Source organism: Eutrigla gurnardus, assembly GCF_963514095.1.
Source record: "Eutrigla gurnardus genome assembly, chromosome: 20".
Taxonomy (NCBI): domain Eukaryota; kingdom Metazoa; phylum Chordata; class Actinopteri; order Perciformes; family Triglidae; genus Eutrigla; species Eutrigla gurnardus.
The window spans coordinates 9067430-9122456 of NC_139931.1; the positions used below are offsets into that span (position 1 = coordinate 9067430).

The following is a 55027-nucleotide window of genomic DNA, read 5'->3' on the forward strand; positions in this document are numbered from 1 at the left end:
AGTTTCATTTACACTGAAAGGAGTCAGGTCTTATTGAGAAATATTTATGCCCTGGAGGACCTGAACACTTCTTTTAGCTAAGCTAAAGGTTTTTCTGGTTAAGCATTTTAAAAATAACCAATTTTGTTGTGATTTAATTGCACTTAATGGATAAAACAGATGCCAAATCAACTACATAAAGACAACAATTTGTAAAAAGTCTGGAACCACCTGGTGTAATAAGCAATGTATGCAAACTTAACACTTGGGACTGTGACCCATGAGAGACATAATGCATGTTTGTTCCTTAATCCTGTCTCACAGCCAACCTCTGGTCTGAAATGTGCATTCTCTCTACTGGCCATTAGGGGGCAACTCCTCTGGTTGCAAAAAGAAGTCTGATTGAATGGAAGTTTATGAGAAAATGACCCTACTTCTCACAAACTCACTCTGATATATTTCTCTGGCTGATAGTAAAACTGTGTCTGATGGAGGGAAGGAATACAGTCATATTGTCATGTTTTTCTTCATGGCAATCTGCAAAGCAGAGGAACTTATGTACAAATAAATCATTTACAAATCGAACTGGTGCTTTTGGCAGAGTAGACATTTTTACTGTCTTGCCAATGTTTTCACTTAATTTAATCAGTACTGGCAGTGGCTGGGGTACAAAAGGCAGGATATGTCCCTTTGATGGGTAGATCACTGTGTTCTAACGGCAAGGCTCAGTGCCATTAACAGCAGGAGAAATGTCTCTTTTGGAGGATTTTGTTGTCTACATTTTCTCTAATCCCACCACTTCTCTGGGAGTTGTTGCTCTCCTGCTCGTCATCTATCTAGTTTCTAGTAGTTTCACCTCTCAGGGATTTGGAAAAGAGTCCGAAGCCTCTTCCCCTGCTGGGCAACTTGCTGCAGCTGGATCTCAAGAGACTTCACAAATCCCTCTTTGAGCTGAGTTAAACACTCTTCTACCAAAGCAAATGCATTTTGAAACAGGTGTCACAATTTATTTGAGATGAGGTGAAAAGACGTATACTCAATTCATATCAATATTTCAATATCATACGTTCTTTGGTTATTTTGTTTAAAAAACACAATTTCAAAAACAGGAAATTAAAAAAACAATCAAATGGGCCTCTTTTGTTTTTCTGGTTTACAACTGGTTTACAACTGGTTTACAACAAAACGGAAAGACAGTTTTGTTTTCTTGTTTACAGATGTTGTACGGAATATACAGTGAATGTCAGAATCTGCGACTGGAAATGCAGACTTGCGTTAGGCGGAAGCAGAACATGTAGCGGTTATGGCCGCACTTGAACCTCATGTTGACTTTATTCATGAAATTTTTGAGAGTGGGAAAAACACTTCAACAACTACCGGCCGATCTCCAACCTTCTGTTCCGCAGTAAGATCCTGGAAAAAGCAGTTGCCATCCGACTCCATCACCAAATGTCCAACCATGAGCTCTATGAACCCCTTCAATCTGGATTCAGAGCACACCACAGCACCGAGACCGCCCTCATCAAAATCACAAATGATCTTCTTCTGATCACTGCTGACTCCGGGCACACCAGTGAAATAATTCTGCTTGACCTCTCTGCAGTCTTTGACACTATCTCCCATCCCATCCTCCTCAACCGCCTATCTCACCACCTACATCACCGGATCAGCTTTCTCCTGGATCCAGTCATACCTCTCTAACAGAAAACAGTGCATCACACTCTGCAACTCCCACTCCCCCCAAGCCCCTGTCAACAAGGCGTGCCTCAAGGCTCTGTGCTTGGACCCCTCCTCTTTATCATCTACATGCTCCCTCTTGGTCAGATCACCCATCAACATGGTCTCAAATTCCACTCATACACCGATGACACACAGCTCCACATCAGCACCAAACCATCCACTCAGCCCCCCCCCCCCATCTCCCTGGTCTACTGCCTGCATAAAATCTAAGGATGTCAACAAACATACTCAAGCTCAACAGCAATAAAACAGAGGTCATGGATGCGGCCTCCAAGGCACTACTTTGGGAGGTTGGAGATCTCCTCCTAAATATAGACGGGTACTCCATCTGCCCATCCTCCGAAGTCCGCAACCTTTGCGTCATCCTGGACTCCAACCTTTCCTTCCAGTCCCACATCCGCCTTCTTTCACCTCAGAAATATCTCCAGTGTCTAACTGTGGCAGAAACCCTCATTCATGCCTTCGTCACCTCCCGTCTGGATTACTGCCATGGAGTCCTTTCTGGAGTACACACCAAAACCCTGGACAGGCTACAATATGTACAGAACTCTGCCGCCAGGGTTCTCACCCACACCAAGCCCTGGCAAAACATCATCCCAACCCTCATCCACCTCTACTGGCTTCCAATTAACTTCTGTATAAAGTACAAAATCCTCCTTCTCACCTAAGAATCCCTCCATTCCATCGCCCCTCAATACCTCTCTGACCTCCTTGTTCTGTACTCCCCGTCTTGCAAACCTCTGGTCCTCAGAGACTGGCCTGCTCTCCATCTCCCACACCAGACTCTTTACCTTCGGAGACAGAGCGTTCAGCACCACGGCCCCCACTCTCTGGAACGCTCTCCCCACAGTCATTCGAAACGCCTCAGCCTAAGACAATTTTTAAAAAATCATCGAACATCGTAAGAGAATTGTTTTTGTTTTGAAATAACCCATGAACGAACGATACACAGATTCAACACCACCTCTGAATCTATTTTTTTGTTCAAAGCTCTCAGAGAAACATGGGTCTGTGTTTACGGTGTACTTTGGAACCAGTAAAGTGGTGGTCCTCGCTGGTTACAAGACAGTCAAAGAAGCTCTGGTCAGCAACGCAGAAGAATTTGGAGACAGAAGCATCACTCCTATTTTTCAGGATTTAAGTCAAGGCCACGGTTTGTTTACTTTTCAATACAATATCCAAAATATCCAAATAATATCAATGAGAAGTCAATAGTAAAGCCACAAAAAAACATTTTATGTACTACATTAAATTTTTACTTTGTTTTATGTAGGCGATTCACTGACTAGAATTATATATAATAATCTATACATGATACATATTACATTTAACCTGCATGTTGTGTTTAATAGGAATTATATTTGCAAATGGAGAATCATGGAAAGAGATGAGACGTTTTGCACTCACCACCCTCAGAGACTTTGGAATGGGCAAACGAGTCACTGAGGAAAAAATCTTGGAGGAATGTCAACATTTGGTCCAAATGATTAAAAAGCATGAAGGTATGGAGATAAATACATGACAAGTTGTAATGATATACGAAAATAGCAGATGACGTCAAAGTGGTGTTATCGTAATGCTGAGTGACATTTCCTACAGAGTTTCTTACTTTTTCCATATCAGGACACATCTAAGTGCATTATTGTTCTGAGGAAATTATAAGTTGTGTTCAAATCCTCACTTTGTCTTAATAATATAATTTTTGTCACATTTACAGGGAAACCATTTGACACAACACACCCGCTGAGTTATGCAGCATCCAACATCATCTCCTCGATTGTGTATGGCAGCAGGTTTGAATACAATGACCCCCGATTCAAAAACACGGTGAAAAGAGCGCACGACAACATGCATATTGTCGGCTCTGCACCAATCCAGGTGAGTTTCATATTTGCCTTTTAAATTACTCTGGTGAGCAAGCAAGCAATGTTTACTGACAAATGCATGATTTAGGACCAAATTGAAACAGCCCCATTTCTTCTGGTCTAATCTTTCTCCTCTCCTGTTCTCTTCAGTCAGCTATTCTCCTTCCCTTCTTCTTATTAATGAATTAATTTGATTCACCAGCATCTTTTATTTCTTTATAATACTATTTTTCTTTAATATTTTTTATTATTACATATGATATATTACTATACTGTATTGCTATCTTCTCCTCTCCCCTACTCTCCAGTCATCTCTTCTCCTTTTCTTTGTTTTCCTCTCCTTTCAACGTACTCTAACATAACTACTTACAGTCTAGTTTTACACATTTGCAATATATTTGGGATTAGGACAGTGTTTGACATTTGATCGTACCGATCCACAATAGTCCTGCAAAACAGCTTCTGCTGGGATACAGAAGCAGCCTAACCTACTCAGTAGAACTCATAGTAATAATTATGGTCATTTGTTACGTTACATAATGAGACACACAGAACAAATCTCACTATTTAATGAAGACTTTTATTATTCCATGAAATCTTCTTTGGTTGTTGATTGTCTTCACTAACCTTTGTTGATTTCACTGTTGCATCACAGCTTTACAACATATTTCCCAGGCTGTTCAGTTGGATAAAAAACAGGCAGTTGTTCTTAAAAAATGTTGAGGATGCTGTCAGTGATGTCAAAGAATTAATCAAAGACCTAAAAGAGACGCTGAACACTCACATCTACAGGGGATTTGTGGACTGTTTTCTGATTCGGAAGCAGAAAGAAGATGTAAGACCAAACACGTTTACATCTTTAATAAACAAAAAAAAAAACACAGTCTAATTTATGCTGATGTGAGAATGTTCTTTCTCTCAGCAGTCTTCTGTTATGGACAATCACTACCATGAGAAAAACTTGATATTTACAGTGGCCAACCTGTTTGCAGCTGGGACTGACACCACAGCGACTACACTGACATGGGGTTTACTGTTTATGGCTAAATATCCACATGTACAAGGTAAAGAGAGAGATTCTTTGGCAGCTTCACAGAGGCCTAGTCTTGTTTAAATGAATGCAGCAAAGAATACTTATTTGTTAAACCCAGACCAGGTCCAGGAGGAGCTCAGCAGGGTGGTAGGAAGCCGTCAGGTCAGAGTCGAGGACAGGAAGAACCTGCCGTACACTGATGCTGTCATCCATGAGACACAGAGACTGGCCAACATTGCCCCCATGGCCATTCCTCACAAAACCAGCCGAGACGTCACCTTCCAGGGCTACTTCATCAAAGAGGCTAGTTGCTCACATCTGTTATTTATTGTTGGAAATGTTCATCTACTTCTGAAAAGGTGAAAATGTACTTTTATTTTTGCCTACAGGGGACGACTGTGTTTCCTCTAATTACTTCTGTCCTGCACGATGAGAGTGAATGGGAGACCCCACACTGTTTCAACCCTTCCCACTTCCTGGATAAGGAGGGTAAATTCATCAGGAGAGACGCCTTCATGCCCTTTTCTGCAGGTACAACACGTCATCAGGATTTTGTATTTTAAGGATTGCAGAGACATTTTACACAGCGTGGTCCATCTCTTTGCATCTCTTGGTTTTGCAGGTCGCAGGGCGTGTCTGGGAGAAAGTCTGGCTAAGATGGAGCTCTTCCTCTTCCTAACCTCCCTCCTCCAGCGCTTTCGTTTCACTCCTCCACCTGGAGTCACAGAGGAGGAACTGGACCTGACACCAGTTGTGGGCTTCACCCTCAACCCGCCACCTCATGAGCTTTGTGCCGTCAGGCGCCAATGAGGAAGAGAGCTGGAGCATGGCATTAGAGAGGGGTAACATGCTGTGCAGCCAGCAGATGTTCCGTCTTGAAAAATAGCATCATATCTAAAATAGAAAGATGAATATCATACACAGGTGGACACGGTGACTAGCCTTACATTTTTCTCTCTTTAGTTTAAACACTTTGCATCACTTTTTCCATGCATATGGACTTCACTAGAGTGAGACAACTACATACTTTTGTATTCCTGATTATCGTCAATGGTTAATTATTTTCACAAATGGATTTACTCAGTTTTGAAGATTGTAATTTGTCTTTTTTTTTGTATTGCAGAAAATGGCAAATATCACATAATATATGATCCTACTATAGCTCAATACCACATGTACATCTAAAATGACAATAAATTACATTCATATCATTTTTTCATTTTGGTCTTTTTCCCCCCCTTCTAGAGAAATACTTAATAGTTATACGTTACACATTATTTTCTTCAATGTCTTCTGATGAGAAAAAGGAGATTGAGAGTATGTAATAAAGGGGACAATATATATATGTTCTAAATAAGATTTAGTTCACTCTCAACCCTGATGCTTCTTATGACAACCCAGTATTTTGCACATTGATCCTTTGGAAAGGCTGCAGTTTAATACCAACAGTCTTTGTTTTTCTCAGGTTGGTGATCAATCATTGCAGCCCAGTTAATTTTGTCAAGAAGTAAAGTTCTTTGAGCAAAAACTTGATGCTAGACATTAGATAAGATGTTGGGTACGATACAGTAGAATAGAAATGGAGACAAACAGCTTTAGAAGAGCCTACGTAGGCCTACTGGCGTGTATACATATATAGCCTATGTGTTAACTTCCTCTGAATTCAAAGTGCTGCTTCACGTCCCGCCATCATGTTCCTGTATTATTTTTGATGTAAAGTAAAACTATTATTGCACTGAACTCAACGGAACCCAGTGAGTTTCATTAACACTGAAAGGAGTCAGGTCTTATTGAGAAATATTTATGCCCTGGAGGACCTGAGAACTTTTTTTCAACTCCTCTGGTTGCAAAAAGAAGTCTAATTGAATGGAAGTTTTCATGAGAAAATGACCCTACTTCTCACAAACTCACTTTGATATATTTCTCTGGCTGACAGTAAAACTGTGTCTGATGGAGGGAAGGAATACAGTCATATTGTCATGTTTGTCTTCATGGCAATCTGCAAAGCAGAGGAACTTATGTACAAATAAATCATTTACCAATCGAACTGATACTTTTGGCAGAGCGGACATTTTTACTGTCTTGCCAATGTTTTCACTTAATTTAACCAGTACTGGCTGAGGCAGGATATGTCCCTTTGATGGGTAGGTAGATGATTACTCCTCCTAAATCTCAGCTACAAAGGTGTTCCAGTGGATGTGCATTTGAGTGTGTTCTAACTGCAAGGCTCAGTGAGTGGAGTGCCATTAACAGCAGGAGAAATGTCTCTTTTGGAGGATTTTGTTATCTACCTTTTCTCTAATCCTACCACTTCTCTGGGAGTTGTTGCTCTCCTGCTCGTCGTCTATCTAGTTTCTAGTAGTTTCACCTCTCAGGGATTTGGAAAGGAGCCTCCGGGGCCGAAGCCTCTTCCCCTGCTGGGTAATCTGTTGCAGCTGGATCTCAAGGGACTCCACAAATCCCTCTTTGAGGTGAGTTAAACACTCTTCTACCAAAGCAAATGCATTAGGAAACAGGTGTCACAATTTATTTGAGATGAGGTGAAAAGACGTATACTCAATTCATATCAATATTTCAATATCATTCGTTCTTTGGTTATTTTGTTTAAAAAACATAATTTAAAAAACAGGAAATTAGAAAAACAATCAAATGGGCCTCTTTGTTTCATGGTCTACAACCTTTTACAAGAAAGCGGAAAGACCGTTTTGTTTTGCTGTTTACGTGATGTTGTACAGAACATACAGTGAATGTCATAATCCGTGACTGGAAATGCAGCCACCACCTGCATCACCGGCTCAGCTTTCTCCTGGATCCAGTCATACCTCTCTAACAGAAAACAGTGTGTCACACTCTGCAACTCCCACTCCCCCCAAGCCCCTGTCAACCAAGGCGTGCCTCAAGGCTCTGTGTTTGGACCCCTCCTCTTTATCATCTACATGCTCCCTATTGGTCAGATCACCCACTACCATGGTCTCAAATTCCACACATACACCGACGACACACAGCTCCACATCAGCAACAAACCATCCACTCAGCCCCCCCATCTCCCTGGTCTACTGCCTGCATAACATCTAAGGATGTCAACAAACATACTCAAGCTCAACAGCAATAAAACAGAGCTCATGGATGCGGCCTCCAAGGCACTACTTTGAGAGGTTGGAGATCTCCTCCTAAATATAGAGGGGTACTCCATCTGCCCATCCTCCGAAGTCCGCAACCTTTGCGTCATCCTGGACTCCAACCTTTCCTTCCAGTCCCACATCCGCCTTCTTTCACCTCAGAAATATCTCCAGACTCTGTGGCAGAAACCCTCATTCATGCCTTCGTCACCTCCCATCTGGATTACTGCCATAGAGTCCTTTCTGGAGTACACACCAAAACACAGGACAGGCTACAATATAAACTCCGCTGCCAGGGTTCTCACTAGAGATTCACCGATCCGATACCTGGATCGGATATCGGCTCCGATATTGACTAATTAGCTGGATCAGATATCGGATGAATGAGGCCGATTCAGCATTCCAATCCAGTCATTTCATTTTTATTAATATCATACACAGCAATACAGTTACAGCGATCTAGTCACTTCAATTCTATGTTTGCAACGCTGGTTACGTCATCACGCAGAGCAGCTAGTGATGAGCAAACACAGAGCAACATGGAGCAAGCGCCGATTAATTAAGTTTGTTGGGTTTCAGGCAGCTGCTATGTTTTTATATTACATTTTAAAATATCTGTTTGCAGTGCACTTTACATGGTTACAAGTGTTATTTATTTCTATTTGCTGCCAATGTACACTTTGTTATTTGTTAATAAATAATATTGAGTACATTTATATCTGTGGCAATGTCACATGGCAAGGTATACGGTTCATTCATTCAACAGTAGTATCGGATCGGTATCGGTTCAGCACCACGGCCCCCACTCTCTGGAACGCTCTCCCCACAGTCATTCTAAACGCATCCTTAGACAAATTTAAAAAAATCAACGAACACCGTAAGAGAATTGTTTTTGTTTTGAAATAACCCATGAACGAACGATACACAGATTCAACACCATCTCTGAATCTATTTTTTTGTTCAAAGCTCTCAGAGAAACATGGGTCTGTGTTTACGGTGTACTTTGGAACCAGTAAAGTTGTGGTCCTCGCTGGTTACAAGACAGTCAAAGAAGCTCTGGTCAGCTACGCAGATGAATTTGGAGACTGAAGTATCACTCCTATTTTTCAGGATTTAAATCAAGGCAACGGTGTGTTTACTTTTCAATACAATATCCAATAATATCAATGAGAAGTCATAGCAATAGTAAAGCCACAAAAAACGTTTTATGTACTACATTCAATTTCTACTTTGTTTTATGTAGGCAATTCACTGACTAGAATTATATCTAAAAATCTATACATGATAGTTCATATTACATTTAACCTGCATGTCGTGTTTAATAGGAATTATATTCGCAAATGGAGAATCATGGAAAGAGATGAGACGTTTTGCACTCACCACCCTCAGAGACTTTGGAATGGGCAAACGAGTCGCTGAGGAAAAAATATTGGAGGAATGTCAACATTTGGTCCAAATGATTGAAAAGCATGAAGGTATGGAGATAAATACATGACAAGGTGTTCTGATATACAAAAATAGCAGATGATGTCAAAGTTGTGTTATCGTATTTCCTCCAAATAGTTTATTTTTCATATCAGGATACATCTTATTGTGTGTAAATGATAAGCTCTGCCCTCATCCAAATGTATTGTATAGACTTATTGTAAGTCGCTTTGGACAAAGCGTCTGCTAAATGCCCTAAATGTAAATGTAAATGTATATTTTAATGTTTTAAGTTGCCACTGTAAGTCACGGTGAGGTTTGCTTTAATAGTGCAAGGCTGCACTTTTCATTTGCTCTTAAGTCTTAATAATGTAATTTTTGACACATTTACAGGGAAACCATTTGACACAGCACACCCGCTGAGTTATGCAGCATCCAACATCATCTCATCCATTGTGTATGGCAGCAGGTTTGAATACAATGACCCCCGATTCACAAACATGGTGACAAGAGCGCACGACAACATACACGTTGCCGGATCTGCACCAATCCGGGTGGGTTTCATATTTGCCTTTTAAATTACTCTGGTGAGCAAGCAAGCAATGTTTACTGACAAATGCATGATTTAGGACCAAATTGAAACAGCCCCATTTCTTCTGGTCTAATCTTTCTTCTATCCTGTTCTCTCCAGTCAGCTATTCTCCTTTCCCTTCTTCTTATTAATGAATTAATTTGATTCACCAGCATCTTTTTTTAGTTTATAATATTATTTGTCTTACGTATTTTTTATGATTACATATGATATATTACTATACTGTATTGCTATCTTCTCCTCTCCCCTACTCTCCAGTCATCTCTTTTCCTTTTCTCTGTTTTCCTCTCCTTTCGACTTATTCTCACATAACTACTTACAGTATAGTTTTACACATTTATAATATATTTGGGATTAGGACAGTGTTTGACATTTGATCGTACCGATCCACAATAGTCCTGCAAAACAGCTTCTGCTGGGATACAGAAGCAGCCTAACCTACTCAGTAGAACCCCTAGAAATAGTTATGGTCATTTGTTACGTTACATAATGAGACACAGAACAATTCTCACTGTTTAATGAAGACTTTTATTATTCCATGAAATCTTCTTTGGTTGTTGATTGTCTTCACTAACCTTTGTTGTTTTCACTGTTACATCACAGCTTACAACATCTTTCCCAGGCTGTTCAGTTGGATGAAAAACAGGCAGCTGGTGTTAAAAAATGCTGAGAAAACTGTCAGTGATGTCAAAGAATTAATCAAAGACCTAAAAGAGACGCTGAACACTCACATCTACAGGGGATTTGTGGACTGTTTTCTGATTCGGAAGCAGAAAGAAGATGTAAGACCAAACACGTTTACATCTTTAATAAAACAAATTAAAATTAAAATAAAAAAAAACAGTCTAATTTATGCTGATGTGTGAATGTTCTTTCTCTCAGGACTCTTCTGTTATGGACAATCACTACCACGAGAAAAACCTTTTATTTTCAGTGGCCAACCTGTTTGGAGCTGGGACTGACACCACAGAGACTACACTGACATGGGGTTTACTGTTTATGGCTAAATATCCACATGTACAAGGTAAAGAGAGAGATTCTTTGGCAGCTTCACAGAGGCCTAGTCTTGTTTAAATGAATGCAGCAAAGAATACTTATTTGTTAAACCCAGACCAGGTCCAGGAGGAGCTCAGCAGGGTGGTAGGAAGCCGTCAGGTCAGAGTCGAGGACCGGAAGAACCTGCCGTACACTGATGCTGTCATCCATGAGACACAGAGACTGGCCAACATTGCCCCCATGGCCATTCCTCACAAAACCAGCCGAGACGTCACCTTCCAGGGCTACTTCATCAAAGAGGCTAGTTGCTCACATCTGTTATTTATTGTTGGAAATGTTCATCTACTTCTGAAAAGGTGAAAATGAACTTTTATTTTTGCCTACAGGGGACGACTGTGTTTCCTCTACTTACTTCTGTCCTGCACGATGAGAGTGAATGGGAGACCCCACACTGTTTCAACCCTTCCCACTTCCTGGATAAGGAGGGTAAATTTATCAGGAGAGATGCCTTCATGCCCTTTTCAGGATCTGGAGATAATGAGCACAGGTGAGGATTAACAAAGAGGTAAAAGCAACAAGCAGGATCTTCCAGGTTTAAACGAGTCACAAAAGCACAAATGGAGCACTGTACCACAAGTGGGCGGAGCAATCCAGCCAAGACTGACTGCAGGAATCGAACCAGTGTATACTAGTGGTGATGAGGCTGATGTATTTATGTATTTACAGATTTGTTTACACCTAAACCATCCTCAATACACTTGCCTGTCTCATGTACACGTACTGTCGAGGTCAGATAGGGTGATCAGTGCAGCCCATAAGAGGAGGTCTGGACTTTGCCCTACAACTCCTCCTACAGAGGTTGCTATTGCCAGTTGCCACTATTTCTGTATTAACTTAAAACTGGTTGAAACTAGAAACCCTGACTGTGATAGCAGACATTTATCCTTTCATTTACCTTTCAAAGCAGCTGTTCACTGGTAAGGGTTTCTTATCCAGGGTCTGGTTCAGGTGACAGTATGATCATGTTGGAAGATCTTTTCCATTCTGCCTATTCCGTCTTCCTGTTGCTGGTCATTTTAGGCCTGCTGGTCTTCCAGCTTTTTCACTCCAACTTCAGCACCCAAGACAACAAGGGGGAGCCACCGGGACCTAAACCTCTTCCCCTCCTTGGTAACTTGCTCCATGTGGATCTCAAGAGACTTGACAGCTCTCTAGTTGATGTGAGAAATGTGTTGTTTGTCTTAAACAATGTTGTTCTTTCCATTGCTTGGATGGAAGACAAGAAAGTTACCCGTTTTTAATATGTTTTGTTTCAGTATCCATCCATCCATCCATTGTCTACCGTTTATCCTGTATTTAGGGTCGCGGGGGGGCTGGAGCCGATCCCAGCTGTCATTGGGCGAAGGCAGGGTACACCCTGGACAGGACGCCAGTCTATCGCAGGGCCGACATGTAGAGACAAACAACCATTCACGCTCACATTCACACCTACGGGCAATTTAGAGTCACCATTTAACCTATCCCCATCTTGCATGTCTTTGGACTGTGGGAGGAAGCCGGAGAACCCGGAGAGAACCCACGCTTACACGGGGAGAACATGCAAACTCGACACAGAAGGAACCCGGGCCGACCCGGGAATCAAACCCAGGACCCTCTTGCTGTGAGGCGAGAGTGCTACCCACTACACCACCGTGCAGCCCCTTGTTTCAGTATTGATCAGTAAATTGAATTTCTTTCTGTGACTCTCACTTTTACCCACCATCTTTTTTTGTAGCTGTCCAAAAAATATGGATCAGTGTACACAGTGTACTTTGGACCGAAGAAGACGGTGGTCCTGGCAGGATACAAGACAGTCAAATAGGCTCTGGTCAACCATGCTGAGGAGTTTGGAGACCGAGACGTCACTCCTATATTCTATGATTTCAACAAAGGACACGGTAAAGAAATGTATGTTTGTTTTACTGGCCTGTGTTTGTCCTTGTCTAAACTGGCTGACCTCTTTTGTTTCAAGGGTATACTACTTTCCAACGGTGACTCGTGGAAAGAAATGAGGCGTTTTGCTTTAACTACACTGAGAGATTTTGGGATGGGCAAAAGAGTTATTGAAGAGAAAATTATTGAGGAATGTCACTTCCTGATTGAAGAATTTGAACCGCATCAAGGTAACATGACCTCCTCTAAAACACAGCAGGGGTTTACAAAGCAGTCCCTTGAATAAGTTGCACTTACTATCTCACCCTTTTCTCTCTCAGGCAAACGCCCAGACAATGAATTATGCAGCTTCTAATGTTATAGCAGCTATCATGTTTGGAAAGAGGTTTGGATACAAAGACCCTGTCTTCCAAGCGATGGTGGAAAGAGACCACGAGTCCATCCATCTGACTGGAACAGCATCCATCTGGGTACAATTGGTAAGTGATTTCCAATTGAGTTGCACAGAAATTACACACAACTGTGTGTATTAAACACGTGTTTATAATTGTTGTATTAAATCCTATAAGATGATGTTGTTTGTCAACACGGAGGAACTAAAATGCTTTGTTGATGCATTCCTGACCCGTAAACTAAAGCTGGAGGTAAGGTGTCGAACTTCTAGACTGAGAATACTGATCAATGTGAGAAAAGAGTTAATTGCCAAGTGTGTTTGCAACTACAAGGAATCTGGCGTGGTAATTGGCGCAAAACAGAATATATATATAAAGATAGAATAGTCTTGGCTGCTTTCTCATTGTGTATAATCCCCCTTTTCTGTGTGTTATGCTAGGAGTTTGAAATCGAGGATTCACACTATCATGATGAGAACCTGGTCTACAGTGTGATGAATCTGTTTGCAGCTGGGACTGATACTACAGGAAATACACTTCGGTGGTGTTTACTTTTCATGGCCAAGTACCCTCGTTTTCAAGGTGCCAAATATGCCCACGTGCCCATCTCTGTTGGATTTCAGTTTGGGTTCCAATTTAATCCCAGCCTTATGTGAGTCCAGACCAGGTCCAGGAGGAGCTCAGCAGGGTGGTAGGAAGCCGTCAGGTCAGAATAGAGGACCGGAAGAACCTGCCGTACACTGATGCTGTCATCCATGAGACACAGAGACTGGTCAACATTGTCCCCATGGCCATTCCTCACAAAACCAGCCGAGACGTCACCTTCCAGGGCTACTTCATCAAAGAGGCTAATTGTTCCTTCTGAATAGGTGAAAATGTGCTTTCATTCTTAGACTTCAAACAGCCCTCTGTCTTTTTTGCCTACAGGGGACTACTGTGTTTCCTCTACTTACTTCTGTCCTGCACGATGAGAGTGAATGGGAGACCCCACACTGTTTCAACCCTTCCCACTTCCTGGATAAGGAGGGTAAATTTATCAGGAGAGACGCCTTCATGCCCTTTTCTGCAGGTACAACACGGTCATCAGGATTTTGTTAACTAGGGACAACGGATGTATTTGTATACAATTGACCCTCCGCCTCCTAACAGACTGGCAAATCATTGCATAGCTTGAACCAGATTTCAGGTCATGTTATGGACTTTGAGCTAGTCACGGTTAAAACGTTGCATAATAGTGATGCTTGTTACGCAGATGTACATTTCTAAAACCTGTGGAGCTAACAGCAGAGTAGGTTGGCTAATCCTTAACCAGTGCTAGCACTTCTATGCTACGCTAGCTACTGGAGGTGTACTGAATGCTAACACATGCTGCTTTTGCTTTTTAATGATTGTAACAGTGAAAAAACACAGGAACAGTGTTTTACTTTGTTTAATTCCTTCTGTCTCGTCAGCCAGCTGATGTGGTGGTATATTTTTCCACTATGATCTGCAGGCTGTAGATTCTATCGTCATCTTTTTAACCTGCTGTTGAATCAGTCTGATGTCTAGTATTTCCTATATTTTAGACCCTTTGACTCCATGGTAAGTCTGGCAGGTTAACTGAGTAGCAGCAAGGTTAGCAGACTTGGCAAAGGTTTCATTCTGAAGACGTGACCCACTCTTGGTTCTTGCAGGTCGTAGGGTGTGTCTTGGAGAGAGTTTGGCCAGAATGGAGCTCTTCCTCTTCCTCGCCTCACTCCTCCAGCGCTTCCGTTTCACGCCTCCACCGGAGTTGCAGAGGATGAACTGGATCTGAATCCAGTGGTGGGCTTCACCCTCAGCCCCCCACCTCATGAGCTGTGTGGCGTCAGTCGCCAATGAAGAAAAGAGCTGTATCGTTGTAGTTTTTATGCCATGACAGAATAGTCAGTATAAGCTGCTCTGTGTCAACAAACCAAAAGAATAGCGCAGAAATGATACATGATACAAATAATGAAATAGTTTTAATTTTCATTTGTGGAAAGGCTCACTAGATGACACACAAAAAATGTAGAACATGAGGATGACGCATTCCAGTACCTATAGTATTACACTATTTAATATCATGCCAGAAAGTACGTCCCAATACATAGAATGCCAAATGCATTTTCCCAAAAATACCAAGATGTCCTCCTGCATCTGGTCACACTTTGCCTTTTTAAAACCAGCATGTTTTCTGGCTATTCTGACCCACAATCCTCTGCACAACAGCAAGAGGTTCAAATGCAATGTACCTGTAAGGCCTGCAACAGTATGGACTAAAAGTATAAAAGGAGCGATTTGGAATTCAGCCATTGATTAACTTCACTGAGGCATCTGCAGGGAGGGTGTCATAGCAGCCTACATGGGTGAGAGTTACAATTCTGCCATAATTTAAAATATATTTAATGAAAAATACATAAATAAGCCTTCTATTTGAAAATGTTGTTCTATAGATCTGCCGCCATCAATTGACCCAAAAGGTTCTGTCAGGTTGAGCAGGTTCACTGCACATCTGCACATCTGCCCATAGCTCAAGACTGTATCCCTGTGTCAATAGCCTATAGTTGTGAGGCAGCGGCCATCTTTGGACTACACCTTTTTTTGACAGGAACAACTTTCCCCACAATTTAAAATGTGAATCGATATTGAGGAGCAGTGAAGTTGGATTGTATGGCCTTTGATAAAACATTCAGAATAATAATGTTCATAATGATTTAAGTCTCACATAGAGGTTCAGTTTGGACTTTGTTGACGTCACTCAGCTCAGTGTTGAATACATTTTAACTATATTAACTTCTTATTCTGTTTACATACCTATGGACTGGGTCTTGCAATCAATTTAGCAGTTGGACATCCGCCAAAGCGAATAAAGATTCTCGCGGCTATAATAGAGGACATTTTACTGTCTCAGGTCTCATAAAAGACAAGAACATTCTTTCTCACTTTGTTAAAAGTGTGGCTGTCATGGAAAACATTTCTCTGTTCTATCCCAGTACAACCTCTCTACTGGGTGCTGTTTGTATCCTACTTGTCTTGTATGTACTTTTCTCCAACTCTGACTGTCAAAGAAAGAAGCCTCCGGGACCCAGACCACTGCCGGTGTTTGGCAATTTGCTGCAGCTGGATCTTAAGTCATTGCACAATACGCTGTGCGAGGTAAGCAAGTGACATGGAAAACTAAATTAACTATATACTGTTTATGCACTTCCATTCAAAAGTGTGGAATCACCTTTTATTTTGATGCTATTGTAACATAGTTTAAACGGTATAAAACCAGTATTTTTGTCCCCAAACTAATTTTCCAGTCAAGCAAAGTGTAAGTCACCCTAGATCATTATTGACTGACTTTCTAAATATTATGTTCATCTTATATTCCCTAAATATTTTGGAAATTAAAGAGACACATTCTGAATTTCTACAGTCATTAAAATATACTGAGATTTTAAGGTTTTTGACTTAAAACTATGCAATTTAAAGTAATTTTGGACCACTATTATTAATACAGAGAACTCCCAAAAGCTTAAAGACAAAACTTGCTCTAATTCCAGATCAAAATTTTGCAGGACGCAAAAAAATTTTAATGATAATGTGATTACATAACTGTTTTGAAATGGTTAATATATGTTATTGCTTTAATGTGATATGGTCTGCTTTTTTGTGTCATAGCTTTCCAAGAAATATGGATCAGTGTTTACAATATATTTGGGACCCCAGAAATTTGTAGTCCTGGCAGGATACAAGACAGTGAAGCAGGCTCTGGTCAACTATGCTGTGGAGTTTGGAGAGAGACTGGTCACTCCGATATAGGCGGTGACATAAGTGGTCCACATAGTACGTATAAGAAGCAGAAGCAGATCTTTGTGACAATCACTCACACAACAAGTTAATCAAAGCTATAATCATCTCATTCAATGAGTATGTTGATATAACACTTAACTGTCTACTGCCACAATAGCTAAGTTGTGCTTTGAGTGCAAAGGTTCTTCCAGCGGTTCTGATGTTCCAAATGATCTGCAATGCAAATGTGTTTAGAAAACCTACAAAAGAATAATGCAAAGAAATCTTATTTACTCATTTGTAAATGCACAATTTATGCCTCTGCAAATAGCAAGCTATTAGTGCCTTCACTCATTCAACTCTTGCAGTGTGCAGTGCAGTTACTCTTGCTATAAAACCCTTGCTAAAATTTTTCAAAAAAATTCCAATGACGAAAAAAAGTAGCAGAGGAGAAAATCGTTGAGGAGACTCAGTATCTGATCGAAGTGTTTGAATTACATGAAGGTAACTCTTCTCCCGTATTACGTCTTCAGAAGGATACTATACTGTTTGTTGTTTTACACGATACACTTTTTGTTTGTTTTAGGTAAACCCTTCACTTCTACCCAGTCAATAAACTATGCAGTCTCCAACATTATCAGTTCAATTATCTATGGCAGCAGATTTGATTACAGTGACCCAGAATTTAGACGCATGGTAGACCGGGCCAATGACACCCTTCGACTCTCAGGCTCTCCTTCAGTACAGGTACGCCTTTTGCCTTTCACTAAATAAACCAAAAGATGAATGAATGAATTACAGACTCATGGGCCATTCTATAGACATTATATTGTTCTTTAATATTATACAGGTTAAATGTGTGTTATTCTCTGTTTATCTACAACAGTTCTATAACATGTTCCCCTGGATGTGTGGATGGGTGAGGAACAGGAAGCGTCTCAGGCAGAACGTTGCTGAAAACAAAGAACACATGAGGCAGCTGATCGGACGTTTACAAGAAACTTTGAAACCTCAAATGTGCAGAGGATTTGTGGACGCCTTTCTGGCCCACAAACAGAAGCTAGAGGTGCTCAAGTCTAGTGTAATATCATAATTTTTTAATCTCTAATTGTTCATTTCTGTTCTTTTTTATTAAATATTGAATTACAGGACTATACCAGTCTAATTCTGACATCTCTCAATTAGCAGGGATCCCCCCGTCTCCAACACATCTTGTGTGCATCAGTGTTTAGTAGAGCTCACCCTAACTGTTTCCTTTAATGCTTGACATGAATTCATAACACCATTACATTTCTATGAAATAAATTAATAGCTAGAAGATGAAAAGTGGTTAGAGCTTCAATCTAAACACATTTCACTTCGTACTTCTATGGATTCAGGAATTACGGACTCGTACTACAAAACGGAGCACCTTGTGTCAACCGTTGCCAACGTCTTTTCTGCTGGTACTGATACGACAGCAACTACACTGAGATGGGCTATGTTGCTCATGGCCAAATATTCTCATGTACAAGGTGATTATATGCTTATTTTCTTGCTTTAAGATTATTATTTGCTAGATAGTATTGTCAAAGATTGTCAGGAAAGGGGGGTGGGGGGTGAGGGGACGGATTAAAAAGTGGGAATTTTTTGGATTTCATGAATGGATAAAAGAAACTTAGACAATGCTGCACAGGACTTTTCTGAGTGTAGCTCCTTACTTTGTGTTACTCATATGTTGCTTTGGAAATGTTCTGTATTCCCCACGGACCTGGATACAATATGTTGCAACCAGGCCCGGCCCTAACTAATCTGGAGCCCTAGGCAAGATTTTAGGTGGCGCCCCCCTTGCATCGGCAGTGTAGTGTATATACTACCAAATCACAGCAGTGCTGATATTCAAAACAGCATTCTCTCTCATGTGATATTGCTTAATTAACATTAATGATGTGCACTTTAACAACTAGGCTTACAACTATAATATATAAAGGGGTGGAAAAGTGACTATTACCAGCAGGGCAAACGTTAGCTAACCAGAAGACAATAAAAATGTAAACAAATGTAAACACCTGCTTAAAAGATCTAATACAAATGTCCCTGAGGAATGTAAGGTGGGAGTACTGTAATTACCTAACGTTACATTATTACTTTCCATAACAACTTAGCCCCCTCCACAATATTAACTGCCGTTAAAACAGTCAACTAACGTTAGCTATTTATTGATTAGCAATTAGCAAATCATGTAACGTTATCCTAATGCTAAAAAGCCAGGTGTATATCTGTAACAGATAAACAATTTCATGTAATGTTACCTCTGTCTTTTTCTCGTTTCTCCTCCTCTTCTTTTCTTTTTTTTCTTCCCTGGGCACCAGACAGTTTTGGCCGTTTTGACATCTTGTGTTGATTTTTTGATGTGATGACGTCCAAAAAGAATCATGATAGGCTACGGGAAGGGAGGGGGCGCACCGTGCATGGGGGGGGGGGGGGTTTGTAATGTTGTTACAAATATTATTTCTATTAAAAAGGGTTTGCTTTGCGTTTTAATTAACGTGGGATTATTTCTTGTACCAACTTTTTTTTTTTTTTTTCCATTTGTGGCACTGGCGTGGCGCCCCCCGATGGACAGCGCCCTTAGCATTTGCCTATACGGCCTATGCCACGGGCCGGCCCTGTGCAGGCTGGGGTACAAAAGGTAGGATATGTCCCTTTGATGGGTAGGTAGATGATTAATCATCCTAAATCTCAGCTACAAAGCTTCCAGTGGATGTGCATTTGAGTATATGTCCACGTTGTCCAGTTGGGCAGGTAGATGATTCGTCATCCTAATGCTTAGGTGCAAAGGCATTCTGTTTATGTTTGAGCATTAACCTCACTGTGTTCTAACTGCAAGGCTCAGTGAGTGGAGTGCCATTAAAAGCAGGAGAAATGTCTCTTTTGGAGGATTTTGTTGTCTACCTTTTCTCTAATCCCACCACTTCACTGGGAGTTGTTGCTCTCCTGCTCGTCATCTATCTTGTTTCTAGTAGTGTCACCTCTCAGGGATTTGGAAAAGAGCCTCCGGGGCCGAAGCCTCTTCCCCTGCTGGGTAACCTGTTGCAGCTGGATCTCAAGAGACTCCACAAATCCCTCTTTGAGGTGAGTTAAACACTCTTCTACCAAAGCAAATGCATTTTGTAACAGTTGTCACAATTTATTTGAGATGAGATGAAAAGGCGTCTACTCAATCCATGTAGCATTCATTCTTTGGTTATTTTGTTTAAAAAACATAATTTCAAAAAACAGGAAATTAGAAAAACAATCAAATGGGCCTCTTTTGTTTTTCTGGTTTACAACTGGTTTACAACCGTTTACAACAAAACGGAAAGACAGTTTTGTGTTGTCGTTTATGTGATGTTGTATGGAATATAGAGTGAATGTCAGAATCCGTGACTGGAAATGCAGCCTCGCGTTAGGCGGCAGCAGAACATGTAGCGGTTATGGCCGCACTTGAACCTCATGTTGACTTTATTCATGACATTTTTGAGAGTGGGAAAAACACTTCAACAACTACCGGCCGATCTCCAACCTTCTGTTCTGTAGTAAGATCCTGAAAAAAGCAGTTGCCACCCAACTCCATCACCATATGTCCAACCATGAGCTCTATGAACCCCTTCAATCTGGATACAGAACACACCACAGCACCGAGACCGCCCTAATAATTCTGCTCGACCTCTCTGCAGTCTTTGACACTATCTCCCATCCCATCCTCCTCAACCGCCTATCTCACCACCTACATCACCGGATCAGCTCTCTCCTGGATCCAGTCATACCTCTCTAACAGAAAACAGTGCATCACACTCTGCAACTCCCACTCCCCCCAAGCCCCTGTCAACCAAGGCGTGCCTCAAGGCTCTGTGCTTGGACCCCTCCTCTTTATCATCTACATGCACCCTCTTGGTCAGATCACCCATCAACATGGTCTCAAATTCCACTCATACACTGATGAAACACAGCTCCACATCAGCACCAAACCATCCACTCACCCCCCCCCCCCCCCCCCCCCCATCTCCCTGGTCTACTGCCTACATAAAATCTAAGGATGTCAACAAACATACTCAAGCTCAACAGCAATAAAACAGAGGTCATGGATGCGGCCTCCAAGGCACTGCTTTGGGAGGTTGGAGATCTCCTCCTAAATATAGACGGGTACTCCATCTGCCCATCCTCTGAAGTCTGCAACCTTGGCGTCATCCTGGACTCCAACCTTTCCTACCAGTCCCACATCCGCCTTCTTTCACCTCAGAAATATCTCCAGACTCTGTGGCAGAAACCCTCATTCATGCCTTCGTCACCTCCCGTCTGGATTACTGCCATGGAGTCCTTTCTGGAGTACACACCAAAACCCTGGACAGGCTACAATATGTACAGAACTCTGCCGCCAGGGTTCTCACCCACACCAAGCCCTGGCAAAACATCATCCCAACCCTCATCCACCTCTACTGGCTTCCAATTAACTTCTGCATAAAGTACACAATCCTCCTTCTCACCTAAGAATCCCTCCATTCCATCGCCCCTCAATACCTCTCTGACCTCCTTGTTCTGTACTCGCCGTCTTGCAAACCTCTGGTCCTCAGAGACTGGCCTGCTCTCCATCTCCCACACCAGACTCTGTACCTTCGGAGACAGAGCGTTCAGCACCACGGCCCCCACTCTCTGGAACGCTCTCCCCACAGTCATTCGAAACGCCTCAGCCTAAGACAATTTAAAAAAAAATCATCGAACATCGTAAGAGAATTGTTTTGGTTTTGAAATAACCCATGAATGAACGATACACAGTTTCAACATCACCTCTGAATCTATTTTTTTGTTCAAAGCTCTCAGAGAAACATGGGTCTGTGTTTACGGTGTACTTTGGAACCAGTAAAGTGGTGGTCCTGGCCGGTTACAAGACAGTCAAAGAAGCTCTGGTCAGCTACGCAGAAGAATTTGGAGACAGAAGCATCACTCCTATTTTTCAGGATTTAAGTCAAGGCCACGGTTTGTTTACTTTTCAATACAATATCCAAAATATCCAAATAATATCAATGAGAAGTCAATAGTAAAGCCACAAAAAAACATTTTATGGACTACATTACATTTTTACTTTGTTTTATGTAGGCGATTCACTGACTAGAATTATATATAATAATCAATACATGATAGATATTACATTTAACCTGCATGTTGTGTTTAATAGGAATTGTATTTGCAAATGGAGAATCATGGAAAGAGATGAGATGTTTTGCACTCACCACCCTCAGAGACTTTGGAATGGGCAAACGAGTCGCTGAGGAAAAAATCTTGGAGGAATGTCAACATTTGGTCCAAATGATTGAAAAGCATGAAGGTATGGAGATGAATACATGACAAGTTGTAATTATATACAAAAATAGCAGATGACGTCAAGGAGGTCTTATCGTAATGCTGAGTGACATTTCCTACAGAGTTTGTTACTTTTTCCATATCAGGACACATCTAAGTGCATTATTGTTCTGAGGAAATTATAAGTTGTGTTCAAATCCTCACTTTGTCTTAATAATATAATTTTTGTCACATTTACAGGGAAACCATTTGACACAACACACCCGCTGAGTTATGCAGCATCCAACATCATCTCCTCGATTGTGTATGGCAGCAGGTTTGAATACAATGACCCACGATTCAAAAACATGGTGAAAAGAGCGCACGACAACGCACATATTGTCGGCTCTGCACCAATGCAGGTGGGTTTCATATTTGCCTTTTAAATTATTCTGGTGAGCAAGCAAGCAATGTTTACTGACAAATGCATGATTTAGGACCAAATTGAAACAGCCCCATTTCTTCTGGTCTAATCTTTCTCCTCTCCTGTTCTCTTCAGTCAGCTATTCTCCTTCCCTTCTTCTTATTAATGAATTAATTTGATTCACCAGCATCTTTTATTTCTTTATAATACTATTTTTCTTTAATATTTTTTATTATTACATATGATAGTCTAGTTTTACACATTTGCAATATATTTGGGATTAGGACTGTGTTTGACATTTGATCGTACCAATCCACAATAGTCCTGCAAAACAGCTTCTGCTGGGATACAGAAGCAGCCTAACCTACTCAGTAGAACTCCTAGTAATAATTATGGTCATTTGTTACGTTACATAATGAGACACACAGAACAAATCTCACTATTTAATGAAGACTTTTATTATTCCATGAAATCTTCTTTGGTTGCTGATTGTCTTCACTAACCTTTGTTGTTTTCACTGTTACATCACAGCTTTACAACATCTTTCCCAGGCTGTTCAGTTGGATAAAAAACAGGCAGCTGTTCTTAAGAAATATTGAGGATGCTGTCAGTGATATCAAAGAATTAATCAAAGACCTAAAAGAGACGCTGAACACTCACATCTACAGGGGATTTGTGGACTGTTTTCTGATTCGGAAGCAGAAAGAAGATGTAAGACCAAACACGTTTACATCTTTATTAAAACAAATTAAAATAAAAAAAATAAAAAACATTCTAATTTATGCTGATGTTTGAATGTTCTTTCTCTTAGGACTCTTCTGTTATGGACAATCACTACCACAGCTACTACACTGACATGGGGTTTACTGTTTATGGCTAAATATCCACATGTACAAGGTAAGAGAGAGATTCTTTGGCAGCTTCACAGAGGCCAAGGATTAGTCTTGTTTAAATGAATGCAGCAAAGAATACTTATTTGTTAAACCCAGACCAGGTCCAGGAGGAGCTCAGCAGGGTGGTAGGAAGCCGTCAGGTCAGAGTCGAGGACAGGAAGAACCTGCCGTACACTGATGCTGTCATCCATGAGACACAGAGACTGGCCAACATTGTCCCAATGGCCGTTCCTCACAAAACCAGCCGAGACGTCACCTTCCAGGGCTACTTCATCAAAGAGGCTAGTTGCTCACATCTATTATTTATTGTTGGAAATGTTCAACTACTTCTGAAAAGGTGAAAACGTACTTTTATTTTTGCCTACAGGGGACGACTGTGTTTCCTCTTCTTGCTTCTGTCCTACACGATGAGAGTGAATGGGAGACCCCACACTGTTTCAACCCTTCCCACTTCCTGGATAAGGAGGGTAAATTCATCAGGCGAGACGCCTTCATGCCCTTTTCTGCAGGTACAACACCGTCATCAGGATTTTGTATTTTAAGGATTGCAGAGACATTTTACACAGCATGGTCCATCTCTTTGCAAATCTCTTGGTTTTGCAGGTCGCAGGGCGTGTCTGGGAGAAAGTCTGGCTAAGATGGAGCTCTTCCTCTTCCTAACCTCCCTCCTCCAGCGCTTTCGTTTCACTCCTCCACCTGGAGTCACAGAGGAGGAACTGGACCGGACACCAGTTGTGGGCTTCACCCTCAACCCGCCACCTCATGAGCTTTGTGCCGTCAGGCGCCAATAAGGATGAGAGCTGGAGCATGGCATTAGGGAGGGGTAACATGCTGTGCAGCCAGCAGATGTTCCGTCTTGAAAAATAGCATCATATCTAAAATAGAAAGATGAATATCATACACAGGTGGACACGTTGACTAGCCTTACATTTTTCTCTCTTTAGTTTAAACACTTTGCATCACTTTTTCCATGCATATGGACTTCACTAGAGTGAGACAACTACATACCTTCGTATTCCTGATTATCGTCAATGGTTAATTATTTTCACAAATGGATGTACTCAGTTTTGAAGATTGTAATTTGTCTTTTTTTTTGTATTGCAGAAAATGGCAAATATCACATAATATGATCCTACTATAGCTCAATTCCACATGTACATCTAAAATGACAATAAATTACATTCACATAATTTTTTCATTTTGGTCTTTTTTCCCCCCTTCTAGAGAAATACTTAATAGTTATACGTTACACATTATTCGGCCCGGGTTCCTTCTGTGTGGAGTTTGCATGTTCTCCCCGTGTAATCGTGGGTTCTCTCCGGGTTCTCCGGCTTCCTCCCACAGTCCAAAGACATGCAGGATGGGGATAGGTTCATTGATGACTCTAAATTGCCCGTAGGTGTGAATGTGAGTGTGAATGGTTGTCTGTCTCTACATGTCAGCCCTGTGATAGACTGGCGTCCTGTCCAGGGTGTACCCTGCCTTCGCCCAATGGTAGCTGGGATCGGCTCCAGCCCCCCCGTGACCCTGAATACAGGATAAGCGGTAGAAAATGGATGGATGGATGGATGGTTACACATTATTTTCTTCAATGTTTTCTGATGAGAAAAAGGAGATTGAGAGTATGTTATAAAGGGGACAATATATCATTGTTCTAAATAAGATTTAGTTCACTCTCAACCCTGATGCTTCTTATGACAACACAGTATTTTGCACATTGATCCTTTGGAAAGGCTGCAGTTTAATACCAACAGTCTTGGTTTGCTCAGGTTGGTGATCAATCATTGTAGCCCAGTTAATTTTGTCAAGAAGTAAAGTTCTTTGAGCAAAAACTTGATGCTAGACGTTAGATAAGATGTTGGGTACGATACAGTAGTGTAGGAATGGAGACAAACAGCTTTAGAAGAGCCTACGTAGGCCTACTGGCGTGTATACATATATAGCCTATGTGTTAACTTCCTCTGAATTCAAAGTGCTGCTTCAGCCATCAGGTTCCTGTATTATTTTTGATGTAAAGTAAAACTATTATTGCACTGAACTCAACGGAACTCAGTGAGTTTCATTTACACTGAAAGGAGTCAGGTCTTATTGAGAAATATTTATGCCCTGGAGGACCTGAACACTTCTTTTAGCTAAGCTAAAGGTTTTTCTGGTTAAGCATTTTAAAAATAACCAATTTTGTTGTGATTTAATTGCACTTAATGGATAAAACAGATGCCAAATCAACTACATAAAGACAACAATTTGTAAAAAGTCTAGAACCACCTGGTGTAATAAGCAATGTATGCAAACCTAACATTTGGGACTGTGACCCATGAGAGACAAAATGTATGTTTGTTCCTTAATCCTGTCTCACAGCCAACCTCTGGTCTGAAATGTGCATTCTCTCTACTGGCCATTAGGGGGAAACTCCTCTGGTTGCAAAAAGAAGTCTGATTGAATGGAAGTTTATGAGAAAATTACCCTACTTCTCACAAACTCACTCTGATATATTTCTCTGGCTGACAGTAAAACTGTGTCTGATGGAGGGAAGGAATACAGTCATATTGTCATGTTTTTTTTGTGACAATCTGCAAAGCAGAGAAACTTATGTACAAATAAATCATTTACAAATCTAACTGGTGCTTTTGGCAGAGCAGACATTTTTACTGTCTTGCCAATGTTTTCACTTAATTTAATCAGTACTGGCTGGAGTACAAAAGGCAGGATATGTCCCTTTGATGGGTAGGTAGATGATTACTCCTCCTAAATCTCAGCTACAAAGGCGTTCCAGTGGATGTGCATTTGAGTATAAACATCACTGTGTTCTAACTGCAAGGCTCAGTGAGTGGAGTGCCATTAACAGCAGGAGAAATGTCTCTTTTGGAGGATTTTGTTGTCTACCTTTTCTCGAATCCCACCACTTATCTGGGAGTTGTTGCTCTCCTGCTCGTCGTCTATCTAGTTTCTAGTAGTTTCACCTCTCAGGGATTTGGAAAAGAGCCTCCGGGTCCGAAGCCTCTTCCCCTGCTGGGCAACTTGCTGCAGCTGGATCTCAAGAGACTCCACAAATCCCTCGTTGAGGTGAGTTTAACACTGTTCTACCAGCAAATGCATTTTGAAACAGGTGTCACAATTTATTTGAGATGAGGTGAAAAGACGTATACTCAATTCATATCAATATTTCAATGTCATTCGTTCTTTGGTTATTTTGTTTAAAAAACATAACTTCAAAAACAGGAAATTAGAAAAACAATCAAATGGGCCTCTTTTGTTTTTCTGGTTTACAACTGGTTTTACAACCGTTTACAACAAAACGGTAAAGACAGTTTTGATTTGTTGTTTACGTGATGTTGTACGGAATATACAATGAATGTCAGAATCTGTGACTGGAAATGTAGCCTTGCGTTAAACGGAAGCAGAACATGCAGCGGTTATGTCCGCACTTGAACCTCATGTTGACTTTTTGAGAGTGGGAAAAACACTTCAACAACTACCGGCCGATCTCCAACCTTCTGTTCCATAGTAAGATCCTAGAAAAAGCAGTTGCCATCCAACTCCATCACCATATGTCTAACCATGAGCTCTATGAACCCCTTCAATCTGGATTCAGAGCACACCACAGCACCGAGACCGCCCTCATTAAAATCACAAATGATCTTCTTCTGTTCGCTGCTGACTCCGGACACAACAGTGAAATAATTCTGCTCGACCTCTCTGCAGTCTTTGACACTATCTCCCATCCCATCCTCCTCAACCGCCTATCTCACCACCTGCATCACCGGCTCAGCTTTCTCCTGGATCCAGTCATACCTCTCTAACAGAAAACAGTGCATCACACTCTGCAACTCCCACTCCTCCCAAGCCCCTGTCAACCAAGGCGTGCCTCAAGGCTCTGTGCTTGGACCCCCCCTCTTTATCATCTACATGCTGCATCTTGGTCAAATTACCCACCACCATGGTCTCAAATTCCACTCATACACCGATGACACAAAGCTCCACATCAGCACCAAACCATCCACTCAGCCCCCCCCCCCCCCCCCCCCCATCTCCCTGGTCTACTGCCTGCATAAAATCTAAGGATGTCAACAAACATACTCAAGCTCAACAGCAATAAAACAGAGGTCATGGATGCGGCCTCCAAGGCACTACTTTGGGAGGTTGGAGATCTCCTCCTTAATATAGATGGGTATTCCATCTGCCCATCCTCTGAAGTCTGCAACCTTGGCGTCATCCTGGACTCCAATCTTTCCTTCCAGTCCCACATCCGCCTTCTTTCACCTCAGAAATATCTCCAGACTCTGTGGCAGAAACCCTCATTCATGCCTTCGTCACCTCCCGTCTGGATTACTGCCATGGAGTCCTTTCTGGAGTACACACCAAAACCCTGGACAGGCTACAATATGTACAGAACTCTGCCGCCAGGGTTCTCACCCACACCAAGCCCTGGCAAAACATCATCCCAACCCTCATCCACCTCTACTGGCTTCCAATTAACTTCTGCATAAAGTACACAATCCTCCTTCTCACCTAAGAATCCCTCCATTCCATCGCCCCTCAATACCTCTCTGACCTCCTTATTCTGTACTCGCCGTCTTGCAAACCTCTGGTCCTCAGAGACTGGCCTGCTCTCCATCTCCCACAACAGACTCTGTACCTTCGGAGACAGAGCGTTCAGCACCACAGCCCCCACTCTTTGGAACGCTCTCCCCACAGTCATTCGAAACGCCTCAGCCTTAGACAATTTTAAAAAAATCATCGAACATCGTAAGAGAATTGTTTTTGTTTTGAAATAACCCATGAACGAACGATACACAGATTCAACACCTTCTCTGAATCTATTTTTTTGTTCACAGCTCTCAGAGAAACACGGGTCTGTGTTTACGGTGTACTTTGGAACCAGTAAAGTGGTGGTCCTCGCTGGTTACAAGACAGTCAAAGAAGCTCTGGTCAGCAACGCAGAAGAATTTGGAGACAGAAGCATCACTCCTATTTTTCAGGATTTAAGTCAAGGCCACGGTTTGTTTACTTTTCAATACAATATCCAAAATATCCAAATAATATCAATGACAAGTCAATAGTAAAGCCACAAAAAAACATTTTATGTACTACATTAAATTTTTACTTTGTTTTATGTAGGCAATTCACTGACTAGAATTATATATAATAATCTATACATGATACATATTACATTTAACCTGCATGTTGTGTTTAATAGGAATTATATTTGCAAATGGAGAATCATGGAAAGAGATGAGATGTTTTGCACTCACCACCCTCAGAGACTTTGGAATGGGCAAACGAGTCGCTGAGGAAAAAATCTTGGAGGAATGTCAACATTTGGTCCAAATGATTGAAAAGCATGAAGGTATGGAGATAAATACATGACAAGGTGTTCTGATATACGAAAATAGCAGATGATGTCAAAGTGGTGTTATCGTAATGCTGAGTGACATTTCCTACAGAGTTTGTTACTTTTTCCATATCAGGACTCATCTAAGTGCATTATTGTTCTGAGGAAATTATAAGTTGTGTTCAAATCCTCACTTTGTCTTCATAATATCATTTTTGTCACATTTACAGGGAAACCATTTGACACAACACACCCGCTGAGTTATGCAGCATCCAACATCATCTCCTCGATTGTGTATGGCAGCAGGTTTGAATACAATGACCCCCGATTCAAAAACATGGTGACAAGAGCGCACGACAACACACATATTGTCGGCTCTGCACCAATCCAGGTGGGTTTCATATTTGCCTTTTAAATTACTCTGGTGAGCAAGCAAGCAATGTTTACTGACTAATGCATGATTTAGGACCAAATTGAAACAGCCCCATTTCTTCTGGTCCAATCTTTCTCTTCTCCTGTTCTCTCATCTATTCTCCTTTCCCTTCATCTTATTAATTAATTCATTTGATTCACCAGCATCTTTTATTTCTTTATAATACAATTTTTCTTTAATATTTTTTATGATTACATATGATATATTACTATACTGTATTGCTATCTTCTCCTCTCCCCTACTCTCCAGTCATCTCTTTTCCTTTTCTCTGTTTTCCTCTCCTTTCGACTTATTCTCACATAACTACTTACAGTCTAGTTTTAAACATTTATAATATATTTGGGATTAGGACAGTGTTTGACATTTGATCGTACCGATCCACAATAGTCCTGCAAAACAGCTTTTGCTGGGATACAGAAGCAGCCTAACCTACTCAGTAGAACCCTAGTAATAATTATGGTCATTTGTTACGTTACATAATGAGACACACAGAACAAAACTCACTATTTAATGAAGACTTTTATTATTCCATGAAATCTTCTTTGGTTACTGATTGTCTTCACTAACCTTTGTTGTTTTCACTGTTACATCACAGCTTTACAACATCTTTCCCAGGCTGTTCGGTTGGATAAAAAACAGGCAGCTGTTCTTAAGAAATATTGAGGTGACTGTCAGTGATGTCAAAGAATTAATCAAAGACCTAAAAGAGACGCTGAACACTCACATCTACAGGGGATTTGTGGACTGTTTTCTGATTCGGAAGCAGAAAGAAGATGTAAGACCAAACACGCTCACATCTTTAATAAAACAAATAAAAAAAACTGTCTAATTTATGCTGATGTGTGAATGTTCTTTCTCTCAGGAATCTTCTGTTATGGACAATCACTACCATGAGAAAAACTTGATATTTACAGTGGCCAACCTGTTTGCAGCTGGGACTGACACCACAGCTACTACACTGACATGGGGTTTACTGTTGATGGCTAAATATCCACATGTACAAGGTAAAGAGAGAGATTCTTTGGCAGCTTCACAGAGGCCTAGTCTTGAATGAATGCAGCAAAGAATACTTATTTGTTAAACCCAGACCAGGTCCAGGAGGAGCTCAGCAGGGTGGTAGGAAGCCGTCAGGTCAGAGTCGAGGACAGGAAGAACCTGCCGTACACTGATGCTGTCATCCATGAGACACAGAGACTGGCCAACATTGCCCCCATGGCCATTCCTCACAAAACCAGCCGAGACGTCACCTTCCAGGGCTACTTCATCAAAGAGGCTAGTTGCTCACATCTGTTATTTATTGTTGGAAATGTTCATCTACTTCTGAAAAGGTGAAAACGTACTTTTATTTTTGCCTACAGGGGACGACTGTGTTTCCTCTACTTACTTCTGTCCTGCACGATGAGAGTGAATGGGAGACCCCACACTGTTTCAACCCTTCCCACTTCCTGGATAAGGAGGGTAAATTCATCAGGATAGACGCCTTCATGCCCTTTTCTGCAGGTACAACACGGTCATCAGGATTGTGTATTTTAAGGATTGCAGAGACATTTTACACAGCATGTTCCATCTTCCTCTTTGCAAATTTCTTGGTTTTGCAGGTCGCAGGGCATGTCTGGGAGAAAGTCTGGCTAAGATGGAGCTCTTCCTCTTCCTAACCTCCCTCCTCCAGCGCTTTCGTTTCACTCCTCCACCTGGAGTCACAGAGGAGGAACTGGACCTGACACCAGTTGTGGGCCTCACCCTCAACCCGTCACCTCATGAGCTTTGTGCCGTCAGTCGCCAATAAGGATGAGAGCTGGAGCATGGCATTAGGGAGGGGTAACAGGCTGTGCAGCCAGCAGATGTTCCGTCTTGAAAAATAGCATCATATCTAAAATAGAAAGATGAATATCATACACAGGTGGACACGTTGACTAGCCTTACATTTTTCTCTCTTTAGTTTAAACACTTTGCATCACTTTTTCCATGCATATGGACTTCACTAGAGTGAGACAACTACATACCTTCGTATTCCTGATTATCGTCAATGGTTAATTATTTTCACAAATGGATTTACTCAGTTTTGAAGATTGTAATTTGTCTATTTTTTTGTATTGCAGAAAATGGCAAATATCACATAATATATGATCCTACTATAGCTCAATACCACATGTACATCTAAAATGACAATAAATTACATTCATATAATTTTTTCATTTTGGTCTTTTTCCCCCCCTTCTAGAGAAATACTTAATAGTTATACGTTACATATTATTCGGCCCGGGTTCCTTCTGTGTGGAGTTTGCATGTTCTCCCCGTGTAAGCGTGGGTTCTCTCCGGGTTCTCCGGCTTCCTCCCACAGTCCAAAGACATGCAGGATGGGGATAGGTTCATTGATGACTCTAAATTGCCCGTAGGTGTGAATGTGAGTGTGAATGGTTGTTTGTCTCTACATGTCAGCCCTGTGATAGACTGGCGTCCTGTCCAGGTGTACCCTGCCTTCGCCCAATGATAGCTGGGATCGACTCCAGCCCCCCCGTGACCCTAAATACAGGATAAGCGGTAGAAAATGGATGGATGGATGGATGGATGGTTACACATTATTTTCTTCAATGTTTTCTGATGAGAAAAAGGAGATTGAGAGTATGTAATAAAGAGGACAATATATAATTGTTCTAAATAAGATTTAGTTCACTCTCAACCCTGATGCTTCTTATGACAACCCAGTATTTTGCACATTGATCCTTTGGAAAGGCTGCAGTTTAATACCAACAGTCTTGGTTTGCTCAGGTTGGTGATCAATCATTGTAGCCCAGTTCATTTAGTCAAGTAGTAAAGTTCTTTGAGCAAAAACTTGATGCTAGACATTAGATAAGATGTTGGGTACGATACAGTAGAATAGAAATGGAGACAAACAGCTTTAGAAGAGCCTACGTAGGCCTACTGGCGTGTATATATAGACTATGTGTTAACTTCCTCTCAATTCAAAGTGCTGCTTCACGTCCCGCCATCATGTTCCTGTATTATTTTTTATGTAAAGTAAAACTATTATTGCACTGAACTCAACGGAACCCAGTGTGTTTCATTAACACTGAAAGGAGTCAGGTCTTATTGAGAAATATTTATGCCCTGGAGGACCTGAGAACTTTTTTCAACTCCTCTGGTTGCAAAAAGAAGTCTGATTGAATGGAAGTTTATGAGAAAATGACCCTACTTCTCACAAACTCACTCTGATATATTTCTCTGGCTGACAGTAAAACTGCGTCTGATGGAGGGAAGGAATACAGTCATATTGTCATGTTTTTCTTCATGGCAATCTGCAAAGCAGAGGAACTTATGTACAAATAAATAATTTACAAATCAAACTGGTGCTTTTGGCAGAGTAGACATTTTTACTGTCTTGCCAATGTTTTCACTTAATTTAATCAGTACTGGCAGTGGCTGGGGTACAAAAGGCAGGATATGTCCCTTTGATGGGTAGGTAGATGATTACTCCTCCTAAATCTCAGCTACAAATGCGTTCCAGTGGATGTGCATTTGAGTATAAACATCACTGTGTTCTAACTGCAAGGCTCAGTGAGTGGAGTGCCATTAACAGCAGGAGAAATGTCTCTTTTGGAAGATTTTGTTATCTACATTTTCTCTAATCCCACCACCTCTCTAGGAGTTGTTGCTCTCCTGCTCGTCGTCTATCTAGTTTCTAGTAGTTTCACCTCTCAGGGATTTGGAAAAGAGCCTCCGGGTCCGAAGCCTCTTCCCCTGCTGGGCAACTTGCTGCAGCTGGATCTCAAGAGACTCCACAAATCCCTCTTTCGAGGTGAGTTAAACACTCTTCTACCAAAGCAAATACATTTTGAAACAGGTGTCACAATTTATTTGAGATGAGGTGAAAAGACGTATACTCAATTCATAAAAATATTTCAATATCATTCGTTCTTTGGTTATTTTGTTTAAAAAACACAATTTCAAAAACAGGAAATTAAAAAAAACAATCAAATGGGCCTCTTTTGTTTTTCTGGTTTACAACTGGTTTACAACAAAACGGAAAGACAGTTTTGTTTTCTTGTTTACAGATGTTGTACGGAATATACAGTGAATGTCAGAATCTGTGACTGGAAATGCAGACTTGCGTTAGGCGGAAGCAGAACATGTAGCGGTTATGGCCGCACTTGAACCTCATGTTGACTTTATTCATGAAATTTTTGAGAGTGGGAAAAACACTTCAACAACTACCGGCCGATCTCCAACCTTCTGTTCCGCAGTAAGATCCTGGAAAAAGCAGTTGCCATCCGACTCCATCACCAAATGTCCAACCATGAGCTCTATGAACCCAAACCACAGCACCGAGACCGCCCTCATCAAAATCACAAATGATCTTCTTCTGATCACTGCTGACTCCGGGCACACCAGTGAAATAATTCTGCTTGACCTCTCTGCAGTCTTTGACACTATCTCCCATCCCATCCTCCTCAACCGCCTATCTCACCACCTACATCACCGGATCAGCTTTCTCCTGGATCCAGTCATACCTCTCTAACAGAAAACAGTGCATCACACTCTGCAACTCCCACTCCCCCCAAGCCCCTGTCAACCAAGGCGTGCCTCAAGGCTCTGTGCTTGGACCCCTCCTCTTTATCATCTACATGCTCCCTCTTGGTCAGATCACCCATCAACATGGTCTCAAATTCCACTCATACACCGATGACACACAGCTCCACATCAGCACCAAACCATCCACTCAGCCCCCCCCCCCCATCTCCCTGGTCTACTGCCTGCATAAAATCTAAGGATGTCAACAAACATACTCAAGCTCAACAGCAATAAAACAGAGGTCATGGATGCGGCCTCCAAGGCACTACTTTGGGAGGTTGGAGATCTCCTCCTAAATATAGACGGGTACTCCATCTGCCCATCCTCCGAAGTCCGCAACCTTTGCGTCATCCTGGACTCCAACCTTTCCTTCCAGTCCCACATCCGCCTTCTTTCACCTCAGAAATATCTCCAGTGTCTAACTGTGGCAGAAACCCTCATTCATGCCTTCGTCACCTCCCGTCTGGATTACTGCCATGGAGTCCTTTCTGGAGTACACACCAAAACCCTGGACAGGCTACAATATGTACAGAACTCTGCCGCCAGGGTTCTCACCCACACCAAGCCCTGGCAAAACATCATCCCAACCCTCATCCACCTCTACTGGCTTCCAATTAACTTCTGCATAAAGTACAAAATCCTCCTTCTCACCTAAGAATCCCTCCATTCCATCGCCCCTCAATACCTCTCTGACCTCCTTGTTCTGTACTCCCCGTCTTGCAAACCTCTGGTCCTCAGAGACTGGCCTGCTCTCCATCTCCCACACCAGACTCTTTACCTTCGGAGACAGAGCGTTCAGCACCACGGCCCCCACTCTCTGGAACGCTCTCCCCACAGTCATTCGAAACGCCTTAGCCTAAGACAATTTAAAAAAAATCATCGAACATCGTAAGAGAATTGTTTTTGTTTTGAAATAACCCATGAACGAACGATACACAGATTCAACACCACCTCTGAATCTATTTTTTTGTTCAAAGCTCTCAGAGAAACATGGGTCTGTGTTTACGGTGTACTTTGGAACCAGTAAAGTGGTGGTCCTCGCTGGTTACAAGACAGTCAAAGAAGCTCTGGTCAGCAACGCAGAAGAATTTGGAGACAGAAGCATCACTCCTATTTTTCAGGATTTAAGTCAAGGCCACGGTTTGTTTACTTTTCAATACAATATCCAAAATATCCAAATAATATCAATGAGAAGTCAATAGTAAAGCCACAAAAAAACATTTTATGTACTACATTAAATTTGTACTTTGTTTTATGTAGGCGATTCACTGACTAGAATTATATATAATAATCTATACATGATACATATTACATTTAACCTGCATGTTGTGTTTAATAGGAATTATATTTGCAAATGGAGAATCATGGAAAGAGACGAGACGTTTTGCACTCACCACCCTCAGACACTTAGGAATGGGCAAACGAGTCACTGAGGAAAAAATCTTGGAGGAATGTCAACATTTGGTCCAAATGATTAAAAAGCATGAAGTTATGGAGATAAATACATGACAAGTTGTAATGATATACGAAAATAGCAGATGACGTCAAAGTGGTGTTATCGTAATGCTGAGTGACATTTCCTACAGAGTTTCTTACTTTTTCCATATCAGGACACATCTAAGTGCATTATTGTTCTGAGGAAATTATAAGTTGTGTTCAAATCCTCACTTTGTCTTAATAATATAATTTTTGTCACATTTACAGGGAAACCACATGACACAGCACACCCGCTGAGTTATGCAGCATCCAACATCATCTCCTCGATTGTGTATGGCAGCAGGTTTGAATACAATGACCCCCGATTCAAAAACACGGTGAAAAGAGCGCACGACAACATGCATATTGTCGGCTCTGCACCAATCCAGGTGGGTTTCATATTTGCCTTTTAAATTACTCTGGTGAGCAAGCAAGCAATGTTTACTGACAAATGCATGATTTAGGACCAAATTGAAACAGCCCCATTTCTTCTGGTCTAATCTTTCTCCTCTCCTGTTCTCTTCAGTCAGCTATTCTCCTTCCCTTCTTCTTATTAATGAATTCATTTGATTCACCAGCATCTCTTATTTCTTTATAATACTATTTTTCTTTAATATTTTTTATTATTACATATGATATATTTCTATACTGTATTGCTATCTTCTCCTCTCCCCTACACTCCAGTCATCTCTTCTCCTTTTCTTTGTTTTCCTCTCCTTTCAACGTACTCTAACATAACTACTTACAGTCTAGTTTTACACATTTGCAATATATTTGGGATTAGGACAGTGTTTGACATTTGATCGTACCGATCCACAATAGTCCTGCAAAACAGCTTCTGCTGGGATACAGAAGCAGCCTAACCTACTCAGTAGAACTCCTAGTAATAATTATGGTCATTTGTTACGTTACATAATGAGACACACAGAACAAATCTCACTATTTAATGAAGACTTTTATTATTCCATGAAATCTTCTTTGGTTGTTGATTGTCTTCACTAACCTTTGTTGATTTCACTGTTACATCACAGCTTTACAACATCTTTCCCAGGCTGTTCAGTTGGATAAAAAACAGGCAGCTGTTCTTAAGAAATATTGAGGATGCTGTCAGTGATATCAAAGAATTAATCAAAGACCTAAAAGAGACGCTGAACACTCACATCTACAGGGGATTTGTGGACTGTTTTCTGATTCGGAAGCAGAAAGAAGATGTAAGACCAAACACGTTTACATCTTTAATAAAACAAATAAAAAAACAGTCTAATTTATGCTGATGTTTGAATGTTCTTTCTCTTAGGACTCTTCTGTTATGGACAATCACTACCACGAGAAAAACCTTATATTTACAGTGGCCAACCTGTTTGCAGCTGGGACTGACACCACAGCTACTACACTGACATGGGGTTTACTGTTTATGGCTAAATATCCACATGTACAAGGTAAAGAGAGGGATTCTTTGGGAGCTTCACAGAGGCCAAGGATTAGTCTTGTTTAAATGAATGCAGCAAAGAATACTTATTTGTTAAACCCAGACCAGGTCCAGGAGGAGCTCAGCAGGGTGGTAGGAAGCCGTCAGGTCAGAGTCGAGGACCGGAAGAACCTGCCGTACACTGATGCTGTCATCCATGAGACACAGAGACTGGCCAACATTGTCCCCATGGCCATTCCTCACAAAACCAGCCGAGACATCACCTTCCAGGGCTACTTCATCAAAGAGGCTAGTTGCTCACATCTATTATTTATTGTTGGAAATGTTCAACTACTTCTGAAAAGGGGAAAATGTACTTTTATTTTTGCCTACAGGGGACGACTGTGTTTCCTCTTCTTGCTTCTGTCCTGCACGATGAGAGTGAATGGGAGACCCCACACTGTTTCAACCCTTCCCACGTCCTGGATAAGGAGGGTAAATTCATCAGGAGAGACGCCTTCATGCCCTTTTCTGCAGGTACAACACCGTCATCAGGATTTTGTATTTTAAGGATTGCAGAGACATTTTACACAGCATGGTCCATCTACCTCTTTGCATCTCTTGGTTTTGCAGGTCGCAGGGCGTGTCTGGGAGAAAGTCTTGCTAAGATGGAGCTCTTCCTCTTCCTAACCTCCCTCCTCCAGCGCTTTCGTTTCACTCCTCCACCTGGAGTCACAGAGGAGGAACTGGATCTGACACCAGTTGTGGGCTTCACCCTCAACCCACCACCTCATGAGCTTTGTGCCGTCAGTCGCCAATGAGGAAGAGAGCTGGAGCATGGCATTAGGGAGGGGTAACATGCTGTGCAGCCAGCAGATGTTCCGTCTTGAAAAATAGCATCATATCTAAAATAGAAAGATGAATATCATACACAGGTGGACACGTTGACTAGCCTTACATTTTTCTCTCTTTAGTTTAAACACTTTGCATCACTTTTTCCATGCATATGGACTTCACTAGAGTGAGACAACTACATACCTTCGTATTCCTGATTATCGTCAATGGTTAATTATTTTCACAAATGGATGTACTCAGTTTTGAAGATTGTAATTTGTCTTTTTTTTTGTATTGCAGAAAATGGCAAATATCACGTAATATATGATCCTACTATAGCTCAATTCCACATGTACATCTAAAATGACAATAAATTACATTCATATCATTTTTTCATTTTGGTCTTTTTTCCCCCCTTCTAGAGAAATACTTATTAGTTATACGTTACACATTATTTTCTTCAATGTCTTCTGATGAGAAAAAGGAGATTGAGAGTATGTTTGGACAATATATATATATTCTAAATAAGATTTAGTTCACTCTCAACCCTGATGCTTCTTATGACAACCCAGTATTTTGCACATTGATCCTTTGGAAAGGCTGCAGTTTCATACCAACAGTCTTGGTTTGCTCAGGTTGGTGATCAATCATTGTAGCCCAGTTAATTTGGTCAAGAAGTAAAGTTCTTTGAGCAAAAACTTGATGCTAGACATTAGATAAGATGTTGGGTATGATACAGTAGAATAGAAAAATGGAGACAAACAGCTTTAGAAGAGCCTACGTAGGCCTACTGGCGTGTATACATATATAGCCTATGTGTTAACTTCCTCTGAATTCAAAGTGCTGCTTCACGTCCCGCCATCATGTTCCTGTATTATTTTTGATGTAAAGTAAAACTATTATTGCACTGAACTCAACGGAACCCAGTGAGTTTCATTAACACTGAAAGGAGTCAGGTCTTATTGAGAAATATTTATGCCCTGGAGGGCCTGAGAACTTTTTTTCAACTCCTCTGGTTGCAAAAAGAAGTCTAATTGAATGGAAGTTTTCATGAGAAAATGACCCTACTTCTCACAAACTCACTTTGATATATTTCTCTGGCTGACAGTAAAACTGTGTCTGATGGAGGGAAGGAATACAGTCATATTGTCATGTTTTTCTTCATGGCAATCTGCAAAGCAGAGGAACTTATGTACAAATAAATCATTTACCAATCGAACTGATACTTTTGGCAGAGCAGACATTTTTACTGTCTTGCCAATGTTTTCACTTAATTTAACCAGTACTGGCTGAGGCAGGATATGTCCCTTTGATGGGTAGGTAGATGATTACTCCTCCTAAATCTCAGCTACAAAGGTGTTCCAGTGGATGTGCATTTGAGTGTGTTCTAACTGCAAGGCTCAGTGAGTGGAGTGCCATTAACAGCAGGAGAAATGTCTCTTTTGGAGGATTTTGTTATCTACCTTTTCTCTAATCCCACCACTTCTCTGGGAGTTGTTGCTCTCCTGCTCGTCGTCTATCTAGTTTCTAGTAGTTTCACCTCTCAGGGATTTGGAAAAGAGCCTCCGGGGCCGAAGCCTCTTCCCCTGCTGGGTAATCTGTTGCAGCTGGATCTCAAGGGACTCCACAAATCCCTCTTTGAGGTGAGTTAAACACTCTTCTACCAAAGCAAATGCATTAGGAAACAGGTGTCACAATTTATTTGAGATGAGGTGAAAAGACGTATACTCAATTCATATCAATATTTCAATATCATTCGTTCTTTGGTTATTTTGTTTAAAAAACATAATTTCAAAAACAGGAAATTAGAAAAACAATCAAATGGGCCTCTTTGTTTCATGGTTTACAACCTTTTACAAGAAAGCGGAAAGACCGTTTTGTTTTGCTGTTTACGTGATGTTGTACAGAACATACAGTGAATGTCATAATCCGTGACTGGAAATGCAGCGACCACCTGCATCACCGGCTCAGCTTTCTCCTGGATCCAGTCATACCTCTCTAACAGAAAACAGTGTGTCACACTCTGCAACTCCCACTCCCCCCAACCCCCTGTCAACCAAGGCGTGCCTCAAGGCTCTGTGTTTGGACCCCTCCTCTTTATCATCTACATGCTCCCTCTTGGTCAGATCACCCACTACCATGGTCTCAAATTCCACTCATACACCGACGACACACAGCTCCACATCAGCAACAAACCATCCACTCAGCCCCCCCCCCCATCTCCCTGGTCTACTGCCTGCATAACATCTAAGGATGTCAACAAACATACTCAAGCTCAACAGCAATAAAACAGAGCTCATGGATGCGGCCTCCAAGGCACTACTTTGAGAGGTTGGAGATCTCCTTAATATAGACGGGTACTCCATCTGCCCATCCTCTGAAGTCTGCAACCTTGGCGTCATCCTGGACTCCAACCTTTCCTTCCAGTCCCACATCCGCCTTCTTTCACCTCAGAAATATCTCCAGACTCTGTGGCAGAAACCCTCATTCATGCCTTCGTCACCTCCCATCTGGATTACTGCCATAGAGTCCTTTCTGGAGTACACACCAAAACACAGGACAGGCTACAATATAAACTCCGCTGCCAGGGTTCTCACTAGAGATTCACCGATCCGATACCTGGATCGGATATCGGCTCCGATATTGACTAATTAGCTGGATCAGATATCGGATGAATGAGGCCGATTCAGCATTCCAATCCAGTCATTTCATTTTTATTAATATCATACACAGCAATACAGTTACAGCGATCTAGTCACTTCAATTCTATGTTTGCAACGCTGGTTACGTCATCACGCAGAGCAGCTAGTGATGAGCAAACACAGAGCAACATGGAGCAAGCGCCGATTAATTAAGCCATTGTTTGTTGGGTTTCAGGCAGCTGCTATGTTTTTGTATTACATTTTAAAATATCTGTTTGCAGTGCACTTTACATGGTTACAAGTGTTATTTATTTATATTTGCTGCCAATGAACACTTTGTTAATAAATAATATTGAGTACATTTATATCTGTGGCAATGTCACATGGCAAGGTATACGGTTCATTCATTCAACAGTAGTATCGGATCGGTATCGGTTCAGCACCACGGCCCCCACTCTCTGGAACGCTCTCCCCACAGTCATTCTAAACGCATCCTTAGACAAATTTAAAAAAATCAACGAACACCGTAAGAGAATTGTTTTTGTTTTGAAATAACCCATGAACGAACGATACACAGATTCAACACCATCTCTGAATCTATTTTTTTGTTCAAAGCTCTCAGAGAAACATGGGTCTGTGTTTACGGTGTACTTTGGAACCAGTAAAGTGGTGGTCCTCGCTGGTTACAAGACAGTCAAAGAAGCTCTGGTCAGCTACGCAGATGAATTTGGAGACCGAAGCATCACTCCTATTTTTCAGGATTTAAATCAAGGCAACGGTGTGTTTACTTTTCAATACAATATCCAATAATATCAATGAGAAGTCATAGCAATAGTAAAGCCACAAAAAACGTTTTATGTACTACATTAAATTTCTACTTTGTTTTATGTAGGCAATTCACTGACTAGAATTATATCTAAAAATCTATACATGATAGTTCATATTACATTTAACCTGCATGTCGTGTTTAATAGGAATTATATTCGCAAATGGAGAATCATGGAAAGAGATGAGACGTTTTGCACTCACCACCCTCAGAGACTTTGGAATGGGCAAACGAGTCGCTGAGGAAAAAATATTGGAGGAATGTCAACATTTGGTCCAAATGATTGAAAAGCATGAAGGTATGGAGATAAATACATGACAAGGTGTTCTGATATACAAAAATAGCAGATGATGTCAAAGTTGTGTTATCGTATTTCCTCCAAATAGTTTATTTTTCATATCAGGATACATCTTATTGTGTGTAAATGATAAGCTCTGCCCTCATCCAAATGTATTGTATAGACTTATTGTAAGTCGCTTTGGACAAAGCGTCTGCTAAATGCCCTAAATGTAAATGTATATTTTAATGTTTTAAGTTGCCACTGTAAGTCACGGTGAGGTTTGCTTTAATAGTGCAAGGCTGCACTTTTCATTTGCTCTTAAGTCTTAATAATATAATTTTTGACACATTTACAGGGAAACCATTTGACACAGCACACCCGCTGAGTTATGCAGCATCCAACATCATCTCATCCATTGTGTATGGCAGCAGGTTTGAATACAATGACCCCCGATTCACAAACATGGTGACAAGAGCGCACGACAACATACACGTTGCCGGATCTGCACCAATCCGGGTGGGTTTCATATTTGCCTTTTAAATTACTCTGGTGAGCAAGCAAGCAATGTTTACTGACAAATGCATGATTTAGGACCAAATTGAAACAGCCCCATTTCTTCTGGTCTAATCTTTCTTCTATCCTGTTCTCTCCAGTCAGCTATTCTCCTTTCCCTTCTTCTTATTAATGAATTAATTTGATTCACCAGCATCTTTTTTTAGTTTATAATATTATTTGTCTTACGTATTTTTTATGATTACATATGATATATTACTATACTGTATTGCTATGTTCTCCTCTCCCCTACTCTCCAGTCATCTCTTTTCCTTTTCTCTGTTTTCCTCTCCTTTCGACTTATTCTCACATAACTACTTACAGTCTAGTTTTACACAGTTATAATATATTTGGTATTAGGGCAGTGTTTGACATTTGATCGTACCGATCCACAATAGTCCTGCAAAACAGCTTCTGCTGGGATACAGAAGCAGCCTAACCTACCCAGTAGAACCCCTAGTAATAATTATGGTCATTTGTTCGGTACATAATGAGACACACAGAACAATTCTCACTGTTTAATGAAGACTTTTATTATTCCATGCAATCTTCTTTGGTTGCTGATTGTCTTCACTAACCTTTGTTGTTTTTACTGTTACATCACAGCTTTACAACATCTTTCCCAGGCTGTTCAGTTGGATGAAAAACAGGCAGCTGGTGTTAAAAAATGCTGAGAAAACTGTCAGTGATGTCAAAGAATTAATCAAAGACCTAAAAGAGACGCTGAACACTCACATCTACAGGGGATTTGTGGACTGTTTTCTGATTCGGAAGCAGAAAGAAGATGTAAGACCAAACACGTTTACATCTTTAATAAAACAAAGTAAAATTAAAATAAAAAAAAAAAACAGTCTAATTTATGCTGATGTGAGAATGTTCTTTCTCTCAGGACTCTTCAGTTATGGACAATCACTACCACGAGAAAAACCTTTTATTTTCAGTGGCCAACCTGTTTGCAGCTGGGACTGACACCACAGCGACTACACTGACATGGGGTTTACTGTTTATGGCTAAATATCCACATGTACAAGGTAAAGAGAGATATTTTTTAGCAGCTTCACAGAGGCCAAGGATTAGTCTTGTTTAAAGGTTGCAGCAAAGAATACTTATTTGTTAAACCCAGACCAGGTCCAGGAGGAGCTCAGCAGGGTGGTAGGAAGCCGTCAGGTCAGAGTCGAGGACCGGAAGAACCTGCCGTACACTGATGCTGTCATCCATGAGACACAGAGACTGGCCAACATTGTCCCCATGGCCATTCCTCACAAAACCAGCCGAGACATCACCTTCCAGGGCTACTTCATCAAAGAGGCTAGTTGCTCACATCTGTTATTTATTGTTGGAAATGTTCAGCTACTTCTGAAAAGGTGAAAATGTACTTTTATTTTTCCTACAGGGGACGACTGTGTTTCCTCTACTTACTTCTGTCCTGCACGATGAGAGTGAATGGGAGACCCCACACTGTTTCAACCCTTCCCACTTCCTGGATAAGGAGGGTAAATTTATCAGGAGAGACGCCTTCATGCCCTTTTCTGCAGGTACAACACGGTCATCAGGATTTTGTATTTTATGGATTGCAGAGACATTTTACACAGCATGGTCCATCTCTTTGCATCTCTTGGTTTTGCAGGTCGCAGGGCGTGTCTGGGAGAAAGTCTTGCTAAGATGGAGCTCTTCCTCTTCCTAACCTCCCTCCTCCAGCGCTTTCGTTTCACTCCTCCACCTGGAGTTACAGAGGAGGAACTGGACCTGACACCAGTTGTGGGCCTCACCCTCAACCCGGCACCTCATGAGCTTTGTGCCGTCAGTCGCCAATGAGGAAGAGAGCTGGAGCATGGCATTAGGGAGGGGTAACATGCTGTGCAGCCAGAAGATGTTCCATCTTCAAGAATGCATGACCAATGATTTATGTATTAAGCAGTTTCAGTAAGATTTCGCTTTATTTACCACTGGCCTGAGTCACCTCTTTGTATGTGTTCTGGTCAGCCAACAGGTTGGTGACACCAAATCCCTTTGTTTTTCATTTCCTCCTGTTGTTTTTAAATGTGTTATACAAATAAAGTTAACTTAATTTGACTTGACTATGCATTACAATTTCCTATCCACCACTTAATTGACCTTCTAAAACCTTGAAATGGCCTATGGGATCAATTGTTTGCAGCAGTCGGTCGGCAAGAGAGTCCACCTACTGAGTGGGTTTGGTTCAAAACCAAGACAACTCTTTAATATGACAATAAGACCTACTACAAAATGACATACTTACTTACAAAACGTTACGTAGATACTGTAGTCACAAGCAACACCCAGCCCAGCAATGTCATGCTTGGAATCACTGGGTGATTCTGCCACCTACTGGTGGTAGGGTGTACTGCTACTGAGGCACAGTGCAGGGAATACAAAGACATCCATAATCTGTAACCATTTATTCCATTTAGAGTCTGGGGACAATCTGGACAGGTCGCCAGTTTATCACAGATCTGACAGAGAGACAACCTTCACATTCACACCTAATTTAGAGTCAATTAGCCTATCCTGCATGTCTTTGAACTCTGGGAGGAAGCTGGAGTACCTGCAGAAAAACCCACACTCGGCACTCGGACTTCGGAGTAAAAGCAGGAAGTGAGGACAGGAGGGATGTAGCAGACTGATGAGTGAGCAGACTTGTGAGTAGATTGATTGCAGGTGGACAGGATCTGGAGATAATGAGCACAGGTGAGGATTAACAAAGAGGTAAAAGCAACAAGCAGGATCTTCCAGGTTTAAACGAGTCACAAAAGCACAAATGGAGCACTGTACCACAAGTGGGCGGAGCAATCCAGCCAAGACTGACTGCAGGAATCGAACCAGTGTATACTAGTGGTGATGAGGCTGATGTATTTATGTATTTACAGATTTGTTTACACCTAAACCATCCTCAATACACTTGCCTGTCTCATGTACACGTACTGTCGAGGTCAGATAGGGTGATCAGTGCAGCCCATAAGAGGAGGTCTGGACTTTGCCCTACAACTCCTCCTACAGAGGTTGCTATTGCCAGTTGCCACTATTTCTGTATTAACTTAAAACTGGTTGAAACTAGAAACCCTGACTGTGATAGCAGACATTTATCCTTTCATTTACCTTTCAAAGCAGCTGTTCACTGGTAAGGGTTTCTTACGCAGGGTCTGGTTCAGGTGACAGTATGATCATGTTGGAAGATCTTTTCCATTCTGCCTATTCCGTCTTCCTGTTGCTGGTCATTTTAGGCCTGCTGGTCTTCCAGCTTTTTCACTCCAACTTCAGCACCCAAGACAACAAGGGGGAGCCACCGGGACCTAAACCTCTTCCCCTCCTTGGTAACTTGCTCCATGTGGATCTGAAGAGACTTGACAGCTCTCTAGTTGATGTGAGAAATGTGTTGTTTGTCTTAAACAATGTTGTTCTTTCCATTGCTTGGATGGAAGACAAGAAAGTTACGCGTTTTTAATATGTTTTGTTTCAGTATCCATCCATCCATCCATTGTCTACCGTTTATCCTGTATTTAGGGTCGCGGGGGGGCTGGAGCCGATCCCAGCTGTCATTGGGCGAAGGCAGGGTACACCCTGGACAGGACGCCAGTCTATCGCAGGGCCGACATGTAGAGACAAACAACCATTCACGCTCACATTCACACCTATGGGCAATTTAGAGTCACCATTTAACCTATCCCCATCTTGCATGTCTTTGGACTGTGGGAGGAAGCCGGAGAACCCGGAGAGAACCCACGCTTACACGGGGAGAACATGCAAACTCCACACAGAAGGAACCCGGGCCGACCCGGGAATCAAACCCAGGACCCTCTTGCTGTGAGGCGAGAGTGCTACCCACTACACCACCGTGCAGCCCCTTGTTTCAGTATTGATCAGTAAATTGAATTTCTTTCTGTGACTCTCACTTTTACCCACCATCTTTTTTTTTGTAGCTGTCCAAAAAATATGGATCAGTGTACACAGTGTACTTTGGACCGAAGAAGACGGTGGTCCTGGCAGGATACAAGACAGTCAAATAGGCTCTGGTCAACCATGCTGAGGAGTTTGGAGACCGAGACGTCACTCCTATATTCTATGATTTCAACAAAGGACACGGTAAAGAAATGTATGTTTGTTTTACTGGCCTGTGTTTGTCCTTGTCTAAACTGGCTGACCTCTTTTGTTTCAAGGGTATACTACTTTCCAACGGTGACTCGTGGAAAGAAATGAGGCGTTTTGCTTTAACTACACTGAGAGATTTTGGGATGGGCAAAAGAGTTATTGAAGAGAAAATTATTGAGGAATGTCACTTCCTGATTGAAGAATTTGAACCGCATCAAGGTAACATGACCTCCTCTAAAACACAGCAGGGGTTTACAAAGCAGTCCCTTGAATAAGTTGCACTTACTATCTCACCCTTTTCTCTCTCAGGCAAAGCCTTCGACAACGCCCAGACAATGAATTATGCAGCTTCTAATGTTATAGCAGCTATCATGTTTGGAAAGAGGTTTGGATACAAAGACCCTGTCTTCCAAGCGATGGTGGAAAGAGACCACGAGATTTGGAATGCAGCCATTGATTAGCTTCACTGAGGCATCTGCAGGGAGGGTGTCATAGCAGCCTACATGGGTGAGTGTTACAATTCTGCCATAATTTAAAATATATTTAATGAAAAATACATAAATAAGCCTTCTATTTGAAAATGTTGTTCTATAGATCTGCCGCCATCAATTGACCCAAAAGGTTCTGTCAGGTTGAGCGCCAGCAGCTCCAGGTTCACTGCACATCTGCCCATAGCTCAAGACTGTATCCCTGTGTCAATAGCCTATAGTTGTGAGGCAGCGGCCATCTTTGGACTACACCTTTTTTTGACAGGAACAACTTTCCCCACAATTTAAAATGTGAATCGATATTGAGGAGCAGTGAAGTTGGATTGTATGGCCTTTGATAAAACATTCAGAATAATAATGTTCATAATGATTTAAGTCTCACATAGAGGTTCAGTTTGGACTTTGTTGACGTCACTCAGCTCAGTGTTGAATACATTTTAACTATATTAACTTCTTATTCTGTTTACATACCTATGGACTGGGTCTTGCAATCAATTTAGCAGTTGGACATCCGCCAAAGCGAATAAAGATTCTCGCGGCTATAATAGAGGACATTTTACTGTCTCAGGTCTCATAAAAGACAAGAACATTCTTTCTGACTTTGTTAAAAGTGTGGCTGTCATGGAAAACATTTCTCTGTTCTATCCCAGTACAACCTCTCTACTGGGTGCTGTTTGTATACTACTTGTCTTGTATGTACTTTTCTCCAACTCTGACTGTCAAAGAAAGAAGCCTCCGGGACCCAGACCACTGCCGGTGTTTGGCAATTTGCTGCAGCTGGATCTTAAGTCATTGCACAATACGCTGTGCGAGGTAAGCAAGTGACATGGAAAACTAAATCAACTATATACTGTTTATGCACTTCCATTCAAAAGTGTGGAATCACCTTTTATTTTGATGCTATTGTAACATAGTTTAAACGGTATAAAACCAGTATTTTTGTCCCCAAACTAATTTTCCAGTCAAGCAAAGTGTAAGTCACTCTAGATCATTATTGACTGACTTTCTAAATATTATGTTCATCTTATATTCCCTAAATATTTTGGAAATTAAAGAGGCACATTCTGAATTTCTACAGTCATTAAAAGATACTATGAGATTTGAAGGTTTTTGACTTAAAACTATGCAATTTAAAGTAATTTTGGACCACTATTATTAATACAGAGAGCTCCCAAAAGCTTAAAGACAAAACTTGCTCTAATTCCAGATCAAAATTTTGCAGGACGCAAAAACATTTAAATGATAATGTGATTACATAACTGTTTTGAAATGGTTAATATATGTTATTGCTTTAATGTGATATGGTCTGCTTTTTTGTGTCATAGCTTTCCAAGAAATATGGATCAGTGTTTACAATATATTTGGGACCCCAGAAATTTGTAGTCCTGGCAGGATACAAGACAGTGAAGCAGGCTCTGGTCAACTATGCTGTGGAGTTTGGAGAGAGACTGGTCACTCCGATATAGGCAGTGACATAAGTGGTCCACATAGTACGTATAAGAAGCAGAAGCAGATCTTTGTGACAATCACTCACACAACAAGTTAATCAAAGCTATAATCATCTCATTCAATGAGTATGTTGATATAACACTTAACTGTCTACTGCCACAATAGCTAAGTTGTGCTTTGAGTGCAAAGGTTCTTCCAGCGGTTCTGATGTTCCAAATGATCTGCAATGCAAATGTGTTTAGAAAACCTACAAAAGAATAATGCAAAGAAATCTTATTTACTCATTTGTAAATGCACAATTTATGCCTCTGCAAATAGCAAGCTATTAGTGCCTTCACTCATTCAACTCTTGCAGTGTGCAGTGCAGTTACTCTTGCTATAAAACCCTTGCTAAAATTTTTCAAAAAAATTCCAATGACGAAAAAAAGTAGCTGAGGAGACTCAGTATCTGATCGAAGTGTTTGAATTACATGAAGGTAACTCTTCTCCCGTATTACGTCTTCAGAAGGATACTATACTGTTTGTTGTTTTACACGATACACTTTTTGTTTGTTTTAGGTAAACCCTTCACTTCTACCCAGTCAATAAACTATGCAGTCTCCAACATTATCAGTTCAATTATCTATGGCAGCAGATTTGATTACAGTGACCCAGAATTTAGACGCATGGTAGACCGGGCCAATGACACCCTTCGACTCTCAGGCTCTCCTTCAGTACAGGTACGCCTTTTGCCTTTCACCAAATAAACCAAAAGATGAATGAATGAATTACAGACTCATGCGCCATTCTATAGACATTATATTGTTCTTTAATATTATACAGGTTAAATGTGTGTTATTCTCTGTTTATCTACAACAGTTCTATAACATGTTCCCCTGGATGTGTGGATGGGTGAGGAACAGGAAGCGTCTCAGGCAGAACGTTGCTGAAAACAAAGAACACATGAGGCAGCTGATCGGACGTTTACAAGAAACTTTGAATCCTCAAATGTGCATAGGATTTGTGGATGCCTTTCTGGCCCACAAACAGAAGCTAGAGGTGCTCAAGTCTAGTGTAATATCATAATTTTTTAATCTCTAATTGTTCATTTCTGTTCTTTTTATTAAATATTGAATTACAGGACTATACCAGTCTAATTCTGACATCTCTCAATTAGCAGGGATCCCCCCGTCTCCAACACATCTTGTGTGCATCAGTGTTTAGTAGAGCTCACCCTAACTGTTTCCTTTAATGCTTGACATGAATTCATAACACCATTACATTTCTATGAAATAAATTAATAGCTAGAAGATGAAAAGTGGTTAGAGCTTCAATCTAAACACATTTCACTTCGTACTTCTATGGATTCAGGAATTACGGACTCGTACTACAAAACGGAGCACCTTGTGTCAACCGTTGCCAACGTCTTTTCTGCTGGTACTGATACGACAGCAACTACACTGAGATGGGCTATGTTGCTCATGGCCAAATATCCTCATGTACAAGGTGATTATATGCTTATTTTCTTGCTTTAAGATTATTATTTGCTAGATAGTATTGTCAAAGATTGTCAGGAAAGGGGGGTGGGGGGTGAGGGGACGGATTAAAAAGTGGGAATTTTTTGGATTTCATGAATGGATAAAAGAAACTTAGACAATGCTGCACAGGACTTTTCTGAGTGTAGCTCCTTACTTTGTGTTACTCATATGTTGCTTTGGAAATGTTCTGTATTCCCCAACGGACCTGGATACAATATGTTGCAACCAGGCCCGGCCCTAACTAATCTGGAGCCCTAGGCAAGATTTTAGGTGGCGCCCCCCTTGCATCGGCAGTGTAGTGTATATACTACCAAATCACAGCAGTACTGATATTCAAAACAGCATTCTCTCTCATGTGATATTGCTTAATTAACATTAATGATGTGCACTTTAACAACTAGGCTTACAACTATAATATATAAAGGGTTGGAAAAGTGACTATTACCAGCAGGGCAAACGTTAGCTAACCAGAAGACAATAAAAATGTAAACAAATGTAAACACCTGCTTAAAAGATCTAATACAAATGTCCCTGAGGAATGTAAGGTGGGAGTACTGTAATTACCTAACGTTACATTATTACTTTCCATAACAACTTAGCCCCCTCCACAATATTAACTGCCGTTAAAACAGTCAACTAACGTTAGCTATTTATTGATTAGCAATTAGCGAATCATGTAACGTTATCCTAATGCTAAAAAGCCAGGTGTCTATCTGTAACAGATAAACAATTTCATGTAACGTTACCTTTGTCTTTTTCTCGTTTCTCCTCCTCTTCTTTTCTTTTTTTTCTTCCCTGGGCACCGGACAGTTTTGGCCGTTTTGACATCTTGTGTTGATTTTTTGATGTGATGACGTCCAAAAAGAATCATGATAGGCTACGGGAAGGGAGGGGGTGCACCGTGCATGGGGGGGGGGGGGGGGGGGGGGGGTTGTAATGTTGTTACAAATATTATTTCTATTAAAAAGGGTTTGCTTTGCGTTTTAATTAACGTGGGATTATTTCTTGTACCAAATATTTTTTTTTTTTACCATTTGTGGCACTGGCGTGGCGCCCCCCGATGGACAGCGCCCTTAGCATTTGCCTATACGGCCTATGCCACGGGCCGGCCCTGTGCAGGCTGGGGTACAAAAGGTAGGATATGTCCCTTTGATGGGTAGGTAGATGATTAATCATCCTAAATCTTTGCTACAAAGCTTCCAGTGGATGTGCATTTGAGTATATGTCCACGTTGTCCAGTTGGGCGGGTAGATGATTCGTCATCCTAATCCTTAGGTGCAAAGGCATTCTGTTTATGTTTGAGCATTAACCTCACTGTGTTCTAACTGCAAGGCTCAGTGAGTGGAGTGCCATTAACAGCAGGAGAAATGTCTCTTTTGGAGGATTTTGTTGTCTACCTTTTCTCTAATCCCACCACTTCACTGGGAGTTGTTGCTCTCCTGCTCGTCATCTATCTAGTTTCTAGTAGTGTCACCTCTCAGGGATTTGGAAAAGAGCCTCCGGGGCCGAAGCCTCTTCCCCTGCTGGGTAACCTGTTGCAGCTGGATCTCAAGAGACTCCACAAATCCCTCTTTGATGTGAGTTAAACACTCTTCTACCAAAGCAAATGCATTTTGTAACAGTTGTCACAATTTATTTGAGATGAGATGAAAAGGCGTCTACTCAATCCATGTAGCATTCATTCTTTGGTTATTTTGTTTAAAAAACATAATTTCAAAAAACAGGAAATTAGAAAAACAATCAAATGGGCCTCTTTTGTTTTTCTGGTTTACAACTGGTTTACAACCTTTTACAACAAAACTGAAAGACAGTTTTGTGTTGTCGTTTACGTGATGTTGTATGGAATATAGAGTGAATGTCAGAATCCGTGACTGGAAATGCAGCCTCGCGTTAGTTGGCAGCAGAACATGTAGCGGTTATGGCCGCACTTGAACCTCATGTTGACTTTATTCATGACATTTTTGAGAGTGGGAAAAACACTTCAACAACTACCGGCCGATCTCCAACCTTCTGTTCTGTAGTAAGATCCTGAAAAAAGCAGTTGCCACCCAACTCCATCACCATATGTCCAACCATGAGCTCTATGAACCCCTTCGATCTGGATACAGAGCACACCACAGCACCGAGACCGCCCTAATAATTCTGCTCGACCTCTCTGCAGTCTTTGACACTATCTCCCATCCCATCCTCCTCAACCGCCTATCTCACCACCTACATCACCGGATCAGCTCTCTCCTGGATCCAGTCATACCTCTCTTACAGAAAACAGTGCATCACACTCTGCAACTCCCACTCCCCCCAAGCCCCTGTCAACCAAGGCGTGCCTCAAGGCTCTGTGCTTGGACCCCTCCTCTTTATCATCTACATGCTCCCTCTTGGTCAGATCACCCATCAACATGGTCTCAAATTCCACTCATACACCGATGACACACAGCTCCACATCAGCACCAAACCATCCACTCAGCCCCCCCCCCCCCCCCCCCCCCCATCTCCCTGGTCTACTGCCTACATAAAATCTAGGGATGTCAACAAACATACTCAAGCTCAACAGCAATAAAACAGAGCTCATGGATGCGGCCTCCAAGGCACTACTTTGGGAGGTTGGAGATCTCCTCCTAAATATAGACGGGTACTCCATCTGCCCATCCTCCGAAGTCCGCAACCTTGGCGTCATCCTGGACTCCAACCTTTCCTTCCAGTCCCACAACACACCCGCTGAGTTATGCAGCAGCCAACATCATCTCCTCAATTGTGTATGGCAGCAGGTTTGAATACAATGACCCCCGATTCAAAAACATGGTGAAAAGAGCACACAACAACATGCATGTTGTCGGCTCTGCACCAATCCAGGTGGGTTTCATATTTGCCTTTTAAATTACTCTGGTGAGCAAGCAAGCAATGTTTACTGACAAATGCATGATTTAGGACCAAATTGAAACAGCCCCATTTCTTCTGGTGTAATCTTTCTCCTCTCCTGTTCTCTTCAGTCAGCTATTCTCCTTCCCTTCTTCTTATTAATGAATTAATTTGATTCACCAGCATCTTTTATTTCTTTATAATACTATTTTTCTTTAATATTTTTTATTATTACATATGATATAGGCTATTACTATACTGTATTGCTATCTTCTCCTCTCCCCTACACTCCAGTCATCTCTTCTCCTTTTCTTTGTTTTCCTCTCCTTTCAACGTACTCTTACATAACTACTTACAGTCTAGTTTTACACATTTGCAATATATTTGGGATTAGGACTGTGTTTGACATTTGATCGTACCAATCCACAATAGTCCTGCAAAACAGCTTCTGCTGGGATACAGAAGCAGCCTAACCTACTCAGTAGAACTCCTAGTAATAATTATGGTCATTTGTTACGTTACATAATGAGACACACAGAACAAATCTCACTATTTAATGAAGACTTTTATTATTCCATGAAATGTTCTTTGGTTGCTGATTGTCTTCACTAACCTTTGTTGTTTTCACATCACAGCTTTACAACATCTTTCCCAGGCTGTTCAGTTGGATAAAAAACAGGCAGCTGTTCTTAAGAAATATTGAGGATGCTGTCAGTGATGTCAAAGAATTAATCAAAGACCTAAAAGAGACGCTGGACACTCACATCTACAGGGGATTTGTGGACTGTTTTCTGATTCGGAAGCAGAAAGAAGATGTAAGACCAAACACGTTTACATCTTTATTAAAACAAATTAAAATAAAAAAAAATAAAAAACAGTCTAATTTATGCTGATGTTTGAATGTTCTTTCTCTTAGGACTCTTCTGTTATGGACAATCACTACCACGAGAAAAACCTTATATTTACAGTGGCCAACCTGTTTGCAGCTGGGACTGACACCACAGCTACTACACTGACATGGGGTTTACTGTTTATGGCTAAATATCCACATGTACAAGGTAAAGAGAGAGATTCTTTGGGAGCTTCACAGAGGCCAAGGATTAGTCTTGTTTAAATGAATGCAGCAAAGAATACTTATTTGTTAAACCCAGACCAGGTCCAGGAGGAGCTCAGCAGGGTGGTAGGAAGCCGTCAGGTCAGAGTCGAGGACAGGAAGAACCTGCCGTACACTGATGCTGTCATCCATGAGACACAGAGACTGGCCAACATTGCCCCCATGGCCATACCTCACAAAACCAGCCGAGACGTCACCTTCCAGGGCTACTTCATCAAAGAGGCTAGTTGCTCACATCTGTTATTTATTGTTGGAAATGTTCAGCTACTTCTGAAAAGGTGAAAACGTACTTTTATTTTTGTCTACAGGGAACGACTGTGTTTCCTCTTCTTACTTCTGTCCTGCACGATGAGAGTGAATGGGAGACCCCACACTGTTTCAACCCTTCCCACTTCCTGGATAAGGAGGGTAAATTCATCAGGAGAGACGCCTTCATGCCCTTTTCTGCAGGTACAACACCGTCATCAGGATTTTGTATTTTATGGATTGCAGAGACATTTTACACAGCATGGTCCATCTACCTCTTTGCAAATCTCTTGGTTTTGCAGGTCGCAGGGCATGTCTGGGAGAAAGTATGGCTAAGATGGAGCTCTTCCTCTTCCTAACCTCCCTTCTCCAGCGCTTTCGTTTCACTCCTCCACCTGGAGTCACAGAGGAGGAACTGGACCTGACACCAGTTGTGGGCCTCAGCCTCAACCCGCCACCTCATGAGCTTTGTGCCGTCAGTCGCCAATGAGGAAGAGAGCTGGAGCATGGCATTAGAGAGGGGGTAACATGCTGTGCAGCCAGCAGATGTTCTGTCTTGAAAAATAGCATCATATCTAAAATAGAAAGATGAATATCATACACAGGTGGACACGTTGACTAGCCTTACATTTTTCTCTCTTTAGTTTAAACACTTTGCATCACTTTTTCCATGCATATGGACTTCACTAGAGTGAGACAACTACATACCTTTGTATTCCTGATTATCGTCAATGGTTAATTATTTTCAGAAATGGATTTACTCAGTTTTGAAGATTGTAATTTGTCTTTTTTTTTGTATTGCAGAAAATGGCAAATATCACGTAATATATGATCCTACTATAGCTCAATACCACATGTACATCTAAAATGACAATAAATTACATTCATATAATTTTTTCATTTTGGTCTTTTTTCCCCCTTTCTAGAGAAATACTTAATAGTTAAAAATACGTTACACATTATTTTCTTCAATGTTTTCTGATGAGGAAAAAGGTGATTGAGAGTATTCAATAAAGGGGACAATATATATATCATTTCTAAATAAGATTTGGTCAGTTCACTCTCAACCCTGATGCTTCTTATGACAACCCAGTATTTTGCACATTGATCCTTTGGATAGGCTGCAGTTTAATACCAACAGTCTTGGTTTGCTCAGGTTGGTGATCAATCATTGCAGCCCAGTTAATTTTGTCAAGAAGTAAAGTTCTTTGAGCAAGTTTTTATGAATACAATGTGTGTTAGTGCATAGGTGTTGCAGTATTAAGAAAAAACTTTTGAAGACCAAAGTATTGTTGGGAATGGGCAAAAAATGCATGGGAGGGATTGACCAAGAAATAAAAACTTGATGCTAGACGTTAGATAAGATGTTGGGTACGATACAGTAGTATAGGAATGGAGACAAACAGCTTTAGAAGAGCCTACGTAAGCCTACT

The 55027-nt window shown here is 41.3% G+C and overlaps 2 protein-coding genes and 4 pseudogenes across 6 annotated transcripts; all 6 read left to right on the plus strand.

Annotated features, from left to right (window-relative positions):
* Positions 1 to 728: 728 nt before the first annotated feature.
* Positions 729 to 5531, plus strand: LOC311031449 (cytochrome P450 2K1-like; annotated as a pseudogene). The gene is made up of 9 exons: positions 729 to 934; positions 2717 to 2872; positions 3072 to 3221; positions 3437 to 3597; positions 4240 to 4419; positions 4507 to 4648; positions 4736 to 4920; positions 5007 to 5148; positions 5240 to 5531. The product of its transcript is annotated as a cytochrome P450 2K1-like (transcript).
* A 637-nt stretch (positions 5532 to 6168) lies between these two features.
* LOC311031450 (cytochrome P450 2K1-like) lies at positions 6169 to 14933 on the plus strand (annotated as a pseudogene). Its single transcript has 16 exons — positions 6169 to 6175; positions 6970 to 7088; positions 8703 to 8865; positions 9062 to 9211; positions 9555 to 9715; positions 10404 to 10535; positions 10636 to 10777; positions 10865 to 11049; positions 11136 to 11296; positions 12761 to 12779; positions 13002 to 13160; positions 13251 to 13325; positions 13514 to 13655; positions 13736 to 13920; positions 14001 to 14142; positions 14747 to 14933. The product of its transcript is annotated as a cytochrome P450 2K1-like (transcript).
* A 786-nt stretch (positions 14934 to 15719) lies between these two features.
* Positions 15720 to 24256, plus strand: LOC311031451 (cytochrome P450 2K1-like; annotated as a pseudogene). Its single transcript has 11 exons — positions 15720 to 16229; positions 16740 to 16865; positions 17737 to 17839; positions 19816 to 19964; positions 21683 to 21845; positions 22045 to 22194; positions 22410 to 22570; positions 23104 to 23469; positions 23562 to 23746; positions 23833 to 23974; positions 24069 to 24256. The product of its transcript is annotated as a cytochrome P450 2K1-like (transcript).
* A 1929-nt stretch (positions 24257 to 26185) lies between these two features.
* Positions 26186 to 37676, plus strand: LOC311031452 (cytochrome P450 2K1-like; the record flags this gene model as incomplete). The annotated part of the gene is made up of 10 exons (XM_084037759.1): positions 26186 to 26189; positions 26410 to 26528; positions 28301 to 28463; positions 28663 to 28812; positions 29028 to 29188; positions 29826 to 30005; positions 30093 to 30234; positions 30318 to 30502; positions 30589 to 30730; positions 37317 to 37676. The coding sequence occupies 10 exons, from the start codon at positions 26186 to 26188 to the stop codon at positions 37502 to 37504; spliced, it is 1434 nt and encodes a 477-aa protein (XP_083893885.1). The 3' UTR covers positions 37505 to 37676.
* A 1274-nt stretch (positions 37677 to 38950) lies between these two features.
* Positions 38951 to 43875, plus strand: LOC311031453 (cytochrome P450 2K1-like; the record flags this gene model as incomplete). Its single annotated transcript, XM_084037760.1, has 9 exons — positions 38951 to 39160; positions 40775 to 40937; positions 41134 to 41283; positions 41621 to 41781; positions 42424 to 42603; positions 42707 to 42848; positions 42941 to 43125; positions 43211 to 43352; positions 43445 to 43875. 9 exons carry the CDS (start codon positions 38951 to 38953, stop codon positions 43630 to 43632), a joined length of 1521 nt encoding a protein of 506 aa, XP_083893886.1. The 3' UTR covers positions 43633 to 43875.
* Positions 43876 to 44843: 968 nt separating this feature from the next.
* Positions 44844 to 54084, plus strand: LOC311031455 (cytochrome P450 2K1-like; annotated as a pseudogene). Its single transcript has 10 exons — positions 44844 to 45199; positions 45756 to 45932; positions 45993 to 46143; positions 46234 to 46370; positions 48443 to 48580; positions 52870 to 53049; positions 53151 to 53292; positions 53386 to 53570; positions 53657 to 53798; positions 53897 to 54084. The product of its transcript is annotated as a cytochrome P450 2K1-like (transcript).
* The last annotated feature ends 943 nt before the right edge of the window (positions 54085 to 55027 follow it).